This window comes from Nicotiana tomentosiformis, chromosome 10 (assembly GCF_000390325.3).
Source record: "Nicotiana tomentosiformis chromosome 10, ASM39032v3, whole genome shotgun sequence".
NCBI classification, from domain to species: Eukaryota; Viridiplantae; Streptophyta; class Magnoliopsida; order Solanales; family Solanaceae; genus Nicotiana; species Nicotiana tomentosiformis.
In genome coordinates, this window is record NC_090821.1 from 14,092,939 (window position 1) to 14,165,027 (window position 72,089).

The 72,089-nt window shown below is 40.2% G+C and overlaps 2 protein-coding genes across 2 annotated transcripts; both read right to left on the reverse strand.

The window, feature by feature from the left end:
- Positions 1–40,988: 40,988 nt before the first annotated feature.
- Positions 40,989–41,576, reverse strand: LOC138899789 (uncharacterized). The gene has a single exon (XM_070186481.1). The coding sequence runs from the start codon at positions 41,574–41,576 to the stop codon at positions 40,989–40,991; it is 588 nt and encodes a 195-aa protein (XP_070042582.1).
- A 629-nt stretch (positions 41,577–42,205) lies between these two features.
- Positions 42,206–42,709, reverse strand: LOC138899790 (uncharacterized). Its single transcript, XM_070186482.1, has one exon. It carries the CDS (start codon positions 42,707–42,709, stop codon positions 42,206–42,208), a length of 504 nt encoding a protein of 167 aa, XP_070042583.1.
- Positions 42,710–72,089: the final 29,380 nt, after the last annotated feature.

Consider the following 72,089-nt stretch of genomic DNA (forward strand, 5'->3'; position numbering starts at 1 on the left):
GTTTGAAACTTCTACTTGACCACTCGTTTGGGGGTGATAGGAAGTGGAAACTTTGTGCTTAACTCCATATTTTGCAAGAACATTATTCAGCAATTTGTTACAAAAGTGAGTTCCTCCGTCGCTTATCAACACTCTTGGAGTCCCAAAGCGTGCTTCTTTACAAAACTTACCACTACCTTTGCGTCATTAGTAGGCAGAGCAATGGCCTCTACCCACTTAAAAACATAGTCGACCGCCACCAAAATGTACCTGTGACCATTAGAGTATGGGAATGGTCCCATGAAATCAATCCCCCAAACATCAAAAAGCTCTACTGTCAGAATATTTTGCAAGGGCATCTCGTGCTTCCTTGTGATAGTTCCGGTTCATTGGCATCTGTCACAATTTTTAACAAAGGCATGTGCATCCTTAAATAATTTTGGTCAATAGAAACCTGATGGGGCTTCACCTGAGGTGACTGCTAATAGCTGCTCATCAGGAAATGTTTCTTTGATAGACTCTCCTTCAGCTATATGGTTCCGACTTTCTAATCTGGACAAGTGATCAGCCACTTGATTTTCTGTCCCTTTTCGATCTCGGATCTCTAAGTCAAATTCTTGCAAGAGGAGGACCCAACAAATCAGCCTCGGCTTGGCATCTTTCTTTTCAAACAAGTACCTGATAGCTGAATGATCTGTGTAGACGACAACTTTGGTTCCCACTAGATAAGATCTGAACTTGTCAAACGCCCATACCACTGCAAGCAACTCTTTTTCAATAACTGTATAATTCATCTGAGCTGGATTAATAGTTTTGCTCGCATAATAAATGGAGTGAAATATTTTATCCCTTCTTTGCCCCAAAACAGCTCCGATTGCTATGTCACTTGCATCGCACATCAACTCATATGGCAGTCCCCAATCTGGGGCGATGATAATTGGTGCAGTCACCAACCTCTCCTTCAGCTCCTCAAATGCTTTCAGACATGCATCATCAAACTTGAAGGTGACATCTTTCTCTAGAAGCCTGCATAATGGAGAAGAAAATTTTGAAAAATCTTTAATGAATCGACGATAAAAACCTGCATGGCCCAAGAAACTGCGAATGCCTTTGACGGATGTCGGTGGGGGCAATTTTTCAATTGCCTCCACCTTTGCTTTGTCCACCTGTAAACCATCTTTTGACACCTTGTGCCCCAAAACTATACCTTCACGTACCATGAAATGGCACTTTTCCCAGTTGAGTACCAGGTTTGTCTCTTCACACCTAGCTAGCACTTTATCAAGGTTCGTTAAACAATTATCAAAAGAACATCCAAACACAGAAAAATCATCCATGAATACTTCTACAAATCTTTCAACTATGTCAGTAAAAGTAGCCATCATACACCTTTGAAAAGTCGCAGGTGCATTACAGAGACCAAAGGGCATTCTCTTGAACGCATACGTGCCATAGGGACATGTAAATGTGGTTTTCTCTTTGTCCTCTGGGGCTATAACAATCTGATTATACCCCGAATAACCATCTAGGAAACAGTAGTACTCCTGTCCTGCTAACCTATCAAGCATTTGGTCAATAAAGGGGAGGGGGAAGTGGTCCTTTCGGGTGGCTTTGTTCAATTTTCTATAATCTATGCAAATTCTCCACCCAGTGACAGTTCTTGTAGGAATTAAGTCATTATTTTCATTAACCACTACAGTCATCCCCCCTTTCTTTGGCACACATTGAACGGGGCTTACCCATTTGCTATCAGAGATTGGGAATACAATACCTGCATCAAGCCACTTAATCACTTCTTTTCTTACCACCTCTTTCATGATTGGATTTAGGCGGCGTTGTTGCTCTACACTTTGCTTGTGTCCATCCTCCATGAGGATTTTATGCATGCAGAAAGCTGGACTAATGCCTTTGATGTCAGACATCGTCCACCCAATTGCTCGCTTGTGCTCACGTAGCACTCTCAACAACTTTTCTTCCTGCAATTTAGACAAGTCAGAAGAAACACTAACAGGTAAAGTGTCAGAACTACCCAAATAAGCATATTGAAGGTGAGGGGGTAGGGGTTTAAGCTCCAATTTTAGAGCTTCTTCAATTGACGGCTTTGGAGGGGGGCCACTTGGCCTATTCAGGGGCTCGAACGGGTTTATTCCTTGCATGTAAGCACATGATGTATCTAGGATATGCATCATCTCCTCAACCTCATCATCAATCTCCAAGCTATCAAACATCATGATTGCTTTTTCTAGAGAATCGTCTAGATATACAATCGTGTCAAGAAGTTTCTCATCCACCTCCACAACAGATATCATAGAGAGCTCCTCATAGTGGCGGGGAAGTTGGATCGCTTTGTATACATTAAAAACTGCTTCCTCGTTGTCCACCCTCATAATCATATTTCCCTCTCGCACTTTAATTATTGCATCACCAGTAGCCAAGAGAGGTCGTCCCAATATGATTGGAACTTGTTCATCATCCTCAAAATCAAGAATAATGAAGTCAGCTGGGAAGATAAATTTCCCAATTTGCAGCAATACATCTTCAATTACTCCTTCAGGGTAGGCTATGGACCTATCAGCTAATTGCAACATCACAGTGGTTGGTCTTGGAGCTCCCAGACCCAATTGCTTAAATTATGACAAGGGCATTAAATTTATGCTTGCCCCCAAATCACAAAGGGCACGACCCATATTAATATTACCTATTTGTACAGGGATGGTGAAGCTGCCAGGATCCTTAAGCTTTTGAGGAAGCTTGTTTTGGACCCTTGAAGTGCACTCCTCAGTAAGTGCAACTGTTTCGAACTCAATCAATTTCCTCTTGTGAGCCACTATATCTTTTATGTACTTAGCATATTTTGGGATTTCACGAAGTACATCCACCAACGGAATATTCAATTGCACTTGGCTTAACATGGAGAGAAATTTATTGAACATGCGATCATCATTCTTTTTCTGCAATCTCTGAGGGAAAGGTGGTGGTGGCCTTGCAGCCTCCACTGGCTCTGAACTTGCATCATTTTTCTTTGACTCATGTATTGCCTTAGGGATTAGTTCCCTCTCAGGTATAGGACTGTTCTTTCTCTTCTTTGGCACTTCTTCTAGTTCCCTCCCGTTTCTGAGTGTAACTGCATTAACTTGAGGGTTCTTCTCTGTATCACTGGGAAGCGCACCTGCAGGTCTAGTATTTTGAGTTTCTGCTAACTGTCCCATTTGCCTCTCAAGATTTCTGAAATCGGTCCTGAGTTGTTGATTATCAAGCAACAACTTCTTCAGCAAGTCATTCGTACTCTCTTCTGTTTGTAGGGGTGGTCTCTGAGGTTGATTTAAATTTCCTTGGGGCCTATACTGGTTCTGATTCTGTTGATTTCCTCCCCATGAGAAGTTAGGATGATTCTTCCAATTTGGATTGTAGGTATTCCCATATTGCACATGCTGATTCATTGGACCCCTGCTCTGTTGTCCCACATAGTATATAGACTCGGGATTCGTGGGGCACATGTCACTCATATGACTGTCACCACATAGTTCGCAACAAATAGACATCTGCTGTACATGTTGCATTTGTTGTGTTTGTTGCATTGTCATTCTATTCATCTGATTTGCCAATTTTGCTATATCGGCTCTCATGGCGGAGAAATCATCAAGCTCAATCAACCCGGCTGCCTTCTGTTTAATTGCCCTTCTTGAATCTCCCTCTCCTTGCCAATTATGGTCATTGGCAGTGAGTTATTTAGCAAGAGTTGTATTTCACTATACGGCCTCGCTATGCAACTACCCCCACAAGCTGAGTCAAGATTCATTTTTGATACTTCATCTAACCCATCAACAAAAGTGTGACCCAATACCTCATCAGTCTGACAATGATGCGGGCAGTCTCTGAGTAGCTTCTTGTATCTTTCCCAAGCTTGACGAAGTGTCTCGCCATCCCGTTGTTGGAACCCAAGAATTTGGCTCCTCAGGGACTTTGTCTTCTTAGTTGGGAAAAACTTGATTAAGAATTTCCTTGCTAGATCATCCCAAGTGTGGATTGAGTTCGCAGGCTCCTTTTGCAACCATTCCTGAGCTTCCCCCAACAGTGAAAAGGGAAATAGTGTCAGCCTGACATAGTTCTTGGAAACGTTCAGATAATTGTAAGTGTCCGTAATTTCCAAGAAGTTCTGAATGTGCCTCTGCGGGTCCTCATGAGATAGACCCACATATTGTCCTGTGGACTGAATCAGCTGTACCATGTACTGTTTGAGTTCAAAATGCCCAGTGATATCAGGCTTCACAATAGCCTGAGTCATATTCGCAAGATTGGGCCTTGCGGCTTCAATCACCGGACGCTCTTCATTACCTGCCATCTCTATTGGCTGTGGTTGAACTACGATGTCCAACTCTCTTTCTACTCTCGTTCTAGCTTCGAGTTCCCTTCTCACTCTTGTAGTGTTCGTTCGATTTCTGGATCAAGAGGAATGAGGTTGTTTGCACTTCTACTCCTCCGCATTCAAGAGAAGATCCTGCGTTAACACAAACAAGGCAAACTAAAAATTAAAACTTGAACAAATAACTAATAAAAGCTTAACTTAGTCAAGTAGCTAATTTCTAAGTCCCCGGCAACGGCGCCAAAAACTTGTCGGGTCCAAACACACTCACGCAAGTATACGTGGTCGTCAAGTAATAAAGTAGTGAATAAAGTATCGTTCCCACGAAGACTTATGATTAACTTTTGACTAATTCAAACTCGAATAGCTTATCGATTCAAAATATTTCTGACAAAATATATAATTTTCTAAATTACTACCTAAAGGCTATCAAGTAATGAATTGCTATGAGTCAAACACAACACTTAAATAGTTTTGAATAAAAATCAATAGGGTATAATATTCCAGGGTCGCGGGTTATCTAACAATCAAGTTGCATTCTTAAGTTAAAGTAACTAATTGATTTATCTGGATTGCTGATTCACCGGGTTGATATTGCTCGTAAGCATCTGTCGAGTCCTTACTCGCCTATTCAAGCTAACTTAATACCTATATGTCTAAGGAATTAAGTTTAACAAGAATGCATTTACAATTCCTGTATTGCAACCGAGTAAGGCAATTAGGTATATGTCTATCCTAATTGAGAATCCATTCCCCGATGCCCGGGTTTAAGAACTTACTCTATTTAATTCTATATGCAATCTATAGTTCCCACTTTCGAGTTCAACTCTAGATTCGTAGATAGTATTTCACTGTTAGCTACTCAGCAAAATAATTTAAAACAGAATTAAATAAACAACCCAATATGATAAAATCAACTTCGTCAATTTAAACTTCAAACATCAACATTCATATATACCCATGACCCTAGAACAATAGGGTTCTTAGCCACTCATGTTCATACAATCATCAAAAATTGTATTTTCAAACATAAAATCAATGAATATTAGGAAAGGTATGGAAGAATTGATCAAATCCTCGCTTTTGTTTTTTGTTTTGTGCCTCTCCTCTTCCTTTAAATCTGTTTCTCCCCTCCAAAAATAGGTTTAGGTTGGCTTTTATATGAGTTGGGGGCGTCTAGGGGTCGAAATAATCGAGTCCTAGTCAAAAAAGGAGAATTCCCGTTGTGAGCGTCCAGGCCAGCGTGGGGCGCTGGACCTGGCGCTCAAACTTCTTTGCTTCTGTAAAGTGTGCCACAGCGAGCGCCCCACGCTGGCTGTGGCGCTCAACTTCTATTTCTGCAATTTTGTTCCGATTTCCCTCCAATTCGCGCCCTTTCGTCCCAAATTGCATCTGAATGATTCCTACACATAGAAATACCAAAATTTAGCACAAACAATCATATTAAACACCTCAAAATCGTCGAGACGTGAGCAAAATGTGAGACGGTATATATCAAAATATGCATACATTAAGCCGATTATCAACTGCGGATGCTTAACTATCACTAAAGAAATAACATGGTGGGTAACTGCTGATATTCAATTTTTTTTACTTGGTGCGGACGGTTGTGGGAGTATCTCCCATGGGATGATTATGTAAGCATGACGTGTCAGTCATTTAAGTAGTAGAGATTGAGGTCACGTACGGAGATTCTGGTACTATCATAGTTTAGAGAGTTTATGTCTAAGAGACGCCTTATTCCTTTGGTTACAGACTATGAAAGTTTGCTTAGGATTTGAGGATCGACTGTATGTGTCATGGATAGGGTCATTTGTCATGCCCCAACCCCGGGGAGCGCGACCGGCGCTCAACCGAATGAACCCGATCGAGCAAGCTTGTTAAATACTTTCTACCCAACTCGCTTATGATAAGAAAAGGCATGTTTTTATTAGCTAAACAGTAGAAGGACCATATATATAGACATTACTAAACCATTTCATTTGCTACTTCCCTGTTAAGTACCAAAATACATATATCTTGTGATTTAGTGGAACAAAAATCCAAAATACAACATAATCCGTTTGACCTTTCTAACACCCATATACAACCCACATAGCGTCTATAGTACCTCTAAAGATACAAAAGAGTGTAAAGAAGGTACCGGCAACAAGGCCCTGACTATACCTCAAAAAGTACAACAATATAAGCAAAAGATATATTATATGACCCCGGAATGAAATGGGGCTCACCGAGTCCGCTGAGAAGAGGATGCATCACCTATCTATGATCAACATTGTCTGCTATATAACCACATGTATCCATTTAAAGATGCAGCGCCCCTGACAAAAGGAACGTTAGTACCGTCGAATAGCAATAGTATGTATAGCTAAACACCATCTCAATAGAATGAATAATAATACAAGAGGAACATTCAAGAATTCAATAAGAGCTTCAAATAATATTAGAACATCAAGTTAAGGATCACATAGCTTTTTAAGTCAACTTCCGCATTATTAGGTTGGATGGTTTTTAGTGCCAAATTTCCACAATCCACAATACCACAATGTTCTTACACGAAGTTCGATCTCGACCCGATCGGCTAAGCCATCTCATTCGAGACATCAACCATATTCACTATTTCATTCACAATACCATCGTGTTATTACACGGAGTCCGATCTCGGTCCGATCGGCTAAGCCATCTAATTTGATACATCAACCATGTTCACAATTTCACTCACAATACCACAGTGTTATTACACGGAGTCTGATCTCGGCCCGATCGGCTAAGCCATCTTATTCGAGACATCAACCATTTCAATTGATCATCTTACTTCATATTTCTTTCCCATCTTTTCTGCACATTGGCACAAGTGGCTTTAATTATAAAGTCGTTCTTGACACTTGGCCTTATTACATAATTCAAGTTCTTTTCCCACAATCCAACATTTTTATCATCATCAATAACAACACGGTTTTTCATTCAAGACTCTTGATTTCACATGTGAGCAATTTAGAATTCAAGGCACATAGAGGCTTTTCACACAACTTGGCATAACAATCTTTATTTCAATCTTGACACGAAGTCTTAACATTTCTAACACATATTCCACCTTTTGAACACATCCTCAAATGACAAGATGACATGATGAAGCATTTAGAATAAGTATTGAACATACATCCTCCAACACAACCACATTAGGAATATCCAATTCAATAATGATCAAGGACTTACTCCAATTACATAAATACCGTGGGATTCGATTCTAAGAATAAGGGGTTTAGCTAACATACCTCAATTGAGCCTCTTAAAACTCTAAGATGTTCCGAAATATTAGCAACTTCAATCTATTTTAGCAATATAGCAAAATTGAACCCAAAACTAGGAAAACGATCATAATTCTAGCTCACTTGAGCATTCTATCAAACACTATGTGTGCATTAAGGTTCCATGGCCCTTTCATGAAAGACTTCACCAACCCACACCCCATTCTTTTCTATCTTTAACTCACAACCTCCCCACATACCTTAGGAACACATGCACACAAAGTAAGCACCCCCATCCCCACAAATTACCTTACTAATGGCCCATTCTAGTTACATTTTGAAATTAAGAGTTTGGGTGATAGAATTTACCTCTTAGGAAGAATACCTAGGTTCCTCTCTTGATAATCTTCAAGTTTTTAAGTGAAAATTGAAGAGCAACTTGGTGAAAATCACTTCCTCCCTCTAGGACCCTCTCTCTCACTCTAAAAATACCAGAAAATAGGTTCAAAATAGCCCAAGGTAGGTGTTTTAACGGAATAGGGTCGGGTTTAAAAACTCCAAAAATGAAGCTCCAGAACAGGTTATGCGGTCCGCGAAATGACCGCAAAATTGGGGTGCCAAAACTGGGAAAACACTGACCGGGTCTGCGGTCACTATGCAGCCCGCAGAACGGTTATGCGGTCGCATATGCGACAAGGGTGCAGCTCACAAAACGGTTATGCGGTTGCATAATGACCGCGGAATTGACATCAAAATGACCCAGAATTCTGACCCACTCTGCGACCATTCTGCGGTCTGCAGAGTGATTCTGCTGTCGTAGAATAGGCTACAGAAATGCCTACTACTTCGCAACATTTTCTTCAACTCCCCAGTGCACAGTTCAATCCAAAAAATCCTCTCCAAAGTTATGTTAATGCACTTGGCGTGCTTGTGGTTGTTATACGCATGTCTAGTGAGTATGAGCATTTTGGCTCGATGGATATTCCCATGCAGATTATTATGTGTGGATCACGTGGTACACCACCACGGGTATGATGTTTGGATCAGGTTGCACGCCGCAACGATGTGATGTTGAGTACAATTCCTTATACTTGTTTTGTGTGATTTTCTTCCCCTCTATAGGATAGGTTCATAACATTTTGTTGGTTGTTATATCTGTTATGCGTGCTGGGTAGTATTGTACTTAGGTTTCCTATTTTTTATTGGTCATATTTGAGATGTGACTTGTTGACGCAAGGACGACGTCATATGAGATTTTAGATGGCGTTTGCCGTGGCTGGTTGACCAAGCGACTTGTGCTGGGTGAGACGAGGTTATTGGAACTGGAATCAGTGCAATTGGATTTGTATAATGTATGTTTGAAGAAGGAATGTCGCCAATCAGTTCAGAATGCAGCAATGGTTCTTGTCAAGAGGAGGAACTCCATGATTTGTTGGTTTGACTGGTGGTTATGAGTTTCTACACATCTCTTTCATCATTGGACTATTATGAGTTTTCAAACAGGATTTTATGTGCCAATGAGGTATATTACCAGTACCGGGTTCGGAAAACTTGCAGCTATTATGGCCGGATGATTTTACTATGGGCATATGAGCGATGTAGTACATCGTGTGGTTACGACTTGGGTGTATATGAACGTTTTGGTATAGCTTTTGGAGATTGATACAGTGTATGTATGCAAGAATCGGACCTTATAGGAAATTCGGATGTTGGAATTTGGTTCTAAGGCTTGCGGGCTAAGGTAGCAGGAAGGGTCTTCGGTATGGGTTGCGTTAATGTTCTCATATGGATTGTGGTGGCACGGGTAGGTGCACGAAGAGTTATACAGTGATTTTGGCAACTTTGGAACGTTTCTTGGCATGTTCGAGGACGAACATATGTTTAAGTAGGGGAGAATGTAATGACCCAAATTTTAAACTATAGCATGTCGTTTGGTGTTTTGAGAACTTGAGTAGCTTTATTTTATGTATTATGACTAGCACGTGTAGTCGGTTTTGATTTTCGAGAAGTTCGGCGCTAATTTGGAAGAATAATTCTCAATTTGGAAGATTTAAGTTGGGAGAGTTGACCAAGGTTTAAATTTTGAGTAAACAACCTCAGAATCAGGATTTGAAGGTTTCTATAGGTTTGTAATGTAATTTCGTACTTGGGCGTATGTTCAGATTGAGTATCGGATGGTCCGAGAGCATTTCAACGCTTATTATCAGAATTTTACATTTTGAAGTTTTTGAAATTTGCTAAGTTTGACTTGGAGTGAAATTTGGTGTTATTGGACTTCGGGTGGTGTTCCGAGACTTGAATAGGTTAATTTAGTTTATTAGAACTTGTGTGTGAAGTTTGGTCGTAATCCGAGATGTCTAAGTGTGATTTGGATGCGTTTGACAAAGTTTGAAGGTTTGGAAGTTAAGAGAAGTATTTTGATTGTCAATTCTTGGTTTCAATGTTATTTGTGGCGTTTTGAGCCTTTGGATAAGTTCGTATAAGGTATTGGGACTGGTTTGTAAGATTGGACGGGGTCCCGGGGGGGGGGGGCGCTCGGGTGTATTTCGGGGTGGTTTTGGACCACGTCGGTATGTTTTGCCTATGATGGTTGGTGGTGCTGGTGTTGTTATTCGTGAACATGGTGGAAAGCAAGCGTTCATGATGTATGATTTGGGCCAGGGCCATTTATGTTGCGCATTCGCGTTGGGTGAGCCGTATTCGTAGAGGCTTGGGGCAATGGTGCTTCGCATTCGCGACAAGAAGGTCGCGTTCGCAAAGAAGAAGAAGCTGGGACAGGAGGTCGGCCTTCATGTTCACGAAGGGCCGGTCGCGTTTGTGTAGAGCAGGTTATGTAAGGCATCGCGTTCGTGGACCCTATCTCGCATTCACGAAGATTTCGCCTTCGCGATCGCGAGGTGTCTTCCGCCATCGTGAAGAGGAACGACTGGGCAGTGCATAAGATTGCAAATCAGGACTTAGCTCATTTTCATCTCATTTCTTCCATTTGGAATCGATTTTGGGGAAAGTTTGAATGGGCATTATCACGATCCAAAATCCCTACCCGTCCTGATGGCGCCTAACACACCGACTTGGCAAGCCGAATGATAACGAAGGCAAACAGAATAACGAAATTTATATAAATAACAAAAGTCTGAGGTTTCAAACAATATAACAGCTAATACAAAGTAAATCCCCCCAAAAATTGGTAAATACGAAGTCATGAGCTTCTACAATGGAATACAAGTCTGAAACTGAAAAATAAATACACTGTGTGAACTGTAACAACAGTATGAAAGGAAAAGACAAGTCAAACTGCGACCAAGGATCCATATCTACCTCGTCTCTAGCAAATGGTCCAACACGCAAGCCTACTGCTGATAACTGGTCCCCTACACCTGGATCTGCACAATTAAGCGTAGAGTGTAGTATGAGTACAACTGACCCAATATACTCAATACAAATTATTAATGATACTAGCTATCACCTGTGTAGTTTCATCCTTACTAACCAGTACAGAGCAATCTTAGAATCAAATCATAAAGTTCAGTAAGAAAACATCTGTGTGTGTATGTGTACAAATTCTCTAATACCCTACTAAGACAATATCTTGGCATATAAAGATGAAATGCAGTTAAATTTGATAATGATCAAGGAAATTACAAGTAAAGATGAAGTGCAAAATCCAACAAAACACTGCCATATTTACTCAACTTTTCTATATCCGTACCAAACCACTTATCAGTTCCTCAATAACTGCGTGGATACCATCAAGAGAGAAACATGAGAGGGTGACCCTAGGGGGATGGATCCGTATCCGCATACTGTACGGACAACTCATGTGCTAATAATAGAACCCGCACGGACAACCCACGTGTTGGACAGACAACTCATATGCTAATAACATCAATATCTAGATCTGCATGGATAACTCACGTGCCAACAAACACAATTCGCCCGGTATGGTCACAGGTACAACAACAGAATCCGCCCGGCGTGGTCACAGGCACCCAGTCCAATCATATCATACATGAGAAAATAAACAAGTATACATGTATGAAACGAGTGAATAACAAATCTCATGCTTCTGGACTGGTATAAACGACATGCTAAAGCGTAGGCATGTGCAAGTGTATTACTATAACTCAAACCGGCAATTTCATCAAAGAATAACATTTATCAGTTCATTCAGGTATTAAGCCCGTTTGTAGCCTCAAACATGGCTCAAATAGTTCACAACAATGTCATAAATGTGTGAAGCATCATAGCTTAAGGTTTAACAGTAAAATTTTAGGCTTATGAGAGCCTTAGCACAACCCGAACATGAATAAATAACTCCGGTGTCTGCACATGGGTTCATCCCCACGCATGTACACACCCAATAGCACGTAGCTATCACAACAACTTACCTTAAGCAAATCAAATCACTCCGCTAGCAAGCCCTTCCCACGCGTATCAATCTCCTGAAGCCTCGAATCTAGCCAAAAATAACGTAATACTATCAATATAAGCTATAGGAATTGATTCCAAATGATAAATCTAAGATCATTAACCAAAGTCAATCCAAAAGGTCAACCCCGGACTCACGACTCGGAATTCAACAAAATTTATAAAATTTGAACACCCATTCGCTAACGAATCCAACCATACTAAAATTATTCAAATCCGATCTCAAATCGCCTTTCAAATCCTCAAAATATGGTCTATGAAATTTTATTAATTTTTCCCAACTTTTCTAACCCAAAACACTAATTAAATAATAAAAACAATGATGGGTTCATGTAAAATAATCAAATCCGAGTTAGAATCACTTACCCTAAACGTTTCCTTGAAAATCCATCTTAAAATCGCCATGAGCTCTCTTAGTCCAAAAGATGGAAAATGAAATAAAACCTTTGTTTTTGAAATTTAACACTACTGCCCAGTTATCCTCTTTCGCGATCGCGGACAAACACTCGTGATCGCGAAGAACAATTCCTCCCAACTCATAAAACACCTAATGCGATCGTGTGACTACAGTCGTGAACGTGATGGCAGGACCTCCCAAGGCTACGCGATCATGGACAACTCTACGCGAACGCGAAGAACAACGCGAGCCCCAGTACCAACAATCTTTCCTTATACGCGAACGCGGTCACACCCACGCGTTTGAGATGCACAAGCTCCTCAACCTTTGCGATTGCGTCCCTCACTTCGCGAACACGAAGAGTAAAATCCCAGCAGTCCTCAAGAATCCTTCGTGATCGCGTACTTTCCCTCACGATCGCAATGAAGAAAACCAGAACACATAAATCAACAGTCCAACAAGGTCCAAAATGAAGCCGAACTGGATCCGAATCACACCCGAGGCCCCCAGGACCCTATCCAAACATACCAACAACTCCTAAAACACGATACGAACTTAGTCGAGGCCTCAAATAACATCAAACAACATCAAAAACACGATTCTCACCCCAATTCAAGCATAATGAAACTAATGGATTTCCAACTTCTACAATCAATGCAGAAACCTATCAAACCAAATCTGATTGACCTCAAATTTTGCACACAAGACATAAATGACATAACGGACCTATTCCAACATCCGAAACCAAAATCCGAGCCCGGTAAAACAAAGCCAACTCTCAATCAAACTTCTCAACTTTCCAAACCTTCAACTTTCTATCTTTCACCAATTCAAGCCAAAACGACCTACGGTCCTCTAAAATCAATATCCGGACACACTCCTAAGTCCAAAATCATAGTACAAAGCTATCAGAACCATCAAAACTCCATTCCGGAGTCATTTACACATAAGTCAACATACTGTCAACTCTTTCAACTTAAGCTTCCAACCTTGGGAGTAAGTGTCCCAATTCATTCCAAAACATCCCCGAAACCAAACCAACCACCCCGGCAAGTCACATAACAATAAACAAACATAGAATAGGCAATAAATGGAGGAACATGGATATAATACTCAAAATGACCGACTAGGTCGTTATATTCTACCCCTCTTAAATAAGCGTTCATCCTCGAACGGGTCTAGAATTATACCCGAGGTTACAAATAGGTGTGGATATCTGCTCCGCATCTCCCGCTCAGTCTCCCAAGTAGCCTCCTCGACTGGCTGACCTCTAAACTGCACCTTCACTGAAGCTATAACCTTCAACGACAACTTTAGAACTTGCCGATCCAAAATGGCCATCGGCTCTACATCATAAGTCAAATCCCTATTTAACTGAACCGTGTCGAAGTCCAAAACATGAGACGGATCACCGAAATACTTTCGGAGCATGGAAACATGAAATATTGGATGAACACTCGATAGACTAGGTGGCAATGCAAGCTTGTAAGCCACCTCTCCAATCCTCTCAAGCACCTCAAAAGGGCCAATATACTGAGGGCTCAACTTGCACTTCTTCTCGAACCTCTTAACACCCTTCATGGGCGAAACTCTGAGCAATACTTTCTCCTACCATGTAGGCAACATCACGAACCTTCCAATTGGTATAACTCTTCTGTCTAGACTATGTCATGCGAAACCGATCTTGAATCAACTTAACCTTTTCCAAAGCATTCTGAACCAAGTTAGTACCCAATAGCCTATCCTCACCGGCTCAAACCAACCAACCAGAGATCGACACTGCCTCCCATACAAGACCTCATTTGGATCCATCTGAATACTCGATTGGTAGCTATTATTGTAGGCAAACTCTACAAGCGGCAGAAACTGATGCCAAGAACCCCCGAAACCCATGACAAAAGCACGTAGCATATCCTCCAATATCTGAATGGTGCGGTCGGACTGTACATCCGTCTGACGGTGGAATGCTATACTCAACTCAACCCGTGTGTCTAACTCTTGCTGCAAAGCTTTCCAAAACTGCGATGTGAATTGCATGCCCCGATCTGAAAGAGGTAGAGTGAAAGATACGCCAGATGTGAAATTCGCATCCTGTGTAACATCAAGGAAAGGGAAGGCTCATACTACCACGGCGAGAGGTCGTCTCCCAACACATTCCCCTTATAGTTGATCTACCACAGATTGAGGCATATCTTTTGGAAATGGTAACGTCAGCAGCGGCAAGTGGATCATTCATGCGCAGACTTAACTGAAAAAGGAAGATTCCTTTTTGTTACCGACCGTCTTCCATTGACTGGTGTTTTAGGTCTTCTTATCCAAGAGGACACTTTAATCTTGCTTTATAGGCCTAAATGCTTATCATTCTTGCCTTCTAAACTTCTTTATATCAAGGGATGGGGAACCATATTATCCTGCATTCCTTTAACCTATGTAGTGAGTCGTGTAGGTGGCGTGTTTAAATTAGGATCATACATTGGGATTCTTTTCTCCTTATCGCTAGCCAGTCGGGATGCTATCTCTCTTCTCCTTCGTCACCCAACCATCAAAATATGGTATATAATTAATAAACTCTTTTTTTGATATTTTCTTAAAACTATACTGAACCACCTATCTATTTGTTTTTTGGCATTGTCCCGACACTGATGAGCATCACTTAGGCCTTCATTCATGATACTCTACTAGGATCTCCAGCGCTTCAGTAGGCCTGGACACCGTGAAGGCAAACAAACTCGCGGATATAGATCTCAGTCAACCGCTCAGAAGAATAGGTAGTCCCAACTGGAATGAAATGTGCGGACTTATTTAGTCGGTCCACAATCACCCAAATAACATCAAACTTCTTCAAAGTCCATGGGAGCCCAACTACAAAGTCCATGGTGATACGCTCCCATTTCCATTTAGGAATCTCAAGCCTCTGAAGCAAATTGTCTGGCCTCTGATGCCCGTACTTCACCTGCTGATAATTCAAGCACCGAGCTACAAACTCCACTATGTCTTTTTTCATCCTCCTCCACCAATAGTGTTGCCTCAAATCCTGATACATCTTCACGGTACCTGGATGAATGGAATACTGCGAATTGTGGGCCTCCTCAAGAATCAACTCACGTAGCCCATCCACATTAGGCACACCAATCTGACCCTACATCTGCAACACCCCATCATCTCCAATCGAAACCTCCTTGGCATCACCGTGCTGAACCATGTCCTTAAGGACAAGTAAATGGGAGTCTTCATACTGACTCTCTCTGATGCAGTCATATAAAGAAGAGCGAGAAACCACGCATGCTAGAACCCGACTAGGCTCCGAAATATCTAACCTCATGAACTGATTGGCCAAGACCTGAACATTTGTTGCAAGCGGTCTCTTACCAATAGGAATATATGCAAGACTACCCATACTCACCGCCTTCTACTCAAGGCATCAGCCACCACATTGGCCTTCCCGGGATGATACAAAATGGTAATATCATAGTTTTTTAATAGCTCCAACCATCTACGCTGCCCCAAATTTAGATCCTTTTGCTTGAACAAGTGCTGAAGACTCCGATGATCTGTAAATACCTCACAAGACACACTGTAGAGAAAATGCCTCAAAATCTTCCATGCATGAACGATGGCTGCCAACTCCAAATCATGAAAGGGATAGTTCATTTCATGAGGCTTCATCTAGCGTGAAGTATAAACAATCACTCTACCCTCATGAATCAAGACACACCCAATACTAATCCGAGAAGCATCACAATACACTGTATATGAACCCGATGCTGAAGGAAAAACTAGAACTGGAGCTGTTGTCAAAGCAGTCTTGAACTTTTGAAATCTCTCCTTACACTTATCAGACCACCTGAATGGAGCACCCTTCTGGGTCAACTTGGTCAAAGGCGCTGCAATGGACGACAAACCGTCTATGAAGCGATGATAATATCCAGGCAAGCCGAGAAAACTCTAAATCTTAGTAGCTGAAGATGATCTGGGTCAACTCTGAACCACCTCAATCTTCTTCAGATCCACCTTGATCCCCTTACTAGACACAACGTGCCCTAAGAATGCCATTGAGCTAAGACAATACTCACACTTGGAGAACTTAGCATAAAGCTTCTCCTTCCTCAACGTCTACAGTACAATCCTCAAATACTGTGCATGCTCCTCCTAGCTATGTGAGTACACCAGTATATCATTAATAAAGACTATGACAAAAGAATCAAGATATGGCTGGAATACACTATTCATCATATGCATGAACGTTGCTGGGGCATTGGTCAGCCCAAAAGATATCACAAGGAACTCATAGTGACCATAGCGGGTCCTAAATGCCATCTTCAGAATATTCGAATCCTGAATCTTCAACTGGTGATACCCAGACCTCAAATCAATCTTAGATAACACTCTAGCTCCCTGAAGTTGGTTAAATAAGTCATCAATACGCGGCAAAGGATACTTGTTCTTAATTGTAACTTTGTTCAACTTCCTATAGTCTATCCACATCCGCATAGTACCATCCTTCTTCTTCACAAACAGAACTAGTGCATCCCAAGGTGACACACTAGGCCTAACGAACCCCTTATCAAGAATCTCCCGAAGTTGCTCTTTCATTTCCTTCAACTCTGCTGGTGCCATATGATATGGAGGAATAGAAATGGGCTGAGTGCCCGGCACCAAGTCAATACCAAAGTCAATGTTCCTGTGTTGTGGCATGCCCGGCAAGTCTGCAGGAAACACATCCAGAAAGTCTCGTACTACCAGAACAAATTCAATGGTAAGAGTATTAGCACCAACATCCCTCACAAAATCCAAATATGATAAACACCCCTTCCCAACCATCCGTTGGGCATTCAAATATGAAATCACCCTACTGAGAACATAGTCTAGAGAACCTCTCCACTCGATCCTAGGTAACCCCGGCATCGCCAACGTCACGGCCTTAGCGTGACAATTTAGAGTAGCATGATATGGGGACAACCAATCCATGCCCAGAATCGCGTCAAAATCAACCATACTATGCTATAAGAGAATAAATCTCGTCTCCAATCCCTTAATGGTCACCACACACGACCGATACACACGGTCCATGATCATAGAATCGCCCACCGGCGTAGATACATGAACAGACGAAACTGAGGACTTGTGGGCATATCCAAATGACGAGCAAAATATCATGATACATATGAATAAGTGGAACCAGGTTAAAATAATATGGAAGCATCCTTGTGGCATACTGAGACAATACCTGTGATCACTGCGTCTGAACCAACAGATTCTGGCCTGGCAGTGAAAGCATAGCATCAAGCCCGACCGCCACCCGATCGGTCTTCCCCTCTAGGGCGGCCTCTAGCTGTTTGAGCCCCACCACGAGCTGGCTGAGCGGGTGATGCAGCTGATGGTGTTGGTATCATCAGGTGAGAATCTACTATGGAACCCTACTCAACAGTCTAGGGTAATCCCTCTTGATATGACTCAAGTCCCGGCACTCGAAACTACCTCTCCTCTAACGGAATTGTTGTCCCTGATAACCCAAGGAAAAGCCTGTAGAAACCTGGGAAGATAAAGCATGGTAAGAACTCTATGCTGGTAACACACTGAATGATGATTGACCCGGACGAGCACTGTAGGAACCATGGATCGGACGAGCCATCTGAGCGGGCCTATAAGGACAACCCATGTTGTGATGGGACTGCCCTCCAGAAGAAACACCGCTGAAACCACCCGAACCACGAGGCCTCTTGGCCTCTCTCTCTTCATGCTCCTGACTTCGGGCCTACTCTAGCCGCCTAGCAATATCAACCACCTCATCGAACCTAGTACCTGATGCAATCTCTCGAGTCATGACGAAGCGTAGTCCATAGTTGAGACCATCAATGATCCTTCTAATCCTCTCCCTCTCTGTGGGAACCAACCGGATCGCGTGAAGAGCCAACTTTGAAAATATCATCTCATACTGGGTCACGGACATACCCGCCTAGTGTAGCTGCTCAAACTGCCTACGCAACTCCTCCCTGCGGGTCTGTGGAACAAACTTCTCTAAGAAGAGAACTGAGAACTCAAGCCACATAAGTGGTGCAGCGCCTGCTGGCCTACTCAACTCATAGGCCTCCCACCATTTGAAGGCTACCCCCGATAGCTGAAATGTAGTAAATGAGACTCCACTAGTCTCCAGAATACCCGCATTGTGAAGAATCCGTTGGCACCTATCTAAGAAGTCATGAGCATCCTCTAACTCAGCCCCACTGAATGCTGGAGGCCTGAGCCTCCCAAACCGCTTTAGCCTGTTCTGCTCCTCGCCTCTCATAGGGGGACATAACTGGGCCTAAGCAGTTGCAAGCGGCTGGGCTAGTAGTACCCCCAGTGTCTGAAGTCCATGAACCACCTACTCTGGAGTACGGGCAGCGGGAGTCTGAGTACCTCCCCCGACCTGAGAAGCGGCTGGTACGGCAGGAACTGAAACAGCCTGAACAAGGTTAGTGCATACATTCAATATCTGGGTCAAAGTGTCCTGAAGGACTGAAATCACAATGGGCACAACTGGTGCCTGAGCTGGTCCCACCGGCTCAATCACATCTGGTATCTGCTCTTGAGCTGGAGCAACTGGTGGCTCTACAAGTGCTGCTCTAGATGTTGTACGAGCTGCACCTCGGCCTCTACTGTGGCTCTGGCCTGTCGCGGCCCGAGCTGGTGGTACTGGTGGCCATCTTCCCAATCGATAGCACGTGTCCTCACCATCTGTGAGAGAATAGACTAATAGAAATTTAGTTTCCAGAATCAACAAATCCACACGACAAGAATACAAGAAAGTGAAGTTTTCCTAACGGTTCGGTAGCCTCTCTAAGATAAGTACAGACGTCTCTGTACCGATCCGCAAGACTCTACTAAACCTGCTTATGACTCATAATACCAACGAACCTAGGTCTTTGATACCAATTTGTCACGACCCAAAATCCCTACCCGTCGTGATGGCAACAAACACACCGGCTAGGCAAGTCGAAGCATGATAACGAAGGCAAATAGAATAACGAAATTTATATAAATAACATAAGTCTGAGGTCTCAAACAATATAACTGCTAATACAAAGGAAATCCCCTAGAAACTGGTAAATATGGAATCATGAGCTTATATAATAGAATACAATACTAGTCTGAAATTGAAAAATAAATACACTGTCTGAACTGTAACAACAATATGAATGGAAAATACAAGTCAATTGTGACCAAGGATGCAGCTCTACCTCGTCTCTAGTAGATAGTTCAACGCGCAAGCCTATTGCTGATAACTGGTCCCCAAACCTGGATCTGCATAATTAAATGCAGATTGTAGTATGAGTACAATCGAGCCAAGGTACTCAATATGTATCGTAAATAAACACGACATGGTAAGAGAAGCACAAATTATTAATGATACTAGCTATCACCTGTGTAATTTCATCCTTTTTAACAGGTACACAGCAATATTAGAATCAAATCATAAAGTTCAGTAAGAAAACATATGTGTGTTTATGTGTACAAATTCTCAAATACCCTGCTCAGACAATATCTTGGCATAGAGAGATGATATGCAGTTAAATCTGATAATGATCAAGGAAATTGCACGTAAACATGAAGTGGAAAATCCAACAAAACACTGGACAAATTTCCTCAACTTTTCCATATCCGTACCAAACCACTGATCAATTTCTCAATAACCGCGTGTACACCATTAAGAGAGAAACATGAGAGGGTGACTGTAGGGGGATGGATCCGTATCCACACGCTGCACGGACACTCATGTGCTAATAATATAACCTGTATGGACAACCCACGTGTTGCATCGACAACTCATGATACGAACTTAGTCGAGGCCTCACATCACATCAAACAACATCAAAAACCCGATTCGCACCTCAATTCAAGCCTAATGAAACTAATTGATTTTTAACTTCTACAATCGAAGCTGAAACCTATTAAACCAACTCCGATTGACCTCAAATTTTGCACACAAGTCATAAATAATACAACGGACCTATTCCAACATCCAAAACCAAAATCCGAGCCCAGTAACAATAAATTCAACTCTCGATCAAACTTCTCAATTTTTCAAACCTTCAACTTTCCAAATTTCGCCAATTCAAGCCAAAACAACCTACGGACCTCCAAATTAATATCCGGACACACTCCTAAGTCCAAAATCACCAAACAGAGCTATCAAAACCATCTAAACTCCATTTTCGCATCATTTATACATAAGTCAACATCCGGTCAACTCTTTCAACTTAAGCTTCCAACCTTAAGACTAAGTAACCCAATTTATTCCGAAACATCCTCAGAACCAAACCAACCACCCCGGCAAGTCACATAACAATAAACAAACATAGAATAGGAATAGGTGAACGGGGCTATGATACTCAAAATGACCGGCCGGATCGTTATAGGCATTTTTTTCATCTATTATTTGTAAGTGATTTCTACTCATTGTGAGCTAAGTAAATGAAATATATGGATTTAAACATAAAAATTGAGGAATTTTGGAAGAAAACCTAGAAATGATATTCTTGAGTTTTGACCACGAAATTGGACATGGAATTGGGAATAAATTTTATATTTGAGTTTGTAGTATTTTGGATGGTATTTATCTTTGAGAATTTAAGAATCTGGGCGTGTGGGACTGAGGGTTGACTTTGTTGACTTTTCATTTGGAGTTGGAAATTACGAGTCTTTGAGTATATTTTGATTGGTTTGCACGTTATTTTTGACTAGTTTCGGATGTTTGGAATTGGTTTGAGGTGTTAGAGAGGTGTTAGAGCGGTTATCAAATTTTCGAGCGAGGTAAGTCTCCTGCCTAACCTTGTGAGGGAGAAATTTATCACATAGGTGATATATTTGTTATGTGCTGCGTATTATGGAAGCTACGCGCATATGAGGTGATGAATGTTCGTGCGTATGCTAGAATTCCTGATTATGTCCGGGTAGATTTAGACTCACGCCATGTTTTGATTATATTATTTGAGTTATTCTTGCCTATTTAGATGCCTTAATTAATAATTTTTGCATGAGACTGGACTTTTATAGAGCATCGAACCTTGCTATTTTAGATACTTGATGAGCTACTTGATTAGTCATGAAAAGTATACTTACTGTTATAGATTTCTCCCACATTGTGCGTATTCATCCAAAATTTTCTTGAATTTCATAACTCACGCGTATATTTGTGAGTGGGGCTAGTGACCCATCAAAGTTTCATATTCTTATGGGATCGGGCTGAATGTCTCAGCAGTATTCTTATGGGATCAGGTTATTCGTCTCGGCAGTATCATGTAATATACTCTTATGGGATCAGATCGTTCGCCTTGGAAGTATCATGTAATATATTCTTATGGGATCGTACGCCACGATAGGATATTGTACCATCACTCTTATGGGATCAGGTCATTCACCTCAACAGAATAATGCGTAATATTCGATAAGGAGTCAGCATATTTATGAGTCTTTCTGACTTGGGATGTGATATTTTATTCGGTATTGATCATTATGTATTCCATGCAAGGAAGTGTGTAGTATTTGAGGATTTAGTATTTACTCTTTTGTTGAGGATCGCGTTATACACATACATCTAGTTCATTGATTTTACTTGCTATGCTTTACCTGTCTACTTTCATTGTACTAGATTATTGAACCGCTAGTAAGTGTCTATGTAGACCCTTCGCCACTACTTCTTCGAGGATAGACTAATTACTTACTGGGTACGCGTTGATTTATATGCTCATACTATACTTCTGCACTAATTATGCACGTACTAAGACATGTACATTTGGTGATCACACATGCGCGTAGGCGCAGTTGCATAGGAGACTTTGTGGTGAGCTATATTTCATGTTACGATCTGCAGCACACAGAGTCCCCTTACTATTCATTATTGCATTTTGTCTAATTTCTATTCTAGACAGTTGTTGTAGCTGTATTGTAGACTCTAGTAGATGTTCATGCACTTGTGACATCGAGTTTTGGGAATATAGACTATTATTCTTGGATGTATTTCTGTTACGGCATTTGGTATTGCATCTTGATCTTATTCTAATTTTGAAGAAAATGTTAGTATTTTCGGTAAAAAAAGAGCAATTTCTCTTAATTATTTTATGATTATTTTAAAATATGTTATGAACCGCTGATTATCGTGATGATTAAATTGGTGGCTTGCCTAACGGCAATGTTGGGTGTCATCACGATCTATGATGGGAATTGGGTCATGATATTAGCCTATTTTCTACATGAATTATGTGTGGGTACGGTGTATATGCAATGCGACAAGTGTATATGGGTTCAAGCATACGGGGTGTACTACTTAAATGCATGTCTTTAACTATATCGTGTCTTCGTTTATTTCATATTTTTACTTGTTAAGTGCTTTACTTTTTACATGTCTTTACTTGTTAAATACATGCCTTCACTTATTACATGTCTCTATTTTCTATTTAGTTCCACTTATTCATGCCTTTATTTATTGTCCGCCTTTACTTGTTACATGCTCTTAAATGTTATTAGTGTTGCGGCCAAACGCACACGCAAGTATACGCGGTCGTCAAGTAATAAAGTGCCTAAAAGTCGGATGTCGAACCCACGAGGACTTGTGATTAACTATTAACTAAATTAGACTATCCTAAGTATCTAAACAAGAATTAAACCTAAAAATATTTGATTCTAAACTAATTAAATAAAAAAATATAAATAATGAACTTTGAACAGAGAAAGAGCAGATTTTTATGATATCAATGTAATGAAAATGATCTAGGGTTATGGGCTATCTAACAATCCTATTGTATTCTTTAATTGAATTAACTGACTAATTTATCTAGCTTATTGGTTGACAGGGTTAATATTGCTCATAAGAATCTGTCGATTTCTTACTTGCCTATTCAATCTAACCTAACGCCTATATGTCTATGGAGTTGGAATCAACAAGAACGCATTTATAATTCCTGTAAATCAACCAAGCAAGGCAATTAGGTATATGTCTATCCTAACCACGAATTCGTTCCCCGATACCCGAGTTCAAGAACTTGCTCTACTCAATCCTATATGCAATATAAAATTTCCACTTTCGAGTTCAATTCTAGATTCGTAGATAGTATTCAATTGGTGATCAAGCCATTAAATAATTAAGCGCAAGATTGAATAAATACACCAACATGATAAATCAAGAAGGCAAAATCAATATCCGAATAACAATAGTCATGAAAGAACCACAACCCTAGAACGTGAAGTTTAGCTCCATATAGACATGGTATCCAAACAACAAATCATACAAAGAAACATAAAAATTACTAAGTTTGGTGGGAGAAAGATGTAACTTGATGAATTTCGGCCTCCACGGCGGCTCTATGCTTGTGTTTTCCTCTCAAAAACATCCTCTCCAAGTATGTTCTCCCCAAGTATGTTCTCCCCCTTCCCAATATGTTAGATGCCCTAAAAGAGGCGTTTTTGGCTTATATATTGCGTACAAATGTCATGGGCCAAAGTTCTCCTATTTCTAATCCAAATTAGCTTCAGGGATTGATGCTAGGGTGGATGCGTCGCATCCACCTCGTCCTCCACTTCTCAGCTTCGCATGCTAGGGTGGATGCTTCGCATCCACCCTTTGTTCCTCCATCTCAGCTTTGCCTAGGTGCGGATGCTAAGGCGAATGCTATGGGCCGACTTCACTGCTAAGGGTGCACGAAATCTGATTTTTTTCTAGATTGGATGCGATGCATCCAACCCCTCTTCCTCTAGCTAGAGCACCTTTTCTTCATATTTTTGCACTCCAAACACCTTAAATCATCACACACAACTCAATTAGTCATAAAACCAATAATTAAACCATGGTGGGCATTTTAAAGATCAAATAGCATCAAAAAGTGGTTAAAACATGGGTAAAGTAATATCAACACATATCGAAATATGCCCAACATCACCATCCCACACTTAAACCTTTGTTCGTCCTCGAACAAACCATCATTATAGTAGATGAAACAAAATTAAGCTCTTATCATTCAAAGCACACTGCACCTATGACCGTGGTTATTTGCAACAATTAGGCTCTAGGCTATGCATCACATACCCTTCCCTTTACTTATGCCATTCTTTAAAAATATTCGAACAAAGACAACATGCTCACAACAATCCTAACCTCAAAAACCGACTCAATGTCACTATGCACTCATGGCTTGAACACCCAACATCATAGAGAAGTCTAATAACGTTACCTATCCCTCGTGAAACCATGTGCCCTCACAACAAGAACAAGAGAGCGAGTTCAATCCACACATTCGAATCTCATGATCAAATATATTTTAATGACTCACATATATCAAAGAAAATCGCTCACTCTCACAAAGAAGTCACATGCATGCAATTGGTACCATAGGCTTGCCCTTAATGTAAATCTCTACTAATGTAAGCTCGCTCGATCTAAAATCAATTAGGACTTTTTCATGGTTGTAATATGGGCTAAGGGACGGGTAAGATATATTTAAGGAGTAGTGACTCACCCCCCTAAGCACTTTAATACATCACAAAATTACTTTAAGCGTATTTTCTTCAACCTTACTTCAATTCCACAAACAATATCACCCCCAAAAAATAGTCCCTTCTTCTTTAAGCACCACTTTAGTTCATACCCACTAGCAAGAACAAGACTACAATTTATTCATCTATATTTTTCTTTTTCTTTTTCTTTTTTTTTTGATAAATTCCGCTAGTGTTGTATTATTTTACAAAACAAGTGCACCTTTCTTCCTTTCATTGGTTCCACTCAAAAGTCACCCCACACTTAGTCCCTTCTTACTTCTTTTAGCGCTCATCTAACAATTAAAGTGCTTTAAGAGGTAAAAGGATCAAAACAATGTCAATTAAGAATAAAAAGGGTAGGCTTGTAATGTGGGTACCAAATAAAAGTCAATAGGCTCAAAATGGTTAACTAGGGATAAATTTTATTTGTGATAAGCAATAAGCTCAAAAAGATCAAAGAAAGCCTAAAATTATTTTCCAAACCGAGCATCACCTCAAATTTCTCTTCAACTCACATATTGGGTAAGTTCTAGACACAAGTACAATACATGGACTACACAACAACCTCACCATACATGGCACATGACTCACTAAGGACGATCACATTCCGACTCTCAAGCAATGCAAGTATTCACGGAGCCACAAGATATTAAGCATTAAGCGCAAAGTAAACACGAGTCAAGAAAACGAGAAATAGTCGTCACAAAACATGCTATCTAATATATAAAGGCATCAAGATTAACATCACAATATAGGGGAGATACTACACATGCCAAAGCATAAGTATGTTACTATGAAACAAGTCAAGGGCGCTTAGGTTCATCATTCTTCCTCCTTTTATTTCCTAAATTCCTAATCTATTCTTAAAAAAAAAACTATTACTGCCTGGTTCAAAATACATCCCATGGAAAAGAACCGAGGCACAAAGAAAAACCAAAGGGGATTATTACTACCTAAAGTAAATTTACTAACTACTCAAAGCTACTACTCTATTTTTGTGCTTTTCTTTAGTTTTCTGTCAATCGCATAATACTAACACTAATTTCAAAAATCAAATGAAAATCTTTTTGTATTTTTCTAAGGACCTTAATCCCTCGAGAGAACTGTCCAGGTAGTCCGTCGTCAGGAAAAGTCCTTTATTTTCTATTTTTTTGTTTTTACAAAAGCTACTACACTTAAGAATAAGTACTACAACTAAGCTAAAATAGCACAGAAACTCATCCAAATGATCTCCTCACCCCACACTTAAAATTTTTCAATGTCCTCAATGCACACTATAAATAACAAGAAGGGAAAAAGAGACTCCCTGGTAGGCCAAAGGCCGAAGAATTAGCAGCTCACGGGATACTCAGACTTCTCTCAAGTATGGTCCTTTGTGTGGGCACCCCACACTTAGTCCTCACCATCTAGCTCGCTTTTGCACTCTTCTAATGGCTTTGATTCCTATGCTCATAATCCTCCAAAACAAAAATAAATACTACAAAATAATAAAATAAAAACAAAAATAAAAGAAAGTAGTAAAGTTGGGTTGCCTCCCAACAAGCGCCTGGTTTAACGTCGCGGCACGACTTGAACCACTTTTTGCCTCCACCTTGAAATTATGAATTGTACCCCTAATTTGGCTTCAAGCTTTCTGTTATGCTCCCGAGGCGGTGAGACAAATTTAATTGGGCGAAGCAACCAATATCGTGTTTTACACTTCTTGGCCTTCAGATGAGGTATATAATTCTGTATCTCTGGCATGACGAATTCAAGAATGTAAGCACCCCGTTTCTCATCCATTGGCTCCTCTAAAGGCTCAGGTGAATCGATTTCCATGTCATCATCCAAACACAATTTTGAAAAATGTATGGAATGAGGACCAATACACCATAATTCTAGAATTGTATTACTCTGTACATCCTCATATGTACACACACTAGAGTCTTCACATATAATATTATCTACTTCCTCACATGACTCTAGAGTGCTTTCCTCAACATGGACATCATCAATACAAGTATGGCCGAAAGATTTATTCTCCACTTTTAGCTCCTCAATTTGGCGTGTAAGCTCCTTTTCAGCTTCACACAACTCAGAACTATTTTGTTGGGCGTTAGACGCATCAACTTTTGCAATTAATTTAGCTCCCAAGTCGTGAATATCAGTGCCAAATTTTTCAATCTCTTGTCCCAGTTTAGCTCTTCCTTCTATAAAGTATGTCGTCCCATCAGTAATTTTCTCACGTTGAGCCTCATATATTTCTAACTTTTCAGCTTGTTCCACTAGCCACGTTTGGCTCAAAATCTCTACTTTTTTAAAATTTTCCTTTTCTTGGAACTCGGTCTCTTCATTCAATTCTTCCATATTAGCCTTCATTCTTGTGATTGTTGCCCTCATTCTTTTCATATCTTTTTTGAGTTCATCCTGTTGCTCTGCTACTTGCCTCAGAATATCCCTAATATATGCATCATGTTCCATATCCTGCACTTCATTGCCCCTATAAAACTCACAAACATTGTTAGAAAGATCATAATAAGGGCTCAGAAAAGGATGAAAAGAATTAGGACAACCATCCCAATGGATATCTTTACCACCACACATATTACAAATATTCCACTCAAAGGATTTAGATTGTGTGCACAATTCGCTCCCGGGAATATTCTGACAATTTTTCCACCAATGGGGTCCTCCACAATATGGACACGGATCATCAAAATAAGAATAACCATCATTTGAATAATTTTCATTCCAAGATGCTATGCTAAAATAAATAAAAAATACTAACTAAACTAAAGAAAGAATAGAAAAAAAATGTCTAATCAAGAAAAATAGCTAATTTCTAAGTCCCCGGCAACGGTGCCAAAAACTTGTTGCGGCCAAACGCACATTATCCGGGACATCCTTTTCATCATCAATATTAATTGGAGCTGTTGTTGAGGCCGGAGTTGCAGCAGGTGGGGCAGGTGGTGTGGAAATCTCACTACCTCCTCCTGAGCCATCAGACACCCAAGACAAGGAGTTAGATTCATTGACAAGGCGGTAGGGCTGTGATTAAGCCTCTTGTTGGGGTTGTGCAGCTTCCCCTTCAGAAATCTCCAGGAACGGGACAAACTCACTAGTCTCAGAAGAGTCAGAAGTGGGTCTTCGGTGGGTTTGTTTCTTGCCAATGACCTTTTTAGGTGCTAAGGATGCAGTCTGTTTCCCTCTGCCCCGGCCTCGGGAGGATTCTCCCCTCCCTTGTAATTTCTCAGGACCACCACGAGATCGCACCATTATCTGCATAAACAATAAGTGAAAGGTCATTAGTATTGTGGTTCAATGAATCAGCAAAGGAAAGCAGATGAAATAATCATAGTGTTTCTCAAAGCACGGATCCGCTGACAGCGTAAAAAGGAGCGCGGCCACGGAAAGGACAGCGCGATCCACGTAAAAAGGAGCACGACCGCAAAGGAGTTGGGACCAAACTACTAACTCTTTGGACATTGGTTTTCGCTGACCGCGACATAATGGGCGCGGCCGCGAAACAACAGACACGGACTGCATAAAAATGAATGTGGCCACGGAATTAATTTGTTAATTCTCTGACTCTCATGAACGCAGTCTGCAAAATTATGGACACAGTCGCATAAAGTCAACTGCTGACCGCAGAAAAATCACCACATCTGCGAACATATATGCCTAACCAGTTCACACAAAAGTATGAATGCGGACCGCATAATTTGGACTGCGGTCCGCGACATTCAAATCATACTGGCACTGATGAATTATTGAAGACCTAGGGTTTCACTTAGTGCAAAAATTTAGGCAATTAACAGGCATAGTGAACAACCCTATCCCCCATTAGGCATTAAACATTACCTATATGCAATTTTAGCATCAATCAAGCATCATTTTGAAATCATGACATGTGTTAAACCCTAAAAAAGAAAAAGTAAAACTAGAAGAAAAGAAAATCAAAAGATGAAATTAATGTAAAGATTTGAGCATACCAGATATGAGTTTGTAGTAGGAAATTGCTTCTTGAGTAATGAGATATGAAATTGAAAGTGTAAGAAGGGGAAGATGAACAGTGGTCTATTTCGGTGAGAGTGTGGGGTTCGAAAAGTGTAAGAGTCCTAAGGACTTCCTATTTATACCAACCCCAGAGGCCCCACCGACTAACCTGAGCGCAGTCCGCGATATTCCACTGCGGTCCGCGCTTTTTACCTTTCGAAGAGCCTTTTCAGAAACAGGCACGCTAAGAGCAGATTAACGGGCGCGGACGCGTAAGATCAACGCGGACCGTGAAATTATGAACGCGGACGCGAATACAACTTCAGAGACTTGATATTCTGGACTTTTCAAGTCTGCGTCCGCTGACAATTTGCGCCCCCGCGAAAAGCCCTCGCTGACCGCAAAATATTCAGCGCGGTCCTCGTAATTCCCCACACTTAGGCAATTCTTTTCAGCAACAATCCTGTATTGCACAAGCAATTCCTATACAAAGCTCACAACCAGGTAGTTCAAAATAAAGCATGATCTAAGAAGAAAATCAAAAAAGAAAGAAAAACACATGGGTTGTCTCCCAAAAAACGCCTGATTTAACATCGTGGCACGACGCATGTTACCAACATCATTGGAATTTGATCAATGCCATCACATGGTTGTCATCAAACTTGCCGAGGTAATGCTTCACTCGGTGCCCATTAACTCTGAAGATTTCACCATTTTTGTTTTTCAAGTCAAGAGCACCAAACGGAGTCACGTGCACCACCTCAAAAGGGCCACTCCATTTTGACTTGAGCTTTCCCGGAAACAGTCGTAACCGAGATTTGAATATTTGTCATGTATGTTCCGGGCACCCTCCTTGAATTCTTTGAATTCTTTGTTCCCTCCTTGAATTCTTTGTTCCGGGCATATTTGTCATGTATGTACTTCATCTTGTCCTTATACAAGGATGAGCTGAAATAGGCATGAAACCGGAATTAATCAAGTTCATTGAGTTGCTCTACTCGGAGATTGGCTGCTACATCCCATTCGAGGTTTAATTTCTTGAGTGCCCACATGGCCTTATGCTCTAACTCAACCATAAGATGGCATGCTTTCCCAAATACCAACCGGTACGGAGACATAGCAATTAGAGTTTTGTACGCAGTTCTATAAGCCCACAAAGCATCGTCAAGTTTCCTTGACCAATCCGTCTGGTTTGCATTGACAGTTTTTGATAATCTGCTCTTTATCTCCCTGTTGGATACCTCAACTTCTCCACTAGCCTGGGGATGATAAGGGGTTGACACCTTATGATTGACACCATACTTGGAAAGTAAAGTGTCGAAGGCCTTGTTGCAGAAATGAGAACCCCCATCACTGATGATCGCCCTAAGAGTGCCAAACCTTGTGAAGATATTTTTCTTTAGGAACGCCACCACACTCCATGCCTCATTGTTGGGCAAAGCTACAACTTTAACCCACTTGGAAACATAATCAACAGCAACCAGAATGTAAGTGTTACCCCACGAACTCACACCTCAAGAATAGTAGTGAGAGGCATTTCATCCTTCTTGGAAATTCCACCAGCTCTTTGGCATTCATCACACCTCTTAACAAGCTCACTTGCATCTTTATACAGGGTAAGCCAATAAAATCCACAGTTAAGAACCTTTGAAGCAATTCTTGCCCCACCATGATGACCACCGCAGGGCGAGGAATGGCAAGCATCAAGAATAGTCATTTCTGGTTACAACCCAAATTCGCGTACCTTAGATCACGCCATAAGTTAGTCGACGTAAATCCAAGAGGAGATTATATTTGATATGATAAGAAGTTAATCCTATTGGTCTTAAACGACACAAGGGTGTATAAGAGTGGTTAACAAGTATTAGAAGTTAAACGAATCAAGGATGCTGTAACCCGTATTTTCGGGTAACACTAGAGGTGATTAATTGTCCCAAGAGGTCATGTTTTAATGTATTTGAATCATATAATATCCGTATCATAAGTCTTGAAGTCAAGCGAGTTATGAAACAAAGTCGATAAAAGTTGTCGCAACTTACGTTTATAATTTTACTTAAACTTTAGGTCAAATGTTACTACATTTTTCTCCCAATATACTTGGAATTATGGGGTGATCTGCCTATCAAATCGAATATCTATGAGTCTAGTTTTCAACGCATTAAACCGTTTGTCGATACAATCTCGGAATGGAGAGATATTCGCGTTGTCGGGAGAGTGCGCCAAGCAGCTCTCTATGGGGCCCACGTAGGCAGTTTAAGACATATGGATATATATATAAGATACCTCAACCCCGTTTTAAGTCATTATTTTTCATTATATTCAGACCTTAGAACCCTAAAAACACTCTCTCAAGGTTCGCTCATGATCCAAGATCCAAACAAAGGGCAAACAACACAAATCAAGTGTCGGGAATCCCGTGGCGCTAGTAAGTTTCTTGTTCTTCTTGTTGTTGCTGATTTTTGTGTTGTTCCAGATCGTGTGGGAGGTTGTTTTAAGTGTTTTATGTTCTGTAAATACTCCTTCAAGTTTTTAATATCACCCTAGGTGATTTCAAGTCTTCTAAAGTAATTCTAGTGCCGAAAAACCCGAATTGATTGCTAGTTTCGCTTCCTTGTTCTTGTGGCAGAATTGGAGAGATATTTCGTGGAAAATTAAGGTCAAATTGCAGTTGTTATTTCTGTTTAAAGGTAAGGAACCTCTTACTCTATATATATATTTAAGATTATCCAAGTTGCGGCTAAGTCGTTGAAGCTAGAACTTGTGAAATATATATCGAAAGGCTTGGTAGTAATGTTGTTGGTTGGTGGACTGTTTTGGGAGGCTCAATATGATTATTAATGATGTTGTTTGGGCTGTTTGGTGATTGTATTGACTTGTGTGAAGTCATATAAATAGGGGAGGTGCTGTCCGTTTCATCGTAAAATAGGTTGCGGTCGATACATAATAGTTACGACGCTTAAACGATAATGATAGTGTCATTTCTCTTATTGTAGACTAAGGAATCGTGACATTTGCATAGCTTGAGCTTGGGAAGTATATACAAGGTATGTGAGGCTATCCCATTCATTCTTTTGCACGACTCCGATTGTACATAATGTAATGAATGAGCTCCCAAAGATACTCTACTCTTAGAAGCTAGCAGTACTTACATTGCTGCCCTTCTTATGAAACGATTGATATTGATGTTACTTCTCTTATTCTTATATTATCAATGTTGTTGGTAGTTCCTGATTCTTATAAGATTCTTGATGAAGAGTTAATCCTAATAACGTGTACGAAGGATACCGACCTTACGTCACTCCGAAAGGTTCAAAATGTGATTCCAATGAGTCCAGCATGCATCATATATATGTATCTATTTTACTCTACCGAGCCGCGCTATAGTTGGCCGGGTATGGCACCTATTGTGCAACCACTGATCAGTTGGGTTTTACCGAGCTCCACGTGGCCGGGTACGATTCTACCGAGCCCTATGATGGCCGGGTACGTTTTACCGAGCCTATTATGGCCGGGTACGATATGATGATGGTGATGCCCACAAAGGCGTATGTTTTAAAAGTTTATGTATATATATGTATGTATCATGTATTTCATGTCAGTAGCCCTCAGAGGTACCCAGATGTCACAGGTTGTATATTCCTTATCCCTGTTTACATTACTGTTCTTACTTATGCTTTCCTGCCTTACATACTCAGTACTTTATTCGTATTGATGTCCCTTTTATTGTGGACACTGCATGTCGTGCTGCAGGTCCTGATAGATGGGTAGACGCAGCTCCCCCACCACAGTAGGCTGTCCAGTTCAGCGGTTATTGGCGAGATCCCTTCTCCGGACTTGCCGTGGTCTTGGTATGCATTTTTGTTATAGACATTATGGGTATGTCGGGGCCCTGTTCTGGCAATGTTGTAGAACTTATGTTCCTTTAGAGGCTCATAGACAGGTGTCGACTCATGGTAGCTCGTACCTTATATATAGTTTCTTGACAGTCTTGTCGTCCCATGTTATGTATGTTCATGACATTATCTTTCATTGTTGGATGTTCATGATCCATGTCTACCATTTATATTGATCTTGTCGGCCCTTAAAGATAATAAGGAAGGTTAGATAAAATGTACGTTGGTGCTCGGCAAGTATGGCCCGGGTGCTAGTCATGACCCTCCAGTTGGGTCGTGACAAACTTGGTATCAGAGCAAGTCTGTCCTAGGGGTTGTCTATGAGCCGTGTCTAGTAGAGTTTTGATTATGGATGTGTAGCGCGCCACATTTATAATCAGGAGGCTACGTGACATCTAGGGTTGTTACCTTCTTCCTGAATCTAGATCGTGCGTAGAGTTGAGTCGTAAGTGTTCATATCTAATATTCACCTTGTTTTCTTTTAGCGATGCCTTCGACTAGGAAGCAAGCGATTAGTAAACGGCTTGATACAGCTGTGGGAGAGGGTAACATTCAGGTGCCTCCAGCCATAGCAGGCCAAAGTGAGCCTCAGAGTGAGATGCCATCTCATACCTCTCTGTCTCCTCCAGAGGATATTAGGAGGCACCCAGTACATCCAGTTCCTCCGTCTAGCACTACAGACCACGATATGTGCAGTGCGGTGCAGTTGTTGACTAGCTTGGTAGCTGCTCAGGCTCAGAGGCAGAATACCGGTGCTGCTAATAAATCGGTTAGTGCGAGAGTTCGTGATTTTATTAATCTAGACCCTCCAGTGTTTACCGGATCAGACCCCAAGGAGGACCCGCAAACATTTATTGATCAGGTTCATTGTACATTGCGGGTTATGCATGCTAGTGATACGGAGGCAGTAGAGTTGGCTTCTTATCGGTTATGGGATTTAGCGATTTTATGGTATGATAGTTGGGAGAGATCTAGGGGTCCGAACGCTCCTCCAGCCGTGTGGAAGGAATTTTCTGAGGCCTTTCTTCGTCACTACTTGCCAGCTGAGATACGACGAGCTAGAGCTGATAAGTTCTTAAACCTTCGATAGGGTAATATGAGTGTACGAGAGTATAGTATACAGTTTGATTCTTTAGAAAGGTATACTCCCTATATGGTGGCCGAGATGAGTGATAGGGTGCACCTATTCGTGAACGGGTTGGGACCACATCTGATAAATGAGTGCACAACAACCTCCTCGGTAGAGGGCATGGATATTTCCCGTATTCAGGCTTATGCCCAGACCCTTCAGGATCATAAGTTATATGCTAAGCTCTCTAAATGTGAATTCTTGCTGAACTCAGTAGCATTCCTTGCCCATGTGATATCTGATGAGGGTATTAGTGTCGACACTCAGAAGATCAATGCAGTAAAGAATTGGCCGAGACCTACAACACCGTCAGAAGTCCGCAGCTTCCTGGGGCTAGCAGGATATTATAGGCGGTTTGTAGAAGGGTTTTCCTCTATATCAACACCATTGACTAAGTTAACACAGAAAACTACCAAGTTCCAGTGGTCTGATGCTTGTGAACATAGTTTTCAGGAGCTAAAGAATCGATTGACATCCGCGCCAGTGCTCACTCTCCCAGAAGGAACAGAAGGTTATGTGGTATATTGTGATGCCTCAGGTATAGGTTTGGGGTGCATATTGATGAAACGTGGGAAGGTGATTGCTTATGCATCAAGACAATTAAAGAAGCATGAAAAGAATTACCCGACTCATGATTTGGAATTGGCTGCAGTAATATATGCTTTGAAGATATGGCGACACTACTTATACGATGTCCATGTTGACATCTACACAGATCACAAGAGTTTACAATACATCTTCAAGCAGAAGGAGTTGAATTTGAGGCAGCGTAGGTGGCTTGAATTACTGAAAGACTATGACGTCGAGATATTGTACCATCCTGGTAAAGCCAATGTTGTGGCAGACGCTCTCAGCCGTAAGTCAATGGGAAGCTTAATACATATTGAGGCAGGTAGACAAGGGTTGACCAAAGAGCTTCACCAGCTGGCCAATATGAGAATCAGATTGTTGGACTCTGATGACGGAGGTGTTACTGTACAGAATACAGCAGAATCATCTTTGGTAGCCGAGGTAAAAGCACGGCAATATGAAGATCCTACCTTAGTAAGATTGAGAGAGGGAATTCAGCAGTGTAAGATTATAGCTTTCAAGATCGGAGGAGATGGGACACTGAGATACCAGGGCCGATTATGTGTGCCTAGTGTGGCAGGGTTGCGAGAGAAGATTATGATTGAGATTCATCAGTCTTGATATTCTATCCATCCCGGCTCGACAAAGATGTATCATGACGTTAAGGAGTAGTATTTGTGGGATAACATGAAGGAGTCTATTGCAGAATTTGTAGCTCAGTCTCCTAATTGTCAACAAGTAAAGATCGAGCATCAGAAACCCAGTGGATTGATTCAGAATATAGAGATTCTGACCTGGAAATGGGAGGTGATTAATATGGACTTCATTATTGGATTACCTCGCTCTTATCATAAGTTTGACTCCATCTGGGTGATAGTTCATCGACTTACAAAATTTGCCCATTTTCTGCCAGTTAAGACAACTTACACGGCTGAAGATTATGCGAAGTTGTATATCAAGTAGATTGTTAGGTTTCATGGTGTGCCGGTATCTATTATATCAGACCGATGAGCTCAATTTACGGCTAACTTTTGGAGGTCTTTTCAGAAGGGTTTAGGCACACAAGTAAATCTCAGCACTGCATTCCATCTGCAGACTGACGATCAGGCTGAACGTACCATGCAGACGCTTGAAGATATGCTATGAGCATATGTTTTAAATTTCAAAGGGAATTGGGATGACCATCTGGCACTTATAGAATTCGCCTACAATAATAGCTACCATTCCAGTATTAAAATGGCCCCGTATGAGGCACTGTACGTGAGGAGATGTAGATCACTAGTTGGATGGTTCGAAGTCGGTGAGACAGAATTATATGGGCAAGATTTGATTCACCAAGCCATTGAGAAGGTAAAAGTGATACAAGAGCGACTGAGGACGGCACAAAGCAGGCAAAAGTCTTATTCCGATGTCCGACGTCGTGATCTGGAATTTGAGGTTGGTGATTGGGTTTTCCTGAAGATCTCGCCGATGAAGGGTGTTATGCGTTTTGGGAAGAAGGGTAAGTTGAGTCCGCGGTATATTAGGCCGTACAAAATTCTTCGACGAATTGGACAGGTTGCTTATGAGTTAGAATTGCCATCCGAATTGGAATTTGTACACCCAGTATTCCATGTATCTATGTTGAGGAAATGTATTGGAGACCCTTCTCGGGTCATCCCTATCAAAGATGTACAAGTTACAGAGGATCTATCATATGATGAAGTGCCAGTGACTATATTAGATCGACAAGTCTACAAGCTGAGAATAAAGGATGTAGCTTCCGTCAAAGTATTATGGAGGAACAAGAATATAGAAGAAATGACATGGGAAGCAGAAGAGGAGATGAAGTCTAAATACCCTTACCTATTCCAGAGTGAAGATAACGAGGATGCCGGGGGAAAGAAGGATGCATTATAAGGTGGAACGGCTCTATGAGGTAAGCAATAGCTTGGGAATACTTTTTTTTTAATACAAAATGGTGATATGCAGATAATGTACATATCCATAATGCTTTGTATAGTCTTGTAAGGCCATAGGTTGGGTTTAACTGCTTGCAAGTTTGGCTAGTGTCCATTTTATAGGGGAAGCTAAGCTGGAAATTTCCGTCGAAATCCACGATGAGTTAGACACCTCATAAACCCTTACATTCAAGGACGAAGGTTCCTAAGGGGGAGAGGGTGTTACAACCCAAATTCGCGTACCTTAGATCACGCCGTAAGTTAGTCGACGTAAATCAAAGAAGAGATTATCTTTGAGATGATAAGAAGTTAATCCTATTGGTCTTAAACGATACAAGGGTGTATAAGAGTGGTTAACAAGTATTAGAAGTTAAACGAATCAAGGATGTTGTAACCCGTATTTTCGGGTAATACTAGAGGTGATTAATTATCCCAAGAGGTCATATTTTAATGTATTTGAATCATATAATATCCGTATCATAAGTCTTGAAGTCAAGCGAGTTATGAAACAAAGTCGATAAAAGTTGTCGCAACTTACGTTTATAATTTTACTTAAACTTTAGGTCAAATTTTACTATATATTTATCCAAATATACTTGGAATTATGGGGTGATCTACCTATCAAATCGAAGATCTATGAGTCTAGTTTCCAACGCATTAAACCGTTTGTCGATATGATCTCGGAATAGAGAGATATTCACGTTGTCGTGAGAGTGCGCCAAGCAGCTCTCTATGGGGCCCACATAGGCGGTTTAAGACATATGGATATATATATAAGATACCTCAACCCCGTTTTAAGTCATTATTTTTCATTATATTCAGACCTTAGAACCCTAAAAACACTCTCTCAAGATTCTCTCATGATCCAAGACCAAAACAAAGGGCAAACAACACAAATCAAGTGTCGGGAATCCCGTGGCGCTAGTAAGTTTCTTGTTCTTCTTGTTGTTGCTGATTTTTGTGTTGTTCCAGCCCGTGTGGGAGGTTGTTTTAAGTGTTTTATGTTCTGTAAATACTCCTTCAAGTTTTTAATATCAACCTTAGGTGATTTCAAGTCTTCTAAAGTAATTCTAGTGCCGAAAAACCCGAATTGATTGCTAGTTTCGCTTCCTTGTTCTTGTGGCAGAATTGGAGAGATATTTCGTGGAAAATTAAGGTCAAATTGGAGTTTTTATTTCTGTTTAAAGGTAAGGAACCTCTTACTCTATATATATATATTTAATATTATCCAAGTTGCGGCTAAATCGTTGAAGCTAGAACTTGTGAAATATATATCGAAAGGCTTGGTAGTAATGTTGTTGGTTGGTGGACTGTTTTGGGAGGCTCAATATGATTATTAATTATATTGTTTGGGCTGTTTGGTGATTGTATTGACTTGTGTGAAGTCATATAAATAGGGGAGGTGCTGTCCGTTTCATCGTAAAATAGGTTGCGGTTGATACATAATAGTTACGACGCTTAAACAATAATGATAGTGTCATTTCTCTTATTGTAGACTAAGGAGTTGTGACATTTGCATAGCTTGAGGTTGGGCAGTATATACAAGGTATTTGAGGCTATCCCCTTCATTCTTTTGCATGACTCCGATTGTACATAATGTAATGAACGAGCTCCCAAAGATACTCTACTCTTAGAAGCTAGCAGTACTTACATTGCTGCCCTTCTTATGAAACGATTGATATTGATGTTACTTCTCTTATTCTTATATTATCAATGTTGTTGGTAGTTCCTAATTCTTATAAGATTCTTGATGAAGAGTTAATCCTAATAACGTGTACGAAGGATACCGACCTTACGTCACTCTGAAAGGGTCAAAATGTGATTCCAATGAGTCCAGCATGCATCATTTATATGTATCTATTTTACTCTACCGAGCCGTGCTATAGTTGGCCGGGTACGGCACCTCTTGTGCAACCACTGATCAGTTGGGTTTTACCGAGCTCCACGTGGTCGGGTACGATTCTACCGAGCCCTATGATAGCCGGGTACGTTTTACCGAGCCTATTACGGCCGGGTACGATATGATGTTGGTGATGCCCACAAAGGCGTATATTTTAAAAGTTTATGTATATATATGTATGTATCATGTGTTTCATGTCAGTAGCCCTCAGAGGTACACAGATGTCACAGGTTGTATATTCTCTATCCCTATTTACATTACTGTTCTTACTTATGCTTTCCTGCCTTACATACTCAGTACTTTATTCGTACTGATGTCCCTTTTATTGTGGACACTGCATGTCGTGCTGCAGGTCCTGATAGATGGGTAGACGCAGCTCCCCCACCACAGTAGGCTGTCCAGTTCAGCAGTTATTGGCGAGATCCCTTCTCCGGACTTGCCGTGGTCTTGGTATGCATTTTTGTTATAGACATTATGGGTATGTCGGAGCCCTGTTCTGGCAATGTTGTAGAACTAATGTTCCTTTAGAGGCTCATAGACAGGTGTCGACTCATGGTAGCTCGTACCTTATATATAGTTTCTTGACAGTCTTGTCGTCCCATATTATGTATGTTCATGACATTATCTTTCATTGTTGGATGTTCATGATCCATGTCTACCATTTATATTGATCTTGTCGGCCCTTAAAGATAATAAGGAAGGTTAGATAAAATGTACGTTGGTGCTCGGCAAGTATGGCCCGGGTGCTAGTCATGACCCTCCAGTTGGGTCGTGACATTTCTCCTCTTCCGGGACACATCTCCATATCATACCATCATTGAAAATCTTGAAGATATAGGGCTCGTCCCAATAATAATCCAAGCTGTCCCGTTTGAGTTTCTTCCTTTGGTTAGAAGAGAGGTCACTCAAGACAATGCTGGTCACAAGAAAGTTAGCCACATCGGCGAACTAAGGCATACCATTCAAAGATACGGAGAGGAGTTGTTCATCCGAAAATGAATCATTAATTTCGAGGCCATCGTGGGGCCTTCCCTCCTCTTCTAAGCAGGACAAGTGATTCGCCACTTGATTATCACTTCCTTTTCTATCAATGATTTCAAGGTCAAACTCTTGAAGCAGAAGAACCCATCTCATCAACCTAGTCTCGAGTCCTTTTTGGTCATCAAATAACGGAGTGCCGCGTGATCGGTGTGCACAATCACTTTGGCACCCATGAGATATGGCCTGGACTTTTCCATGGTGAAGACAATGTCTAATAACTCTTTCTCGATCACCGTATAATTGACTTGGGCGTCATTCATCATTTTGCTTTCATAATAGACCGAATGAAATATCTTGTTGACCCTTTGCCCCAAAACCGCTCCTACTGCAACGTCACTAGCATCGCACATGAGCTCAAATGGTAAACTCCAATTGGGTGCGGTAATGATGGGAGTGGTTTTCAATTTATACTTGAGAAGCTCAAAATCTTTCATGCAATCTTCATTGAACACAAACTTTGCATCCTTTTCTAGCAGCTTGCACAAGGGGTTCACCACTTTTGAGAAATCCTTGATGAACTTTCGGTAGAACCCCGCGTGCCCAAGAAAACTCCTAACTCCCTTGATGGAAGTCAGAGGAGGGAGTTTTGAAATAACTTCAATCTTCTCTTTGTCCAATTCAATACCGTTCTTTGAGATCTTATGGCCGAGGACAATGCCCTCCTCGACCATAAAGTGGCATTTTTCCCAATTAAGCACTAGGTTGGTCTCTTCACATCGGGCCAACACTTTGTCAAGATTATCCAAGCATTATTCAAATGAGTCCCCCACAACACTAAAATCATCCATGAACACTTCGAGGAAGTCCTCCACCATATCCATAAATATTGCCATCATACACCGCTGAAAGGTAGCCGGTGCATTACACAAACCAAACGACATCCGCGAGAATGCAAATGTGCCATACGGACATATGAAGGTGGTTTTCTCTTGGTCTTCCGGTGCAATGAGAATCTGGTTGTACCTTGAGTACCCATCCAAAAAGCAATAGTAGGCACGTCCGGGAAGTCTGTCCAACATTTGACCAAGAAAGGGCAATGGAAAGTGGTCTTTGCGGGTCACTTTGTTCAGCTTTCTGTAGTCCATACATACCCTCCATCCGGTGACAGTACGAGTGGGGATCAACTCATTTTTCTCATTTGTGACCACAATCATACCCCCTTCTTCGACACACATTGTACCGGTGAAGTCCATGAACTATCTGAAATAGGGTACACAACCCCTGCATCAAGCCACTTGATAATTTCCTTCTTGACGACCTCTTGCATAGCCTCGTTCAGCCTCCTTTGATGTTCCACGGAGGGTTTGGCATCATCCTCTAGTATAATTTTGTGCATGAAAAAGGCGGGGCTTATACCCCGAATGTCAGCCAAAGTCCATCCAATTGCCTTTTTCCTTCTTTGAAGCACCGCAAGGGTGGAGTCTACTTGCACGTTTGTTATGCAAGCAGAAAGAATAACAGGTAATGTGGAAGAAGGGCCTAAGAATTCATACCTGAGGTGTGAAGGCCAAGGCTTCAACTCCAATGTTGGTGGCTCCTCGATTGAGGGCTTTGTTGGTGGAGTCTTCCAGTTTTCCAAGTCCAAAGAAAGTTTATGGGGCCCATATGAGTAGGATCACATTCCTTGCAATGCATTTGCACATTCAACCAAGCCATCCTTTTCATCATCCTCATGGTTTAACAACACAGCTTCCAAAGGGTCTTCCACATTGATCATGGCACTCGTGTCATCAACTATCACTTCCGTCACAAGATCTACAAAAGAGCAAACTTCATTGCTATTTGGTTGCCTCATTGATATGCAGACGTGGAATACAACTTTTTCATCGCCCACTCGAAAGGTGAGCTCCCCTGCTTCTACATCAACCAATGCCTTCCCTATTGCTAGAAAAGGTCTCCCCAATATTATAGGCACCTCATAGTCGACTTCGCAGTCGAGAATCACAAAATCAGCAAGCAAAATAAACTTGTCGACCCGAACTAGAACATCATCAATAATACCAAGTGGCCTTTTCCTTGTCCGATCCACCATTTGTAATCTCATGGAAGTAGCTCTTGGTGGCCCAATACCTAGTGTCTTGAACACGGAATATGGCATCAAATTAATACTTTCTCCCAGATCACACAAGGCTTTTGCAAAATTGGTGCTACCAATGATGCATGGAATTGTAAAGGCACCGGGATCTTCAAGCTTTGGAGCCATCGAGTGCACAATAGCACTCACTTGATGAATCATTTTGATGGTCTCACAATTCATAGATCTCTTCTTAGTTACCAAGTCCTTCATGAACTTGGCATATCCCGGCATTTGATCGAGAGCTTCCACCAAGGGCACATTGATTGACAAACTTTTTATCATCTCAATAAACGTCTTGAATTGGTTTTTATTATTTTTCTTTGAAAGCCTTTGAGGATACGGTGGAGGAGGCCTTGGCAAAGGGGCCTTGGCTTAGGCACTACCATTTCCGGTATGTCTATCATGTGTTCCCTAGGTGGGTTCACATCATTTTGAGTCTCCTCTATGTTGTCATCAATATCGATCCTCACTTCATTATTCACATTCTCATCATTGGCTTGAATCTCATCATCTTCTTGCAACAAAACATCATCACTCACAATCTTCTTTGGATTAGAGGTACTTGCATCTCCACCTCTACCGCTTCTTGTGGTCACCGCCATAGCATGGCCTGATTGTTCCCACCCTTCGGGTTTACTACCGTATCACTTGGTAGTGCCCCCTTAGGGAGAGTATTCAATGCTTGAGAAATTTGAACCATTTGTACTTCCAAGTTGCGAATAGAGGTAGTATGGGAGGCTATTTGGGCATCGGAGTCAGCATTCCTTTCCATCATTTGTTTGAATATATTCTATCCGCCCCATCTCATTGTTTGAGGAACTTTTCCCTTGAGACAAATATGGAGGTGGATTATTGGTTTGTTGATACATCGGGGGCCTTTGAAAGCCCGGCCCCCATTTGCCTTGATTATTATTATTCCAACCCCCTTGGTTTCCATTACTGCCCCAATTATTATTGTTGTTCCCCCAATTTTGATTGTTGTTCCCCCAATTGTTCGAGTTGTTGCTATTGCCATTGTTCCAATTCCCTTGGCCTTGGTTGCTGCAATTTTGATTATTCCCTTGCGGTCTCCATTTTTGATTTGGAGCATTGCTCCGTTGACCTTGGTAGTTATTGGCATACAACACTTTCTCACTTTGATCATCATACGAATCGTCTTGATTGTAACCACTACCACTTTGCTCATATTGATCTTGACTGTTTTGCACATGTTGGCCATGCTGTCTCCTCTTGTTGACCATGACATTTACCCCTTCCATGGAATTTACTTGCTTTGTCCCTTGAACTTGCTGAAGTTAGGCCTTTGCTAACTGATTCATAGTAGTTGTCAACTCGGCTATGGCTTGTCCGTGATCATAAAGTTCCTTGTGAAGATGAATGACATTAGGGTCACCTTGAGGAATATTTTCCCGACTTTGCCAAGCTGAGGTTGTGTCATCCATCTCATCAAGTATTTCACAAGCATCGGCATAAGGCATTTTCATAAAATTTCCCCCAGCTAGTTGATTTATCACACACTGGTTGGTCATGTTGATACCCTTATAGAATGTCTGCTGAATCATTGCTTCAGTCATATTATTGTTTGGGAATTCATTGAGCATTGTCCGGTATCGATCCCACATTTCATATAGGGGTTCATTTGTAATTTGAAAATTGTCCGGCCGAATTCGGGGCGGGACAATTGCATTTGTGTAACCTTCATTGGGTAGCACCCGGTGTGCTGCCCGTGGAAAAGCTGGGGGAGGGTTTGGAATGTTGTCATTAGCCTAGCGGCCTCTTCTTTGGACTTGAGGTTCTAGATTAACCTCATCCTCACCATTGTCATGTACCTCCTCCCTCGGAAGAACATGTCCGAGGGCATCATTATGAGACATTTGGTACCTAAAGCGATTGATACACAAACGTTAGAAAAACAGAAGGAAAGAAAAACAAGACACACAATTAGTTAGATAGATAGCCAACACCGTCTAACTCCCCGGCAACGGCACCAAAAAGTGATGGAGTCCAAACCTATACCACTATAGAGTAGCGAGGATGGTCGATGCAGTTTTACCTAACGAGGTCGGGATCGATTTCCACAGGGAGTTAATTTGGATTGGAGTTGTGTATCTAACTAATCTAGATGTGTATGTTGTTCCTAATTGCACTTTCAAACATTGCTGCAATTGATTATATTCTAATTTTATACTATAGTATGCTGAGTGTAAGCTAAGTACAATATTTTTGGTGAAAGTTTTCAAGTGTTAAAAGGCACTAGGGAAGTGACTTCCGCCTAGGTGAGTATTTAATGGGTATCAAGAATCTAGGACAAGTTTGTTATGATTGGGGTCGTGATATAACCATCACACATAAGTCCTCACTCTATACCCCTCGGTAGTTTGAGTGACTTTGCCCGATTTGGCTTTCTCAAGCCCAAATGGGTGTTCATACAATAAAAGTGAAATTGGCTCAAGTCGGGTATTACTATCTCTAGGTTTAACCCTTTAATTGGGGCTATCAATCTCTTGAGTTCACCCCAATTCCTTGTTAACCTAATTTTCCTAGACTTAGTCCCTCTTTCTCAAGAAGAGCCAGCCTAAGTCATAAAGGCATGCATCAGTGTTTGCAACCACTAATTCAATAATTTTAGCATAAATTAGGCTAAATATCACTAACCCATAAACAATTAAGCCCTAAAATTCAAGACCTATTAAATACCCATACTAGGGTTGGGTTAAAACCCTAGCTATGTGATCTAGATACTCATAATAATAGCAGAAATCAAACATAAAGATGAAATATAAGCCATAATATTAAAGTATAAGATGAAAATCTAAAGTTTAAAGGTAAATCTACTGTAAAATTTCCCAAAAAAAGAAAAACCAGCTTTTCACGTGCTCTGCTGAACAAAATTAACCTAAAATAGATAAAAGGATCTAGTTATACTAGGCTAAAATTTCTGGATAAAAATGCCCCTGCGGAGGATTCGCGGACGCGTAATTCTGACCGCGTCCGCGTCCGCGCTCGAGCTTTTGCGGCCGCGTAATAATGAGCGCGGTCCGCATTTCTTTAATACTGAGTTTGGATTGGGCTTAGTTTTGCTGACCAAGTAATTTCAACCGCGTCCGTGTGTGCTTCCATCGCGGCCGCGTAATTTGGACGCGGACCGCGTTCTTCAGTAAAGCCCGACTTGCAGGGTCTCTGAACATCAAGATGTGCTCTCAGCGGGATTCCCTTCGCGGTCGCGCCAAAGATTTCGTGGCTACGCCTTTCCGACATGGTCAGCGGTGATTTTAGTACTCAAAGTAGCTTCTCTGAATCTACTTTCGCGGACCGCGTAATAGTGGCCGCCTCAGCGGTAGTCCTTACGCGGCCGCGCTTTTCTGCCGCTCTCAGCACTCTAGTCTCAGCCTTGGATTCGTGCAGGTTTGACTCCTTCATGAGTTGATTATGGCTTCTTTGCCTTATTTTGACCAAACCCTGCAAGCAAGCACATTAAGTTAATTTTCGGGAATACCTTTACGCATTTTTGACCCAAAAGCTAAGCAAAAGAGAGCAAATAATAGACTAAAACCCCTAGTTATCAAGCTTCAGTTCCATATACCAACATGTATGACGTTGCCCCAGTGGATGTCCTCATGGTGATTCGATTACCCAGTAAGGCAAAGGATAACTTCTCGTGCCATTGCTTATGATTGTCTACTATCTTCCGTAGTATGATTTTGATGATTTTGTTGGGTGCTTCCACTACTCCATTCATTTGTGGTCTGTAGGCTGTAGAGTTGCGGTGGAAAATTCTAAACTTCTCGCAAATTTCCCTCATGATATCACTATTGAGATTAGCTGCATTGTCAGTGATGACTGACTCGGGTATCCCAAATCGGCAGACGATGTTGCTATGGACGAAATCTTCCACTACCTTCTTTGCTATGGCCTTGTAGGTAGATGCTTCGACCCATTTGGTGAAGTAGTCAATGGATACCAAGATGAAACGGTGAACATTTGATGCAACAGGCTCTATAGGTCCAATCACGTCCGTTCCCCAAGCGGCAAACGGCCAAGGCGAACCCATTACATTTAACTCATTAGGAAGAACCCGGATGAAATCCCCGTAGATCTGGCACTGGTCATCCTTCTGCACATAACGGATACTATCACTTTTCGTGGTCATCCAAAAGTATCCGGATCTTAAGATTTTCTTGGCTAAGGTGAAGTTGTTCATGTGGGGTCTACATGTTCCTGCATGTATTTCTTTTAACAATCTGGTTTCTTCTGGGGCATCTACACATCCTAACAGACCCAAGTCTAGGGGTCCTCTTATATAGGACTTCCCCGTTGAGGAAAAAGTGATTCGCCAGCCTTCTGAGCACTTGCTTTTGATTATTAGTAGAACTTTATGGATACTCTCTTGTTTCGAGGAACCTTTTGATGTCGTGGTACCACAACTTACCATTTGGCTCTTCGTCTACATGAAAATAGTATGCATGTTGATCTCTGATTTCTACCTCGATAGGGTCGATGTATTCTTATCTGGATGTTGAATCATGGATGATAGGGTTGCAAGAGTTTCGGCAAACTCGTTCTAGATCCTGGGAACGTGCTTGAACTCGATTTTGTTAACTTCTTGCATAACTCTTTTACACAGTGCATGTATGGAAGGATCTTGACATTCTTGGTAGACCATTCCTCTTGAACTTGATGTATCAATAAATCAAAATCCCCAATGACCAAAAGCTCTTTGATGTTCATGTCAACTGCTATCCTGATCCCGAGGATGCACGCTTCGTACTCGGCCATATTATTGGTGCAAGGAAACCTTATCTTTGCTGATGTTGGGTAGTGCAGTCCTGATTCCAAAATTAGGACTGCCCCAATTCCTACTCCTTTGAAATTTGTTGCTCTATCAAAAAACATCCTCCATCCTGGGTATGATTCTGCGAATATCTTCTCTAGCAAACAACACCTCTTCATCGCGAAAGTACGTAGTGAGCGGCTCATAATCCTTGTCCATTGGATTCTCTTCAAGGTGATCGGCTAAAGCTTGTCCTTTTATGGCCTTCTACGATATTTACACAATGTCAAATTCGGTGAGAAGAATCTACCATTTAGCTAGTTTTCCTGTAGGCATCGGCTTTTGAAAGATATATTTGAGCGCGTCAAGACGGGATATTAAATGTGTGGTGTATGCTAACATGTAAAGCCTCAATATCTAGGTGAGCCAAGTCAAAGCACAGTAAGTGCACTCTATCAAAGTGTATTTGGCCTCACATTGTGTGAACATCTTGCTTATGTACTAGATGGCCTGCTCATTTCTTTCGGTTTCGTCGTGATGTCCCAACACCAAACCAAATGCATTATCCAAGACTTACAGGTAAAACAACAGTGGCTTCCCGGGCTCGGGAGGAAGCAAACACTGGTGGATTTAACAAATACTCCTTAATTCTATTGAAGGCTTTCTGACACTCTTCTGTCCATTTAGTGGCAGCATCCTTCTTCAGCAGTTTGAAGATAGGTTCACAAATTACTATAGACTGGGCTATGAAATGACTGATGTAATTCAGTCTACCCAGGAAACTCATCACATCCTTCTTGCTCTTGGGCGGTGGCAACTCTTGAATAGCTTTGATCTTTGAAGGATCCAGTTCTATCCCTTTACGGAATACTATGAAACATAGCAACTTTCCAGTAGGGACTCCGAATGCACATTTTTTAGGATTCAGCTTCAAACTATACCTCCGCAAACGTTCGCAAAATTTCCTCAAGTCGTACAGATGTTCTGAACTCTTTCGGGACCTGATGCTGATGTCATCCATGTATACCTCAATCTCTTCGTGAATCATGTCGTGAATGAGGGTTATCATGGCCCTCATGTAAGTATAGACAGCATTTTTGAGACCAAACGATATGACTCTAAAGCAGTAAACTCCCCAAGGTGTAGTAAATATTGTCTTTTCTGCATCTTCTTCGTGCATCAGGATCTAGTGGTACCCAGCGAAACAATCCACAAATGACTACAGTTCATGCTTTGTGGAGTTGTCAATGAGGATATGAATATTCGGTACATGGAAATCGTCCTTTGGGTTGGCTTTTTTGAGATCTCGATAATCCACACATATCATGATCTTCCCATCCTTCTTGGGCATTGGGACGATATTTTCCAACCATGTAGGATAATTGGTGACCCTCACTACGTTCGCCTCATTTTTGCTTGGTTACTTATTCTTTTATCCTAAAACTCAAATATAGCTTGAATATTTTGGGTTTTTGTTTGACTGGTGGTCTAGCAGTATCGGTAGGCAATCGATGCAAAATGATATTAGTGCTTAACCCAGGCATGTCATCATATGACCATGCCAATATATTGATGTATTGTCGTAGGAGCTCGACCAATTCGTCCTTCTGCTCTGCTTCTAGATGGATGCTGATTCGGGTTTCTTTTACATCTTCTTCGCTTCCCAGGTTGACCACTTCTGTCTCTTCAAGGTTAGGCTTTTTCTGGATTTCCAGTTATTCGATCTCTTGGAGATTATCTGGTATTATGCTTTTGTCGTATTGCTCATAATCTTGATCGCTTTGCTCGAGGGTTTCGTTATATGTCATAATCGCGGAATGCGGGTTTTTATCGTTTTGATTATTGAAAAGAAAAATCAAGTATAAATGAAGTGATAAATAAATTTGCAATAATTTTAAGAAAGCAATTCCTTATATCATCAAAAGAGGAACATCTGAGCGTTCAAAGAGACAAATGACAAAAAAGTACAAACATGGTTCAAGCCTGAATTGACCGTGCGCTCGCTTCAAAAATTTTACAATTCCACACTAGCAAGACTCATGGTGAACCAAAGACAGGCTGGCAGTCCAATTTCGCAGGACCTCTCCTGGTTCGGCATTTCGAATGGTTGGTGTCTTGATATTATTTCTTTCACATCATTCCTCGATCATGGTCATGAACAGCCTTCCCATTCCATCAACGATGTTGTCCTCTAGCATGGAGATCTGACCCATACCCAAAACACGCTACGTCACAAAAGCCTTTTTCCCGAAGCTACTAGTACAAGTCTTCCTAGTCAGAGGATGGTATCATATGCCAGCTCTACCTTTCTGTCCATTCGGCTTAATCGGCTCTGTTATCCTATCTGATCGGGCTCCTAGCCCGATTCCTGGTCTGTATCCGTACTTCATTATTTCCCTCATGGCCATATTTGATCTATACAGCGACTGCATTCCCAGGTCTTGCTCAATCTCTTCTATTTATGTGGTTTGCATGGTCTCAACTACATGGAAAGCCACCCCGTCTAACCCTTCTATGAACGGGACTGCATATTCCAGATAAGCAGATTGGCTCCATTCTCTGTGGATTACGATCTCTTGACAACCCCACTCTAACTTCATGCATTGGTGTAGGGTAGATGGGACTGCCCCTGCCATGTGTATCTAGGGTCTTCCTAGCAGTAAGTTGTATGAAGATGAAATATGCATCACTTGGAATAGAATGGGAAACTCAACTGGTCCATTCTGCAGAGCAAAATTAATTTCTCCAATGACATCCTTCTGCGACCCGTCAAAAGTCTTTTCCCTCACATGACTTTCCTTGACTTCTCTTAGATGGATACCCAACTTTCGTAGAGTAGAGAGCGGATAAATATTGACTCATGATTCTCCATCAACCAGTACTCGGGACACCACCTTTCTCCACATTTGACAGTGATGTGTAAAGCTTTGTTGTGACCCACGCCCTCTATAGGAAGTTCATCTCTTCGGAAAGTGATCATATTGGCTTCAACCATTTTCCCAATGGTTTCTATCAGTGCCTCACTAGTGGTCTTGCCCGGCACGCTCACCCCACTTAACATTTTCATCAGGGTGCCTTTATGACTGACAGAACTTATTAGCAAATCCATGATTGATATTTGCACTGGAGTCTTCTTCAGTTGTTCCTCCACGGATTATTTTTTGGTTGACATCTTCTTCCAGAATTCTATGGCCTCCAGATCTGTTATATTTCTTCTCTGAATTTATTCCCTTCCTAGATTCCATCGGTTTACATCCTCAGGAGTGTAACACCTCCCCGACCTAGTCATACCGTGAGCTATTGCAGAATCCATTATCTTGGCTTTCCCTTTCTGTTGATATGTCCACGGGACTGTCTTGTATTCCCGAACCTCCTCATCCTTGGTAGTAGCGGTGGGCTGTTGCTGGTAAGTCTAGACCATTACCGTAGGTTTTAACTGTACTATGATCATTGGAGTCCTTTGAGGTGGGACCCTTGGAGCCTCAGCATTTCCTATTATGACAATGGTTCCTTTCAAGACATAGTCTTCATCTAGGGTAATCATATTAGCTCCTTGATTCTGGTGATTTGGCAGTGGGTTACGGTTCACATTAAGCGGAGATGGGGTACACTGAATGGCTCCACTTTTTATTAATGACTCAATTTCATTTTTTAGTTTGAAACAATCCTCAGTATCATGCCCTGGTACATTTGAGTAGAACACGCACCGTTTGGTTGCGTCAATGTTTTTTTAGGGATACTCGAGAACCCTTCCTTCTATCAAATGTATCAAACATGCTCTCCTCAGTCTTTCAAATAGTTGGGCCAGAGGTTTAGCAATCGGGGTGTAGTTTCTAAGACCTCTCTCTTCAAAATTTGGGCGGGGTCGGGGTGCATATGTGGGTAGGTTTTGATGAGTGGTAGTTTGAACTGGAGGTCATGGTGGGTTTGGATTTGTATGGGCTCAAGGTGGGTTATATTGATATTGGGTAGTGTAATATGGTTATGTGTTGTAGACTGGAACATAAGCAGGTGGGTGTGGGGAATGGGTGTTTGGAAAATAAGAGGTGTTTCCATGATGTGGATTTTATTAGTAATAGGGAACGATTGCTGATACCTCTTCCTTTTTCTTCTTTCTGCTGCCTATTGATCCTGATTGGATTGCTTTGCTAGCTGCTTGCAATACGGACATGGATTGTACTTTGCCAGATTTTATACCTTCTTCTAAGAAATCTCCTATTTTGACCAGTTCGTGGAATTTCTGTCCCATCATGCCCATTATTTTCTCGAAGTAAATCCCTTCCTGATCCCTGATGAAATACTTGGTCAGCTCACTGTCGTCCAACGGAGGTTTTGCCCTGGTGGCCTCTGATCTCCATCAACGTGCATATTCTTGGAATGATTTGGATGGATTCTTTTACACGTTTACCAGTGTGAACCTATCAGAAGTAATTTCTGTGTTGAATCGGAAGTGATTAATGAAATTTTCCGACATATCCTGCCATGCCCTCCAGTTTCCTGGATCTTGTCGAGTATACCAAGTAAGTGCTTCCCCTGTCATGCTCCTTATGAACAGCTTCATTCTCAACTTCTCGTTTCTTCCTACTCCAACAAACTTATCACAATAGGCTCTCAAGTATGCATGGGGATCACATGTCCCATCAAAGATATCAAACTTTGAAGGCTTGTACCCTACCGGCATATCCACATCAGGATGGATACACAGATCCTCATAGTCTAGACTTTAACTCCCTCAAGTGACCTGAAGGTTCTTCATTCATTTTCTCAATGCTCGTAATTGCTCAGACAGTAATTACTCCTCCTTATACCTAGCTTCCCTCTCCATTTCGGCATATTGGTCAATTTTATAAGGCATCCTGACCGTGACAGGTGCTGTGAAGGTGGGTTCTAAAATGGCATATACGGGAGGAACATATCGCTCCTGTGCAGCAGTATGTGTCGCGGGTATGTGTTGGTTTTGGTTAGTAGTAAAGGTGACTTCGTCACGGGGAGGGGTGTGAACTGTGTTAGTGGTAACCGGTGGGTTTTGTGGCGTTTGAACATAATTTGGTACGTAAGGAGTGTGTATGGGATGATTTGGTGGGTTTGCAGGGGTTACTGGAGGTATAATCTGAGTGGTAGGGACCAAAGTTAGGGTATTATTTGTCCGGCGAGTAGTAGAAGGAAAGTGGTCGGGGATTGATTCGAGAGAAGGAAAACAGGGTGGTTGTGGGAGCGTCGTCACGACCAGATGTGCCAACTCCCGGATGTGTTGTACTTCCTCCCTCAAAGATTCCATCTCCTGGGCCATCCTGGCCACATATTCGTCATTCCTCGTATCGTCCTTCTCTCACGATCTCCCCGTGCTATCGGCTACTACCAGAGCATTTTCAGTCGGGTTATCTGTTGCAGACATCTTCCCTTTTGATCTTGGGTTGTACGGTGGTTCTGCCAGTTTTGGATCAACACAAACCAACTTTTCTTTGGGGAATAATAATAAAGTAAGAAAAGACAAGAAATAAAAAGAAAAAGAACAAAAGTCAGTTTCAGCATTTGCACAAGTAATAGGCACATAGAGCAGTTAGTTCACATATTCAGGCAAGCGCATTCTCCTAAAAAATGTGGGACCTCTCTTTGCCGGAGGTAGGCCTAAGTCGCGAATTTTTGACAAACCATTAGATTTGACACATTCAGACTCGAGGCAAATTTTGCTTTCATTGATAGTGTTTGGATTGTAATAAGTTTGAGCAGAGGTTACATCGTTGTTTCCAACATTCACAAAATTACATGGGCTCAAACAAAATTGCCCTTTGGGAAATGAGAAAGTTTGGGATAAAGATACAAAGTGGGAAAAAGTGGGAAATCAACCAACTTTTAGTAATCATTCCCCATCTCCTCTTCTTCTTCTGGTTCTTCCTCCAAATCTTCTTCAAATTCCTCTCCATCATCATTGAACTCAGATTCTTCCTCTGGATCTTCTTCTGGTTCTGTCTCAGACTCAATTTGGATAAACTCCACTACTCGATCATTATCATCGGCGGGTGGCAGCATGTGATCAATTGATCCCAGTGTTGTCCTCATACAGTGGTGTCCTCGTCTAGAGAGGTACATCCTAAATCAACCTGAACTGCCTGAGAACTCATAGGGGTGAGTACGGCTGGATGCCCTCAAGTTCTATCAGCTCGATGAAATATTTCTTAAGAGTCCTCAAGATTGCTCTTCCGCCTAGCCATGACAACTTCCAATTGACCCATTCTCCACTTAAGTTAGTCAGCATCTCTCTCCACTATTCATGTCTGTGCGGGAGACCCAATGTCCCATCCTCTCATTGTGACTTCGAATCATGTTGTTGATGCCCACAAAGTAGTCAATTGTGGCCTATCGCTGAAAGAATTACTCAGTGGCCCAGATTTGAAGTAGCAGGTTACAACCCTAGAAGAAGTCATATCCCAAGGAGAATGCGGATAAATCTCTGAGAATCTCTGCTAACACTATAGGTACCAGAGTGGCTTGCAGGTTGCCTCGGAATGTTGCTAGAACCACGGGTAGCAAGTTGATATTGATCCGTCCTCTTTTTTGCGGGAAAACCAGCAGTCCTAGTAGTGCCAAATATAAGGTTATGGGCCAGAGACTCTCCCACATTGTCTGATCATACTGAAATTCTCCCCAAGTACCATCCATAGCTTTCACGATATCCGAACTTGTCGAACAATTGATCAAGCCTTACCCATCCATCCTCGATGTTTCTCAAACCCCGACTATTTACCAGACCCAAAGCATCAAGAAACATGTAGCCGGTCATGGTGACTGGTAGTATCGGTTTCTTCCCTGTAAATGGTAGCTCCACTAAACTAGTAACTTATTCCAATATTGGCACTAACTTGCAATCATCAAACTTGAAAACCACCTTGGCCGGGTCCCAGAACTCTATCAGCAGGCGAGTAAGCACCTTATCAGCTCGGATGTTTAGCAAGGCTGTCACTGCTCCTAGATGTGTCCTGATTTTGTCTCCATGTTCTCGGCAGATATTCTTACACCATTTCTTTAGCTTGTGTGGTGCTCCCATCACCATATTGATCTCGGGGATGTTTTGGTTGATTTCCATTTCTGAAGTGGGTAAAGAAAAGTGTTTGATAAGTTTTGTTTTGGATCTTAAGTGTCTCGTCATGGTTGGTTCGTCTTTCCATAGAAGTTATGTCGTTGGGTGCATGACCCATTGACATTAAGGTGGCTTTTTTAACTGTGTGTCGATGCCAAGGACCGACTCACCTAAGGTTTATGCAATATGACATATGTTTGCTAGAGTAGAGTGTTTCTTATTTTTGAATTGGACTGTAGACTGCAAGAAGTTATGCTAATTGACCTAACAAAGCCACTCTCTGAAACTAAAGAATTTTGAAAGAAGGTTCGGAGAGGTGTAAACGACAACCCTCACGTGCCATTGTGTGTGATAGTGTACGACCAAGACCTGATAGGAAGAAGTGTCGCCATGTTGTTGCACCCTATTTTGCGCGAATAGAGTTGCCACCTAACATTTAAAAGTATAGTAGGGTACCTATTTAAAGGTCATTTCTTTATTAGTCTGCTAACCGGTGATATTATGGGTAAGGATTCTTGTTCTTCTAAGGTGAAGGTGTTAGGCACCTCTTCAAATCTACTTGAGGTAGCTCCATAGGACTTAGACTAGATTTAGAGGATTAGTTATTTATATTCTGCTCAACAAGTGTTAGGGGGTATGACTTACTATATATAGGGTATGACTTACTATATATATCTAACATAAAACATGATATTTACAAAGAGAATGTGTAGTGTTAAAAGGATATGAGTTTATGAAAGAGTCTTTCAAGATAATAGTTGAATATATAATTCAAAGATTTTAAAATGTGTGCATGATGTTTATGTTTATGAAACATGTGAGAAAGGGGTAAGTTATAAAACACTTTGTACTTAAAGAATGTGGCTATTCATGTGATTCCAATAAAATAAAGATGTTGTAAGAAAATGAGCCTAAGATGCCTTGACTTTCAAAATCTCAATTCTTAGACTTTTTAAAAATCCTTTGCTGGGCGACAGCACTTTGTTTAGAAAGACTCGGTTTTCTTTTAGAAGGCCGGTTTTGGATTTCATTTTTTTGTTTTGAAAAGAGATATTGTCGTCCATTGCTAAGCTATTTTGGCTTCAAAGTCTTCATAAAATATTAGTGAAAAACATAAGAGATTAGCAGAATATGATTAACATATTAAATTTAATTACTATTGAGCCTAATGCTTCTTTTAATCCTATATCCTTTAGGTCTTGCCTAAGTTGCTTACATGATTCAAGAGGTAAAGTAAAGCATTTAATCATATATGATAAGTGCAGTGTCATATACATGTGAGAAATATGAATAACATAATATAATAAAACAGTAAGGAGTAAGGAAGGACTCTGGTTTGGGCCTAAAAGAGGTGGGTCTAGCAAACAGCATGAATAGACAGTAATGGGCTTCAGACTCCCAAGTGCGCAGATACAAGATTTGGGCCTGAGTTCTTTTGAGAACTCAGCAGGCCCAGTCGTTATACATGTTCAATAAAAAAGGTCATTAGATATGCTACTCTATGAATATAGTCATACATGAAATAGATTGGTAAATAGCTTAACAAAATTATAACACCAATAGTTATATGAATTATGAAAAATCATACTAATGTGGGGTCACATATGATGAAGTGATTTACATTGAAAACTTTTCATTGTCATTAAACACTAAACCTAAATTGAGTAATGAATGTCAATAGATTAAGTGTTAAGGGTAAAGTTTCATTCAAGACCAAGGCTCTCTTTGGATCCCTAACACTTCAGAGTTCGCAAAGGTCTCAAGACCTAGTACAGTGCTTGTGTCAAGGAGAGTAGCCCAACCAAGAGCTAAACTCTACTCCTAAATACTCCTAACCACTCACACTCACTCTTCTCCACATGTTTAAGTGCCAATGAGGCACTTTTAATATAAATCCCAACACCACAGTAATACCCTGCCACAGAAGTACAAATACATCTCCCATGATAATTAATGCAGAGTACTACAGGACTACAAGACAATCTATTAACTTTGTTGTAACCATATTTCAAAGGTAAGTGCATGATTCACTATGAATGACATGCTAAGTAGACTCAAAAGAAATCAGCTTCAAGCATACATAGAGGCAAAGACATTATTAGATTACTGTTAAGAAACCATACACCTAAGATCATAGGTCTTAAGGATAGGGGAGCATATGATTCAAATCTGTAACAGTCCATGAGCATATATACACTTCTCTTTAACAACTTTTAACTAGATTAATCAAAGATTGATTATGACCAAGTCTTAACATACAGGTCAGTAATTCCAATTGAAACTCCTAAAAAGTATTAACAAAGATATATACTAACAGTTTCAGTTAAACTCCTAATGAGCATTAGGAGAGGGAAGATTGACAATTACAGTTAAGGCTTCCAAGCAGCATTACAGGTTAACCACTACAACTAGTACTTCTTAAAGGGTGCTAATATAGACATAGATTAACAACTTCAACTAGAGATACAACTCAGTAAACTCAATTAAGAGGCACATGTTATTGACTTTAATTAGAAAATCCAAAGAGTATTGATAGAGATTCAGAACAGCAATCCACAGTTAAGACTTCTACGGGTATTATCAGAAATACCAAACTACAATTAGAGTTTTTAAAAGTATTAATAAGGTTACAGGTTCGCAACCTAGATTAGAAGTTCTAGGAGTATTAACAGGGTTACAATTCAACAAAATGCAATTAGGACTTCTAAAGACATTAACAAAGTCACAGATTCACAACTTCAACTAGGACTTGTAAGAGTATTAACAGAATCCTAAGCTGTCAGTCTTGCTTAACTTTAAAATCAATGACATAATCACTTCTTTCTAAGAGTTTTAACCTCACACTAATCTCATTGAGAACAAAGCATGATGTTATATCCAAGTAGTATCCATAAGAGATTCTCTTTAGAGTTCACAACCTAAGTTTATTCCATTTAAGAGAGAGCTTAATGGAGTTTCAAGACAATATGGGCATGTATGGGATCATGAAGGACAAAGAGAAGCACTGAAGAACAAAAATAAGGTGCAGGATCACAAGAACACTCACAAAGGACACTTAGCAGGGGTCATATTATGAAAGTAGTACTAACAGTATCACCATATGAGCTTCAGAAAAAGAGTAAGGGTATCATCTCATTGGGTAAACATGTCATGTGAGTCTAGTATGGGACTTCAGATATAGTGGGACTTAGTAACAACACTTTAACTCAACAAATATGTCATCATAATTCAAATACATTTGATCCATACTTCATAGCTTAAACTAAGTATAGGGGAATCTCATAATATACATTGAGACCTAGCTATCATAGGGAATGCTTACATGAACAATCATGAATTCAATCAGGTAATTAACAGAATCACAGAGGCATGTCAAAGAGATAATATTAGGTTTAAAGGTCATGAGCTAGTGTGTCTAAACTAAGGTAACAATCTGATTTTCACACCGAATAGATTCATACTTTGTCTAAGTCTAGGTTATTGAGTGAACTACAAAAAACATTCAATGCAGATTAGCATAACAATCATAACAGTGCTAATAGAACATTAGAGAGGTTTGAAACTACATATTAGGAACATTAAGAAGTTCTTTAGTCATGCCAAAGTTAACAGTAAACATGAATCATCAAATGCATATCAAGATCAACATATAATTCTAATTTTCAATAACCTAAAGAAGTTCATGATCGCAGAATCTACTTAACATCCACCAATAAACACATGAAAACAGTAAAAAAGTAAACATATTATGAAAAACATCATTCAACAGTTCATGTTCAGTAACTTGAACTAATAAAGAAGATTAAGGTTGAAGTTTTACTGACCTCCTTTGGGGTAGCAAACCAAACGAGTGTTTAAATTAGCCTTTAGAATATAAGAGCTCAAGCTCTCAATCAGTAACAAACTCAGAATCAGAAAGAAAAGGAGAAGAAGAGATTGAGTAAAAAACTTGAATCGCAATCAAAAGTTCCTTAGCACTATACTGTATTATTTCCTCAGATGTTAGCGAGGTTGGTGTGTATATCTTGCTGTGTGTTAGGTGAAAACTTTAAAATCCCCAATTTATAGTGGTTTTTGAAACCCTAGGGTTTCATAGATTCAAATTGATAGTGGAGAGTGACGGAGGAATGGTGATGCAAGCACAATCGAGTGAAATCAGAGTGAGGAAAGGGGAAAAACTAGTAAGGGTTTTACCTGAGTATGTGACAGCCGTTACACGTGAGAAAACCAACGGGCAAAGACAGGAAATCCAAAGGTCATTGTATTTGACCTCTGGCTTCGAATAATCATCATGCAGGGCTCATGCATGAGGGATTTCATTGCAGCATCGAAGGATTTGAGGACTGGAAGTTTCAAGTTTGTGTCTAGGACAGAGGACTCCGAGATTTCAATTTTTTATGACGAAATGGGTAAGCACCAGCGAGAATCGCAGATAGTGAAGCAAAAAGAATGATTTGCGGTTAAGATTTGTGAGCTTGCAAGAATTTGTGCAAGGTCTGTGACTGATTCGGTCATGGAGTCTGATAGAAGAGAGAGAGGAAAAGGAAATGGGGGTGGCGGGGTCTTTGGTGAAATGATTTAGGATTTTGGGGTCCGTCTCTAGGGATAATGTTAAAAGAAGGGATGTGGGCCGTTGATTCTTCATATCAACGGCCCTAATAATTCCGGATTTAAGAGGTTTTAAGAAGAAAATGTGAGGGTCGTTGGATCTGTTGGTTTCAACGCCACCATTAAATCATATGGGGTATTGAAATTATTGGAAAAATGGAAATAAATTCAGAGCCATTGATCTACAAGATGGACGGCTTAGATTCATTATGTTTGTTGTGTGAGTAATTGGGATGGGTGACGTGGCGCACCGCTAGTGGTTTAAAAAGAGTGGCATGGATTGTCAACTTGGAATAGGGATGGGGTATATGGAGTGGTTTAGGTCTGGATTTGGGCTTGGCATTTAGGCTAAATTAATTTAAAAAATAGCCATCTCGTCTTTAATTAAGATATTGCAATTGTAGCATTTTATTTTTTTAATCCTTTTATAACTAAATTAAATAAACTTAATTACTTTCAATAAAATGTAATAAAAATTATAATTATCAAATACACTACTAATTATTATAATTAATTAATTATAAAATACTCTATTTTCCAAACTGTGATATTAGTTTCGAATTATTGAAATGATAAACCAATTAACTAAAAATCAAAGAATAACTAATTAAACTAATTGTAAGACCTATGCAATATATATAAAGGTTATTTTAATAATCGTAAAATAGTAAGTATGGGATAATACCCAGTATTATCCCACACTGTGGGATCTGGGGAGGGTAGTGTGTACGTGATGATGTCCAAATCCACTACTAAAAAGTAAATGGATACGGTCGCATGCAATATAATTTACCCAACTATGAGTTGGGGTCGAATCCCACATAGAAAAATATGTAAGCGATTAGGAATGTAATAGAATTATCACTTATTATGCAATGCCGAATACTTAGAATGGTTGTTGAGAAAATATTATAGCTAAATGCGAAAACGTAACTAACCTAGAAAGCAAGTAAAATGATCAATGGCTACAAGCATGGGTGCATCAGGATTTACACTCAAGCAACGATCCAATATATTTCATAATTTTATAAATATGAACGAGTTTATTATTTATTAGCCTCGGATAATAATTCTATATTAGCTTCTCTCGAAGACTAACAAGACTTCCTAATTGAATTATCCCTAAAATAATTAAGAGATTAAGCACACCCGAATATGGCTACAAGTAGTTCATTCCTATCCCTAGGTAGAATCTATAAAGTGAGGGTTAGCGCCTCAAGTTCTTGTTAATTAATCTTTCCCAACCCCGAATTATTTTTTCCAAAATTAATCCGAAGTGAATGGGCGAGTCCTAGGGTTAGCTAATCCCTTTGGAAATAATTAAAAACAAGAATAATTAAAGAAACAACAACTCGCTTCATAATAAATAAAAATCGTTCAATACATAAGCACAACAAGGTATTTAATCCACACTTTAAATATGAATATTTCCATAAACAAGATTCAAGTATTGGAAATAAATACTACACGCTTAGATATACAATACAAAGCAAGGCAATGAAGAAATGAGCATAAAGGAGTAAGAAATTCTCAACCAAAAGCTTCAAATCTTCAAGACCCAAGAGTATATGTAAAAACCCTAGCTTCCAAAACTTGTTCTCTCCAGTATATGGACTGAAAATAAGCCAAAGTTGTTCCAAGATAAGATTGTCTTTGTATTTGTGGGTTTGGATTTGAGAAAATGTGAAATGTCAATACTGCCCAGGTCAGAATCCCGTTGACCGCACCTGCGGAAAGATCCTCGCAGGTGCGGCTCCGCAAATACGGGCCTTCAATCGCAGATACGTGAACTCAGGGGATTTTGCCTACTCCGCAGATGCAGACATTGTGGCGCAAGTGCGACTCTGCAGATGCGGATAAGCCATCGCACTTGCGAGCCCATGTAGAATTCCCTTTCTCCGCAGATGCGGACAAAATAGTCACACCAGCGACTCCGCAATTGCGGAGTTTTGCCAAAGATGTGGTCCCAGTGAAGCTTAACTCCACAGATGCGGCCTTCCAGCTCAAAGATGCGAGGTCGCATATGCGAACAGTGTTCCGCAAATGCGGAATCACTGAAGGATTTTGCACTTTTGTACACTTTTTTGCTCAATTCCACTTCAATTGAATTCAAGTCTCTTCGTGGCATCATTTACCTGAAAATCTAGCAATACACACCATAAACAGCCTCATATTATAATTAAAGGACGCAAAAACTAAAGAATAGAGACTAGAATGAGTGGTAAAATCACCAGTCATCAACACCCCAACTTAAAGCTTTTGCTTGTCCTCAAGCAAATCAAAACCAATAATTCAATGAGGTTATACCATTTAAAGCACAAGTGGCATTGCTATCATAAACAAATCACATTCTCCAATTAAGCACCATACTTATGGATTTGGTTGGTACTAATAATTAGGCTCAAGTATGTGAATCTTAACCAAACAACTCCCTCATTTAAAATCAACTTTAAGAAATGCAAAGGAGATTCAAAATAATCAAGTGACAACAAAAAAGCCTCAAAAGCACTAGTCTACTACATATGCTCAATTTACTCATTTCGAGATACATTCTAATTAAACTGTGATATAATTAATTAATTATAAAAGCACTACTAATTATTATACACTACTAATTATCAAATACACTACTAATTATTATAATTAATTAATTATAAAATACTTTATTTTCCAAACTGTGATATTAGTTTCAAATTATTGAAATGATAAACCAATCAACTAAAAATCAAAGAATAACTAATTAAACTAATTGTAAGATCTATGCAATATAGATAAAGGTTATTTTAATAATCGTAAAATAGTAAGTATGATATATTTATAATTATAATTATAACATTAACAACAACAACAACATACCCAGTATTATCCCATATTATAGGGTCTGGGGAGGGTAGTGTGTACGTGATGACGTCCAAATCCACTACTAAAAAGTAAATGGACACGGTCGCATGCAATATAGTTTACCCAACTATGAGTCGGGGTCGAATCCCACAGATAACAATATGTAAGTGATTAGGAATGTAAGAGAATTATCACTTATTATGCAATGCCAAACACTTAGAATGGTTGTTGAGAAAATATTATAGCTAAATGCAAAAACGTAAACTAACCTAGAAAGCAAGTAAAATGATCAATGGCTACAAGCATGGGTGAATCGGGATTTACACTCAAGTAACGATCCGGTATATTTTACAATTTTATAAATATGAACGAGTTTATTATTTGTCAGCCTCGAATAATAATTCTATATTAGCTTCTCTCGAAGACTAACAAGACTTGCTAATTGAATTATCTCTAAAACAATTAAGATATTAAGCACACCCGAATATGGCTACAAGTAGTTCATTCCTATCCCTAGGTAGAATCTATAAAGTGAGGGTTAACGCCTCAAGTTCTTGTTAATTAATCTTTTCCAACCCCGAATTATTTTTTCCAAAATTAATCCGAAGTGAATGGGTGAGTCCTAAGGTTAGCTAATCCTTTTGAAAACATTTAAGAACAAGAATAATTAAAGAAACAACAACTCGCTCCATAATAAATAAAAAGCGTTCAATACATAAGTACAATAAGGTATTTAATCCACACTTTAAATATGAATATTTCCATAAACAAGATTCAAGTGTTGGAAATAAATACTACACACTTAGATATACAATACAAAGCAAGGCAATGAAGAAATGAGCATAAAGGAGTAAGAAATTCTCAACCAAAAACATCAAATCTTCAAGACCCAAGTGTGTGTGCAAGAACCCTAGCTTCCAAAACTTGTTCTCTCTAGTATACGGACTGAAAATAAGCCAAAGATATTCCAAGATAAGATTGTCTTTGTATTTGTGGGTTTGGAGTTGAGAAAATGTGAAATGTCAATACTGCCCAGCCAGAATCCCGTTGACCGCACCAGTCATGACTACTTGTTCTTCAATTAGCCGGCTCAGGTTTATATTCGAGAGAATGTTCGTCTTGATTGTGTGGTTGTGTCTATTATCTCGATTCGAGGCACACAGTTTATATTGCATTTTTGGAGAGCAGTGTAGCGTGAGTTGGGCACATAAGTCTAGTTGAGTACAGCATTTCATCCCCAGACCGACGGTGGTGCAAGTATTATAATAAAGCCTCAAGTTATGGATGTGAATTATACCTATGTGAAAGGAAGATCATGAAAGAGATACAAGACGTGATGCAAGATTTTAAGGTAAGTAAGGTAAAGGTGAACAACGTATGCGATACTCAAATGTAAGAGGTTGTGAAAAGTCCATACTTGGGATAGAAGGATAAAAGCGCGGGGATTCAGTATCCAAGAATGATAGCGGCGTCGTTAGTGGCATGTCTTCCAGCCTATGATTTCCAGGTATCGAGGAGGCTAATGCAGGCCTTCAATCACAGATACGTGAACTCAGGGGATTTTGCCTATTCCGCAGATGCGGACATTGTGGCGCAAGTGCGACTCCGCAGATGCGGATAAGCCATCACAGGTGCGAGCCCATGTAGAATTCCCTTTATCCGCAGATGCGGACAAAATAGTCACACCAGCGACTCCGCAGGTGCGGAGTTTTGCCGCAGATGCGGTCCCAGTGAAGCTTAACTCCGCAGATGCGGCCTTCCAGCTCGCAGATGCGAGGTCGCATATGCGGACAGTATTACGCAGATGCGGAATCACTGAAGGATTTTGCACTTTTGTACTCTTTTTTGCTCAATTCCACTTCACTTGAAATAATCAAGTGACAACAAAAAGCCTCAAAAGTACTAGTCTACTACATATGCTCAATTTACTCATTTCGGGATACATACTAATTAAATTGTGATATAATTAAGTAATTATAAAAGCACTACTAATTATTATACGCTACTAATTATCAAATACACTACTAATTATTATAATTAATTAATTATAAAATACACTATTTTCCAAACTATGATATTAGTTAAGAATTATTGAAATGATAAACCAATTAAATAAAAATCAAAGAATAACTAATTAAACTAATTGTAAGACATATGCAATATATATAAAGGTTATTTTAAAAATCGTAAAATAGTAAGTATGATATATTTATAATTATAATTATAACATTAACAACAACAACAACATACCGAGTATTATCCCATACTGTGGGGTCTGGAGAGGGTACTGTGTACGTGATGACGTCCAAATCCACTACTAAAAAGTAAATGGACACGGTTGCATGCAATATAATTTACCCAACTATGAGTCGGGGTCGAATCCCACAGAGAATAATACGTAGGCGGTTAGGAATGTAAGAGAATTATCACTTATTATGCAATGCCAAACACTTAGAATGGTTGTTGAGAAAATATTATAGCTAAATGCGAAAACGTAAACTAAACTAGAAAGCAAGTAAAATGATCAATGGCTACAAGCATGGGTGCATCGGGATTTACACTCAAGTAACGATCCAATATATTTCATAATTTTATAAATATGAATGAGTTTTTTATTTATTAGCCTCGGATAATAATTCTATATTAGCTTCTCTCGAAGACTAACAAGACTTGCTAATTGAATTATCCCTAAAACAATTAAGAGATTAAGCACACATATGGCTACAAGTGGTTCATTCTTATCCCTAGGTAGAATCTATAAAGTGAGGGTTAACGCCTCAAGTTCTTGTTAATTAATCTTTCCTAACCCCGAATTATTTATTCCAAAATTAATCCGAAGTGAATGAGCGAGTCCTAGGGTTAGCTAATCCCTTTGGAAATATTTAAGAACAAGAATAATTAAAGAAACAACAACTCGCTTCATAATAAATAAAAATCGTTCAATACATAAGCACAACAAGGTATTTAATCCACACTTTAAATATGAATATTTCCATAAACAAGATTCAAGTGTTGGAAATAAATACTACACACTTAGATATACAATACAAAGCAAGGCAATGAAGAAATGAGCATAAAGGAGTAAGAAATTCTCAACCAAAAGCTTCAAATCTTCAAGACCCAAGTGTGTGTGCAAGAACCCTAGTTTCCAAAACTTGTTCTCTCTAGTATATGGACTGAAAATAAGCCAAAGAGGTTCCAAGATAAGATTGTGTTTGTATTTGTGGGTTTGGAGTTGAGAAAATGTGAAATGTCAATACTGCCGGGGTCAGAACCCCGTTGACCGCATCTGCGGAAAGATCCTCGCATGTGCGGCTCCGCAAATACGGGCCTTCAATCGCAGATGCGTGAACTCTGGAGATTTTGCCTACTTCGCAAATGAGGACATTGTGGCGCAAGTGCGACTCCGCAGATGCGGATAAGCCATCGCAGGTGCGAGCCCATGTAGAATTCCCTTTCACCACATATGCGTACAATATAGTCGCACCAGCGACTCCGCAGGTGCTGAGTTTTGCCTTAATCAACCTAACGTAGGCAACAGCTACACCTGTAGCCTCCAAACATCTCCACAAAACCTCCCTCGAAACTTTATTGTACATCTTTTCTAAGTCGATTAACACCATATGCAAGTTCTTCTTTCTCTCCCTATACTGCTCCATCAATCTCCTAACAAGGTGGATGGATTCTATTGTCGAACGCCCTTGCAAAATTGCTAATACAAAATTAATTTTGTAAAAATAGGTGTTATTGATTGAAAATATATTCAAAATATTTATTATAAATTATTAAGTATAAATAAATTAATTTTAAAAGAGATGGTGAAAATTGGCCGCCAACAGCTACTACTCAGACATATGAAATTGTACCTACTGACACTGGTCCTTTGGGTCACTCCCTGCCTGAACCATCTCTAGGCATGCATGTTAGACCATGGAAACATCAAAGCTCACACCCCCTTGAGAATATCATCTTTGATCATAATGTTGGAGTGCAAACCAGGTCATCTCTGAGAAACTTATGTGCACTTATAGCATTCCTCTCACAGGTTGAGCCTAAAATCATAAAGGAGCCCCAAAGGATCTAGATTGGATTATAGCCATGCAATAGGAGCTAAACAAGTTTGGGAGAAGTGAGGTTTGGCACCTGGTGCAGAGACCCAAGAACAAAACTATCACATGTACCATATGTGTATTCGAAAATAAGCTAGATGAGCATGGAAATATCAAAAGGAACAAGGCCAGACAGGTGGTTCAGGGATACAATCAATAAGAAGGCATTGACTATGACGAGACATTTGCTCATGTAGCCAAAATGGAAGCTATAAGAATGCTAATTGCTTTTCCTATGCACATGGAGTTCACACTGTATCAGATGGATGTGAAGAGTGCATTCTTGAATGGTTACCTGAAGGAGAAAGTGTTTGTTAAACAACCTCCTAGCTTTGAGAGTGAAGAGTTCCCTGACTATGTGTTCCAGCTAGACAAGGCATTGTATGGACTGAAATAGGCTCCAAGAGCTTGATATGAGAGGCTTTCAAAATTCCTCTTAACCAATAAATTTGTAAGAGGAAAGATAGACAACACATTAGTTTTGAGGAACAAATGAAAAAATCTTCTGATTGTGTAAGTATATGTGGATGATATTATCTTTGGGGCTACTAATGAAGTAATGTGCAAGGAATTTGCTGAAATTATGGGGAATGAGTTTCAAATGAGCATGATGGGTGAATTGAACTTCTTTTTGGGGCTGCAAATCAAGCAAACACATACAGGAACCATGATCCATCAACAAAAATACATCAAAGAACTATTGAAAACACTTAACATGGACCATTCTAAGTCAATTAATACTCTCATTGCCACTGCAACCAAGCTGGATCTTGATGAAAAAGGGAAAAGTTTGGAACAAAAGCTGTATAGAGGAATGATTGGATCAATGTTGTATCTCATAGCAAGCAAGCCTGATATTTTATTCAATGTGGGACTGTGTGCAAGATTTCAGGAAAATCCCAAAAAGTCTCATTTAAAGGCTGTCAAAAGAATACTCGGACATCTTAAAGGAACTCATGATCTATGTCTATGGTATCCTAGAGAATACAGCTTTGATCTAGTTGGTTATGCTAATGCAAACTATGCAGGATTTCATGTTGACAGGAAAAAAACATATCAAGAACATCACACTTTCTTGGTTCTTGCCTGGTTTCTTAGGGAACAAAGAAGCAGAACTCAGTGGATTTATCTACAGCTGAAGCAGAATATGTGGCAGTATCATCTTGCTTTTCTATGGATAAGACAACAGCTAAAGGACTATGGTATTTTTGTTAAATGTGTTCTTATTTTCTGTAATAATACCAGAGCCATAAATATTGCTAAAAGTCATTGTCAATGCGATAGAACCAAACACATTGATATCAGACATCACTTTCTCATAGACAATGTTGAAAAAGGAAATATCTCAATAAATTTCTGTAAGACTGAAGATCAAATTATTTATATTTTCACTAAGGCACTAAGTAGGGACCACTTTGAAAGAAATAGACTGGAACTGGGATTAATTAAAACTTCCAACTAGGTTGAACCCCAATGATTGGCTATAAAAAACTATAATTAGGTGTAGATGGTCAAGTATAAAATGCTTGGTTCAGTCTCGTGCTTGTCTTATGCACACACACTCACCTAGAAAGTCTAGCTGATAACTATGCCTTATGATACTAACCTATTGTGCTGAAGCTTTACTGCAGAAATAACTAAGGAGTTGGTTCTTTGACTCAGGTACGTGCCATCTTGTGTTAAATTATTGGGACTTAATAACTGAAATTATTTGGTATACTCAGACTCTCTAATCCTGTTAGCATCACTCCTATTTGTTATCAAAGTCGAGAATCAAGGGAGAATCCTAGAGCAATTAGATTTCAATTACTTTTAAAAGTCTAGCAGTCAAAAGTAACTGTTATTAGAGTCCCATTAGAACTCAAATTCAGTTACCTTCCTTCTTCTGGTCAAATCAGAACTATCCTCTTTAAAAGCCCTATTGTGATACATCTCTCAGAACTCAGTGTTCCTTTCAAACCCTAAGCAAGAAGCAAAGAAAATTCCCTCGTTCTTTCATCACCGTGACAAAGTCAAGCCAAACTCCCTCTAAGGCAAAATCTTCATCTAAGACTAAAGCTAAACCCAAAATTATGAAGCCCAAGCCTAAGAAAAGTGCAAAATCAACTAGTGAATCTGCACCCCCTGTTGCATCTCCAACCATACCCTCTATTGTACCTACACCATCGTCCCCTACTACTGTTGCACCTGCAATTTCCACCTCTACTGGACTTTCATCCTCAAAACCAACTGCCCATGCGCATGTATCTGTTCCCAAAATCATCTCCAAACCTACTAAGCTCAATGCTACTTCAAAGAAATCAGTTAAGAGTAACAAGGTGGTGATTCGTGCTGCTGCTAAGGGGGAAACAGTGGTTAAGGAAGTCGTGGTTCAAGGGGCATCTACATCTGTCATGGCTGATCAGGTAAATCAACTCCATCAAATCTTGATGTTCTAGTTTCTGCTATTGAGGTTGCCCCTTAAGAAATTATTGCACCCATGAGTGACAAACCACGTGTAGAGGATACTACTGTAGAAACTAAAGTTATAACTAAGGAGAAAATTGTGGGCACCAGGAATGATATACTTATGGTTGAGGGGGGAGGTGAGAAAGAACTAGCAAATAAAGAGGCTTCTAATGGTATTTCTTACAGTTGGACTGAGGGTGAGGGATGAGGAAGTTGATGGAGAGGGAGGAGAAGTAGCTAGTAATGAGGAGCATCGGTTTTAGGAGATGGATCATAGTACCGATGAGAAGAAGAGTGAGAATGAGGGGGAATTAGATGAGGAAAAAGAGAGTGAGGTAGAAAAATAATTAGGTGAACAAGTTAGAGACTCTAGAGAAGAAGAAAAAGAAAGTGAGGGAGAAGGTAACTCTGAAAGTGAGGGTGATGAAGATGAAAAAGAAAGTGAAAGTGATGGTACTGAAACTAAGAGTGAGGAAGAAAATACTAGTAGGGAATCTGAAGGGTCTATGGCTATTGGGAATACAATCATGCCCCTTTAGAAGAAGTTCATGGAGAGAAAAGGGTTGAAGAACCTAGGCCTTTGTTAACTCATTTTGATAGAGATGAGGAGGTCAACAGTGATGAGGATGATTTTGCCTTTGTTTGAGGTAGGAAAAAGGGGCAGGAACGCCCTGTGAGATCTAAAAAACTTGTTCTCCAGGCAAGGAAGAAGCGGCTCCTTCTGCTAGGACTTCTCTCACTAAGAGAAAAAGAAAGGTTGTTGATGAACAAATGATCAAGGAATCTAGGGGTCCAAAAAACAAGAAAGCAAATTGATGTTGCTCAACCTGTAGTTGAGCTGGATGAGGAGGATGAGTTTGATCCTTCTCTGCAGGCCAAGAAACTACAAGTAAAAAGGACTGTTGTTAAACTCACTAGGGCAACTGCCACCTCTAAGAAGGCCGACAAAGGAAAGAAGAAGAGGGCTATACATGTTGTGATTGATTGGCTGACTGAATTCAAGAATAGAAAAGTGTTAAATGGGTAGATACTTGCAAATACATATGAGAAGGGTGTGGCCCAATTGGTTGAAAAGCTTGATCTGCATGGATGGAGACATAGCCATTTCCCCCTGTGTGTGTGCCTGTTGTAGTTGAGTTTTATGCAAACTTCCAATTTGATGGCACGGTGGTCAAGAGTTCTGTATGAGAATTTATGGAGTTTGATGCTGAAGAGCTTGGGCTGCTACTGAACATTCCTTCCCTAGGTTTGACAAAAATCTGAAGAAGAAGTGGCCAGCTATAGACAATGATCTGGACACAGGCATTCTAGTTACCAGGAAATTTTCTCAAAAGTTTGAGCTGGATGATCCCCAGAAGGTGTACAAGACTGACATGACTCCTTTTTACAAACTGCTGTTTCACTTTGTGAACTCCTGTATTCTGCAGAGATTTGAGAGGAGGCATTAGGCCACCCTACTTGACATGGTTGTGATGGAACTGCTGGATATAGGTAGAGCTATAAACCTTCCCAGCCTGATGATTTAGCACATGGCAAGGGCTGCAGATACCTCCAAGCATAAGAATACTATGCCTTATGGCTTCGTGCTTAGTGAGTTGTTTGACAAGCTCAACATTGCCTTGCTTGAGCTGAAGTTTAGGAATAACAATGATGTTATGGATGTTGTTACACTCAAGCAGTGTGGTTATGAGGAGATGAAGGCTAGAGGGCCAATAGGTTTTGCTATATTACCTGATAGCAGTAGGGAAGCTAAGCTCTCTAAAAGGTTGGAGTTGGCTCGTGAGGAGAATGCTAAGTTTAGAGAAGAGAATGATGAGCTGAGGAAGGAAACCAGGCAACTTAGGGAAGAGCTCTAAAAAGACAGAGAGGCCCATGCCCAACAGATTGCCACCCTTGTGAAAGCCTTGACCCCTCCTCTTCTCACCCCTGATCCTGGTCATTACCCTTGTCTCCAGTCTATTTTGTTAACCCAGTGGTGTATTTTTATTATTATTCCAGTTCTGAGTAGGTTGCGGGATGTTTCAGTTTATTTTGTTCTAATGTTTTAGTTCAAGGCCCTGGGCTTAATTTGGCGCTACTTAATAAAATTGTTTATGATGTTTTCTTGCTTCTCACATAGTTTTATCATCCGAATAGTTTATTTGTCTTGGTATTTCTTGAGCTTGTGTTGTAGCCTCATTTTAATCTTGCATTAACTGTGCTTGGACTGTCTAACATATTTTTGTGCATTAGGCCAAAGTATATTTATGTGCTACTACTATTGTAATGAGATGATTACCTGGTTTATGCGCACAAAGTTTGTCAACATCAAAAAGGGAAAATTTGTCGGGTATTGGGGTTTTGATGATTAACAAAGTTGTCTAGAGAATGTGCGCTAAGAACCAGGTCCTCAAGGTAGCTGATGAAATGCTCTAAGAACTAGTTCCTCAAAGTCGTTGTTGAAGGTTCTTACAAGGCAGTAACTTTTTCACAAAGTTACTCAAGTTCGAGTTTGTTAGAAGAAGGCTGCTAACGTGATAAGGGTTGTTGTCCAAGAAGATATACTTGCATAAGTGATAGAAAAAAGTCACAAGATTTGTGGAGTACTTGGAACTGTAGGAGTCCTATCAAATGAGAAGTTGACTATGCATAGGACTCCTAAAAGATCTTTGAGCCCTGAAAATTTAAATACTATCTTTTTGGACTGCGGAGATCATCCTTTTGCACATCAACTGTGAAACTACCTTTTCAACACTCAAGTCGATTATTAGTCTTAGTGTTCTTCTCGAGTTAGTTAGTGAATCTATTTTAGGAAATCGAGTTCTAATTAAAGTGTCATACATAATTTGTGAGTTGAAGTAATTGTTTGAGTTTGAAAGTTAGAGTAACTTGTAAGTTAAATAGTTGAAGTAGGAGAACTAGTGGGTATTGATTCACAGGTCTTGTAATTGATACATTTGACTCATTTATTTTAGTGAAGTTGAAGTTAAATCCTACATGGTAGGTCGTGGTTTTTGCACCTTTGAGCCGATGATTTTCTACGTAAAAATCGTTGTGTTTGTTTTACTCTTTATTTCGTTTACGCTTAAGGAGTAAGGGTAAGGTAAGTTCTTTAGCAGTTTAAAAGGGCACTCAAACTAACAAAAAATTACATAGGAAAGATAACAAAGTTAGCTTCTCTCATTCACATCCAACAAGATGTGTGCATATACTCAGTTTAGCAGTTTACCAAGACTTTTAAAGGGTCTCCTGAATACTAAAAGATGGAAATTACCATCATTCTGAGTCAATGAGAGACGTCCTGGGATGCTCATATATGATCCTCTCTGAAGAAAGCAACTTCAATTTCACTGTATTTTGGGCCTTTTTTTAGAGAAACTTTGTTAGTTTCTCATCTTCTTTAACTTGGTTCATCATCAATCTCTTTTCTGTAGTAAAGATAAGATCTAGCCCCTCTTTACGAATCATCTATTCACAGTAACTATAAAATTGTGACTCAGTAATATATATATATATATAAAAGATAAGATCTAGCCCCCCTTTACGAATCATCTTGGTTCTTGTCACGACCCGAAATCCTGACCACGGGACCGTGATGGCACCTAATATCCGCTTGCTAGGCGATCCAACATTAGCTATACAAATATTTATTTTAACGATTTTAAAAGCAGACTAATAAGAAGGTAAAGTTGTAGAACTTCAAAATATATAATACACTCCAAACACGCTATCTAGTCTAATCCCAGAATCTGGTGTCACAAGTACATGAGTTACTAAAAGTGCTACAAACAAGGTCTGAAATGACAATACAACTTCCTGAATGAAATAAACAGTATAAAAGACAAGAAACAGACTTTAGGGTCTGCGAACATCGTGTAGCTCAACCGCAAGCCTTCGAATAATGACAGTCCGAGCAAGCCTCCACTAAACGCCGTTGGGACCAACACATGAATCTGCACAAGAAGTGCAGAAGTGTAGTATGAGTAAAACCGACCACATATACTCCGTAAGTTCCAAGTCTAGCTTCGACAAAGTAGCGACGAGGCTATAACAAGGCACTCACTATAAACCTAAGCGAATATAAGTAAAAACAATAATAGAATAGAGGAACAAGGATTAACATGAAAACCGGAATAGAAAATACACAACAGAGGGCCCCAGAATATCATCTATGCTCAAATTCACAATACAACATGGATAAGGAACCAACAGTCAAGAACAGTCATAATATATCTTCTCTGTTGCGGCGCGTAACCCAATTCCCACACACACGTATATATATATATATATATATATATATATATATATATATATATATATATATATATATTATTTGCAGCATGTAACCCGATCCCAAACATCATATAACTATCCGTTGCGGCGTGCAACCCGATCCCATATATAACATTAATACCGTTGCGGAGTGCAACCCGATTCCAAACATCATTTCAATATCCCTGGCGGCGTATAACCCGATCTCATATGTATAACATGTATGTACAATACTACAACCAACTACGGTGTACTTTAACAATAAAACGCAATAAGGAAATTAAACAAATAAAGACATGAGATGGATAAAAGCGGCTATCTAACAACATACAAAAATATAAGGCAAGTAAAGGCAGTCAATAAATAAAGATAGGAATGCATAAAACATATAGCAAATTAAGGCATGCAACGAACAAAAGCATGAATTTAACAAGTAAAGACAAGTAACAATTAAAGCATATAACACGTAGTAACATGGAATAAATAAAGGCATTAAATAATTGAAGACAAACAACTAAGTAGCCCGCCCCACA

Excerpts from the sequence above, each read along its gene's own strand:
- LOC138899790 (XM_070186482.1), bottom strand. The coding sequence starts at position 42,709 with ATGGAAGGGGTAAATGTCATGGTCAACAAGAGGAGACAGCATGGCCAA.
- LOC138899789 (XM_070186481.1), bottom strand. The coding sequence starts at position 41,576 with ATGGCTCCAAAGCTTGAAGATCCCGGTGCCTTTACAATTCCATGCATC.